This window comes from Oratosquilla oratoria, chromosome 27 (genome assembly GCF_046742065.1).
Source record: "Oratosquilla oratoria isolate Oo_2021 chromosome 27, ASM4674206v1, whole genome shotgun sequence".
Classification (NCBI taxonomy): domain Eukaryota; kingdom Metazoa; phylum Arthropoda; class Malacostraca; order Stomatopoda; family Squillidae; genus Oratosquilla; species Oratosquilla oratoria.
Genome location: NC_134803.1, coordinates 2,066,445 through 2,138,533, shown reverse-complemented (window position 1 = coordinate 2,138,533; position 72,089 = coordinate 2,066,445). Strand labels below are relative to the sequence as shown.

Below are 72,089 nucleotides of genomic sequence, written 5' to 3'. Positions count from 1 at the left end.
GGGCACTGTTGCCCATGAGATCGGCCATGCTTTGGGCTTCTACCATGAGCAATCGAGGTCAGATCGTGATGACTACGTCATCATCAACTTCGAGAACATTAAGTCTGACAAGACCGGTAATTTCAAGATAAGGACAACTCTCACCGATGTTCCTTATGACTATACTTCAGTCATGCATTATGGGTCCAAGGTAAGAGAGACTGTCATCTACATCTACTTTATCATAGCCATCAAAGAGGTCAAAGGGAAAACTAGCAATGTAAAATATATGGAGTATATGTATGAGAGTATATTCTAAATCATAAGGAAGTTCCAGAAGTGCCACTTCCTGATAATCTTCTTCGTCAACTCTCCAACACGATGTGATTCCAATGGAGAGAGAGTGAGTGGTTTGAGGTAAAGGTGGGACTTTGCCAGGGATGTGTTTTGTCGCCTTGGCTGTTTAATTTATGTATGGATGGGGTGGTGAGTGTGTGTGTGTGTGTGTGTGTAAATATACCGGTACACACACACACACACACACACACACACACACACACACACACACACACACACACACACACACACACACACTCACACACACACACACACACACACACACACACACACACACACACACACACACACACACACACACACACACACACACACACTCACACACACACACACACACACACACACACACACACACACACACACACACACACACACACACACACACACACACATATATATATATATATATATATATATATATATATATATATATATATATATATATATATATATATATGCAATAAAAACACTAGGAGCGTGTGTTCACAAATGCGTAAGTAACCACTAGGAAAAGTGAACTAACGAAGCAGAGCGCTTTCGTATAATTACATCTTCTGTGCAGATACAAAGAAAGAATTATAAAATGAAGAAACAAGGTACAGAATATATGGCTGAGTGAGACAGTGAAGAGGGCATTCGGAGGTAGAGGAAGAAATACACGTGACAAACGTTTGAACCGTCCTGGTAACCAACAAGTATGAGACAACTGCTCATAATTTATATTACAATTTGAATAATTTTGAAATTTCATGAGAAATATAACTATCTAATTTGTACAAACCTTGATGGAGATTAACATTTATTCCCTTACTAGATTTGATCAAACAGTATTCAATTAAATTTCTATCTGTTATGTTGTTGGTGTATGTGATGACTTTAGCGTTATCCCAGTCAACTGGGTGGTTAAAATGGTTCATATGGTTGAATATGCCGCTAGATTGGTTTCCCTCTCTAACGTATTTCTTGTGTTGATTGATTCGTGCTTTGAGTGTTTTAGCAGTCTGACCAACATAAAACTGATTACATGATTTACAAGATATTTTGTACATATATGCATATATACATTTTAACAACCACACTCACTCACTCCGTTGGATCTTGAACCTCGTGTAGATTCTGGTCCGCCAACAGTAATCCTCTCCATACCCTTCGGTCCTGTGCTGCTTCCATCCAGGTTATTTTATTTATTCCTCTTCTGTCCATCTCCGCCTCCACTCCATCTATCCATCTCATTCGAGGTCTCCCTCTGGGTCTTCTTCCAGGCATTCTACCCATCATAACTCGTTTTTAACAGCCACAATGCACTTTAATTCTAAGCCATCAACATCGGGAGACCCAGTGGAAACCACAACCATTGACTTACCAACTAGCGTAGTTGGTAAGTCAATGCGCACTTGTCATGTGATAGCTGAGTTCGAGTCCTCGGCAATAACATATTTCAATTTCTGGTTGTGGCCTCCATTGGGTCTTCCGATGTTGTTGGCTTAGAAATAAACTGCATTGTGGTTGTTAAAATGTATCTCTAATCACTAGGACCCATTCAGTGTTGTAAATGTATATATAGATAATAGGCTGTCTTTACACCTCGGTAAAACGGAAAGTATTGTCTTCGCATCAAAACCCAACCTCAGGAAACACAGCGATGTACAGGTCAGATGTGGGGTTAATGTCTTGGAGTCAAAACAAGAGGTAACCTATCTTGGAATACCCTTAGATCAGTCTCTTTCATGGAATGTCATAACGGATAAGATTGTATCCAAGTGTTCACATAAAGTCAAATTTTTGTACAGAAAAGCCAGAAATTTTGATTTGGAAACAAAGAAGCTTCTGGTCTCAGCCTTGTTACAGCATCACTTTGATTACGCTTGTAGTTCTTGATACAGTAGTCTGAGCAGAAAAAAAAAAAACAGTCTCGGCTACAGGTTGCACAAAATAAGATAATTAGATTCATGCTAAATTTACCTCAACGTAGTCATATTGGTATAGAAGAATTTAGCAAGGTAGGAATGTTACCTGTAAAATATCGTGTCCAGCAGCTGAAACTAAACCAGGTTTACAATGTCGTTCACAATTCTGCTCCCTCATATGTGAGCTGTAATTTTACGTTATCGGCTGAGTCTTTTATTGTATCTCATGCAGGTCCCTTCACCAAAAACAGTTTTCACTTCACAGGTGCTCAACTATGGAACTCACTACCTGTGTCCATTAAGAAGTCAAATAGCAAGGTTACCTTCAAGAAAAAAGTCAAGGGTTACTATATGTCTCGGCTATGGACAGAGAACAGCCTTGATTTTATGTACTACTAGCTTAGTGCGGGATACTTGACTCTATGAGTAATACCATCCAAATCTGCGTTCACTCATAACTGTTCTGACCTCCCCCACCTTTTTTTTTTGTCCTTCAGAAGTTTAGTTTAGTATAACAATGTTTGATGTTGCAAATTGGTTTCCACCTTTGTTTTGCTAGTCGTAGGGTCCGAGAACATTTATGATCTGGCCTTTTTCCTCGTTCTCCTTGTTGTTTTACTCATACGAGTATTGGTCCCCTGTATCCTACTTCTGGTGCTTCAGGTTATAATGTACTACTCCCTAGCGCTCATACTAATTGCCCACTCCGTCCTGAGATTCAGGTAAAATGTTAGAATTAATCAATATGTGACCCTAGCTGCAGTGTAGCATTCACTATAACATGTTGATACAGCTGTAGAATAATGTAGTATATCATTAATGGTACTACTCTGATATAGTACTCACTCATACATGTTGATACAGCTGTAGAATAATGTAGTATATCATTAATGGTACTACTCTGATATAGTACTCAGACATACTGTTTTGTTACAATTTGACATTATTTTGTTGTTCCTTTGCTTAATGCAATGTTCCTTTTTGTGGTGGTGCTCAATTTTTGGTCTCAATATCCTATGTGTACGAACATTTTAGTAATATTAGCAAAACTATAACAATGTTTATGTGTCATATGTGTACTGACTGGTATTATTCATGATTGTCCCTGGTCCCCTTAACCCCCTACGTATGTTGTCTGTGTGACTTAGTGTAGAATAACAGTCTGATGAGGACCACAATGGAAATAAGCGTACATCCTTTTTGTGTTATCCTCGGCAATTTGCAATTATTATTCCGAACTATGTATTCTTGTAATTATTTGCACTTCATGTACATTGATTCATTGCCAAATAAAGTCTATCTATCTATGTATATATCTATATATATATATATATATGTATATGTCTATATATATATATATATATATATATACACGTACATACATAAAGATAAAGAGAGAGAGAGAGAGTCATACATCTGGTCTAGAGCGCAAATAATTCTCTCTGACGTCCACCACGTAGGACCAACTATTGTGCGATGCAACAAGCTTGAAACAGGGATTGTTTGGTTTGATGTGTGCCATATATACTGTATATATATATATATATATATATATATATATATATATATATATATATATATATATATATATATATATATATATATACATATATATATATATATATATATGTATATATATATGTATATATATATGAATATATATATGTATATATGTATATATATACATATATATATATATATATGTATATATAATACTCGTGTGTATATATATATATATATATATATATATATACATACATGCATACATACATATATATTACTTTCGACAGTTCTTCTCCATAAACGGCGAGTTCACCCTGATGACCAAAGACCCATTTCGTCAAGACTTGCTAGGGAATCGGAAAGGACTTTCCTTCAGGGACATCAAGATGGCAAATATCATGTACGGGTGTATAGGTAGGTGCACACGAGAACAGAGGACGTTAATAGCAGATATGAGGTCGTTATGTACATATATATATGTGTGTGTCTAATACACACACTCACACACACACACACGTACACACACTGCGAGATACAAAGACGGGACTCTACGGGCATAGCTCCCCTTCCTGTAAAATACAACTATAGGCAAATCACTCAAAGAATCTCAGTCGATTCTACATTTTCGGTTGGCAGCCCTGCTCACCCTTCCCCCGCTGAGCTGGCTGAAACATCAAGCCTCCTTAAAATAGTTTCATATTTCTTCACTTGGTTCAGTGACTATACGAGTTGCGCGAATTTCATGTACACCTAGGGATGAAGCAGTCCTTGTTCACTTATTTCAAAGCTTTCCGTCTCGATAGTACAAAGGAAGTAATTATAGCGAGTATAAGATAAGGAATATAATTTTAATGTTTATAGAGCATTTTACTTATCATCGCTGTGTCCAGTCATTATGAGGCTGGTTGTAAAATTGAACATGTCTTCTGTGATATGAAATAGTCATGAATATCTCTGTGCTTTCACATATCCCATAAAGTGACACATAAAAGAGAAAATGGAAGGTTTATATGATTATCTTTTGATACAGGACGGGTGGTGAGAAGCACAGCGTCTTGCTCCCTCCCTCCCTCCACCCCAATCAAAATTGAACATGACTTGAGTACATACCGCATGGTTTTTCGCATCTCGATTAGTTTACGACTTTCACCATCTCATATTCATTATCTTCTCGAGTCTTTGAATACGGTTGTACCAACGTATATGGTCGGAAAAGGGACGCTCAGGTTGGAAATTGAAATATGTAGATACGAAAAAGTTCGTGAATTGTATCGCATCATAGCGAAGAGTGAGCAAGGCTGCCAACCGAAAACGCAGGATCGACTGAGATTCTTTGAGTGAATTGCCTATAGGTAAATACAACTAGGTAACTAAGCACACACACACACACACACACACACACACACACACACACACACACACACACACACACACACACACACACACACACACACATTCACACACACACACACACACACACACACACACACACACACACACACACACACACACACACACACATGCACACACACACACACACACACACACACATTCACACACACACACACACACACACACACACACACACACACACACACATGCACACACACATATACACATACACACATCTTATATATGTGTGTATATATATATATATATAATATATATATATATATATATATATATATATATATATATATATATATATATATATATATATATATATATATACTATGGAAATATCTATCCTCAGATTGCGAAATTTGTAGAAGAAAGATATTTACGAGAAAAGGGCCACAGGAGTCTTAGAACTGACACACACTTTATCTGAAATAAAGTTACTAAGATGGGAAGTATTCTAAGACAATGATGTTATATTGCAGACTCCTGGACAGGTTCTTGTGGGCTGTCGGCTCCAGTGTGCCAGAACGAAGGATACGTTGACAAGAACTGCACCTGTCGATGTCCCCCTGGGACTTCGGGTGACCAGTGCCAAGAAGTGACCGGAGGATACTACCGTTTGTATCGCCCATGTTCTCACGTAGCCTACTAGAAAATCGTTGTCGTTACGAGTAATACTGCCGCTTAATCATCGATATCATAAGTTTTATTACTACTTTAGACATCATTTCCACTGGCAGCAGAAGTGAAGTAGTGGTAGTAGAAACATCAATTTAATTAATTTCATTGTTATCATTATTATCATTACTGTAATTATTATTTTTATAATTATCTTTACTATTATTATTATTACTAATATTATTATCATTATTATTATTATTATTATTATTATTATCATTATTATTATTATTATTATTATTATTATTATTATTATTATTATTATTATTATTATTATTATTATTATTATGACGTATATGAAACTGTACGTTCCTTTTTGACCAAATTTTATGAAACAATAGAAAATATATTTGTGGCCGAATCTTGGCCGAAAATATTCAAGACTGAAAAAATTCAAGACAGTGTGAAGAGGCGAAGCAGGTAGAGAGGAGAGAGCAAAAGGAGTAAATAAACACTTGCCAATGGAAAATGGGGGGATGTGGGAGAGAGATGGGCATAATATTTTGATATGCTGAACGCAGAGGAGGAGGAGGAGGAGGAGGACAGGGGAGGGGGGATTTGAGTGTGACGGTGGAAGATGATGGGAGAATGGCCGTGGCGGGAGAGAGCCATTGCAAATCAATAAGCCTGTTGCAAAATAAGGCTATGAAAATATTGTAAAATAAGGCTATTGCAAAATATTGCAAAAGATGGCTATTGCAATAAGTGAGGTTCAACTGGCGTTGCAAGAAAAAGTTGGAAAAAACAACCTAGATTATGTGGATTCCAACTGGATTGTCTTACAAAGGATGGATTGGTGGTAGAAGACTGTTCAGTATATGTCTAAGGAAAGGATGGGTCCCACTGGGCTTGAGAAGTGCATTGCATATCTCCACTGTACAAGGGGAAGGGGACAAGTATTGCTGTTAGTAGTTTTACGGAGATCAGTCTATTGGGGAAGGTGGATGGGTTTGTATTAAGCGAATGGATCAGAAGGAGAGGAACAGGAGTGGCTGAGGAAGAGGAGTTTGGTTTTAGGAGAGGAAATGAATGTGTAGATCAAGTGTTTGTGGAAAGGCAGGAATCTGGGAAGTGTTTAGCAAAAGGAGCGGATTGTTTTTGGGCTTTCGTCGACTTGGGAGAGTGTGATAGGGTGGATATTTTCTTTTTTCCTTCTGCATAAGTGGTATGTGGAGTCGGGGGAAGTCTGTTAAAGACATTCAAACGGTTTTACGTGAGTAGTAAGGCCCCTTTCCCACTAGGCAACCAGTGACCGTCATTAGTGGCGGTCACTAGTCGCCTAACATGCGAAACCCGCACGGTTCCGAGGGCGCCACCAGCGATCCGATCGACAAACAAGTGCGGGATCCATTCCTGGAGACGAGTGAATAATAGGCTGCCTGTCATCGGTCGAAACAAGAGCTCAAAAACATGTCTCTTTGTTCAAGATGGTCAGATATGAGTACGAGTGATTTTCTTTTCTTTTTAATGTTTGCAGCTGATTTGGAGTGCGGAGGAAATGTAACCGAACCGACAGTCATTACAACACCCAACTACCCGAACACATTCCTGCCTGAAAGTGAGTATCAAAATTCGTTCTTAAATCCTTGCGTATAACGACCGACCTCAACAAATGAATCACCTTCCGTGGTCACGTGTGCACCCCAATGGTGTCCCCGTTGCCACAAGTCTTGTCTCCCACTCACGCAGCCAGTCGTTACGGTCAATTGCACATCTACTGGCAACACAGAAGACCTGCCAGACTTACCTTTGTGATGCATTGAAACACCTAATGTCTGTTGCAGGACAGAATAAATTCTATATATACTGTTAGCCATCGGATACTATAAAAGCTCTCATATTTCTAAATCTATTGAAAAAAATTCTTATGAGAGCTTTACTGATTCATTACTGTTCTTATCATCTATCTAACAGATATTAGCAATCGTCGGCTACTGTAAACGTTTTCATATTTCTAACTTTATTGAAAAAAGTCACTTCATGAGAGCCTTATTCATTCATTCAATTATTTATTTATCCATTTGGAAATTTGAAAAAATAGATTGATTAATCTGATTATTTATTACTTATTCATTTGGCCATTTCTTTAGTCAGCTGCCATTTCCTCCACTTACCCATTTATCTACATACACATGTATGTTATCTATTTTATCATTCATTAATCTATTTACATACATGTTCACTTGTTTGTTTGTTCATCATATTGATTATTCTACTTGTGTATTTATCTACTTATTCATATACCTATCAACCTGTTATTTTTTTCTCCTGTCCATAGCTCAATGCATATGGTGGATCCAGGCGCCATTTTGCATGAAAGTGAAACTGACTTTCAGCAGCTTCAAACTGATCAAACGCATGAGCTCTTCTTGCCGCTTCGACAAACTCGAGATTCGGGAAGGTGGCCCCTTCGTTTCAGGACATGCGTAAGTATTTTAATCTTATGCAATTTATACATTTATTTCTCTACCTATATATCTATCTACTCTTTAGTAAAGCTAAATTGACTTAATCGAAAATAGGCATGTATTCTTTAGATAAAGGGCATGCCTACTTTTCAAAATAATTATATTATTATCATTATTATTATTATTATTATTATTATTATTAATTATTATTATTGTGAACATTATCATTATTGCTATCATAATTATCATTATCTTTTCGTGACTACAGATACTGTGGGTCTGAAATCGAAAGTGGGCAAGCCTTTGAGTCGATCCAGAGTGAGATGTTCCTTAGGTTCAATGGAGCCGTGGAAATGGAGCCAGGGTTCAGCGCCCACGTCAGTTTCATAAACGACCCGGACTGCTAAAGCCAGGTGGCTCTTGATCAACTGCTCCAAAAAGTATCTTTTCGTAGGGAAGGTGGGCGTTCGACAGGTTCCGATACGGATATTCCAATTCCTTTTTGTTTACTGTAGTTAATATACATGAGTGAAAGATGTAGATGCTGGTAACTAAATAAAAACCTGAGACTGAAGCTGTGACATGTTGACTTTTGGTACCTCGATCACTTTTGTAATTATGATCAGAACTGTCAAGATTCCTCTTATTTGGCGGTAGGACGAAATGCATGTCTGATGAGATACACGAACCTATCTCTAATATAATCGTCTATCGTGTCACATAGTTTGATGGGAATCTGTAAATCTACTTTTCTGAAGTTCATTATATCACCTTTAAATGATGTATATAAGAAATATGTATATATATATATATATATATATATATATATATATATATATATATATATACATAAATACATGCATAGATATACGTATATCAATATCTATTTATATATATATCTATCAATATATCTATATATATACATATATAAATAAAGCTTAGTCCGAACGTTTTCGTCTATTTAAGACATTATCAAGGAATATACAGTTACAGAGACATAGGTGGACATACAGTATATATACATAAAGTAGAAGACAAGCTAGGAATATGGGAAGGACACACAAGATGCTTCATAATCAGGTAGAGACTTACGTTTACTTATAAGGACGTTTGGTCACATGACGTTACGTCACCCCGGCCTAGTAACACTTGGAGAATTTTTTACAATTTTATCTGTAATAAAATCATCAAGTTTAAATAATCCTAAACTTAAATTAATATTATGGTCAAAGGTTTGCTTAATGTGACTGGATTCGATAATGTTTCTTTCTAATAAAGATCTACAAAAAATTATTACATTAGAATTATCCCAGTCAATAGGATGGTTGCAGTCTCTTACATGGATAAAAAGGCCACTGGAACTTTGCCCACTCCTTACACTATATTTGTGCTGATTTATCCTAGTTTTTAAGTCTTTACCAGTTTGGCCGATATAAAATTTGTTGCATTTAAGGCATGGAATAGAGTAAACACAACCCTCACTTACTTCAGGTGAATTTTTAATGAGCCTTCTTTTTATAGTATTGTTATTTTTGAAAACCAAGTTGATGTTGAATTGTTTGAGAATATCAGGCAGACCAACTAATTTCTCACTGTAAGGAAGAACCAAAAGGTTCTTTCTGTCAAATACTTTCCTTTCGTGTGAGGTGTTATGGAAAGTTTTATGAGCCAATTGCCCATTTTATGTCTCTGTAACTGTATATTCCTTGATAGTCTTAAATAGACGAAAACGTTCGGACTAAGCTTCTTATTTCCCAGTGTTTTTTTCTGCATATTATTTTCACGTGTGCCTTGTGAATTACTGCAATATATATATATATATATATATATATATATATATGTATATATATGTATATATATATATATATATCATGTATATATATATATATATGTATTATATATATATATACAGTTATATGTATGTATATATATATATATATATATATATTCATATATATACATATGTATATATATATATATATATATATATATATATATATATATATGTGTGTGTGTGTGTGTATACACACACACACACACACACACACACACGAGTCCAACACGTGATCCAAAGACCAAGTGAATAGTGAATACACACACACAAGTTGAAGGTTGTATGTTGAAGGTTGTATGGGCTTCTTTGCGGATGATGCAGGGCTGTTGGAAGGAGTGAACACGGGGGAGGGTTGTGGGTCGCTGCAGGGTGGTCTAGGTAAAGTGTGGGAATGGAGTGGGAGGTGGGAGATGGAGTTCAGCGCTAGGGGGTGTGGTGTGGTGGAGTTTGGAGGGAGCAAGGACAGAGTGGCGGGATCGTGTAGATTGGGAGAGGGGGGAGTGAAGGGGGTGGAAAGTGAGAGGGACCTGGGAGTCGTTGTTGTGTGTGGTGTGTCACCTGAGAAACATATAAATAAGATTTGGGGGGAAACTTATAATTTAATAAGAACAATCAAAGTGGCATTTACATACCTGGATGAAGAAATGGTGAAGAAAATTCTAATCACTCTGATAAGACCAAGATTGGAATATGCAACAACGATGTGGTCACCAAGTACAAAAAAAATGTATAACAAAACTTGAAAGAATACAAAGAGCAATTACAAAATTGGCACCAACACTCTCAAAACTATCATATGAAGAGAGACTAGCAAAACTTGAACTACAGACACTAGGGCAAAGAAGAGAGGAGATTTGATAGCTATTTACAGAATCATGAAAGGCATAGAAATTATTGATAGAGAGAATCTGATAAAATGGGATGATAGAAATACAAGAGGACACGGAAAGAAAATCAAGAAAGACAGCTATAGAAGAGATGTGAAAAAGAACAGCTTTCCTCACTGAGTAATAGACAGTTGGAACAAGTTAGATGAAAAAGTGGTGTGTGCAAAAACAATACATGAATTTAAAAATAGTTTAGATAAAATGAGATATGAAGACGGGACACCACGAGCATAGCTCCCCTTCCCGTAAAATACAACTAGGTAAATACAACTAGGTAAATACACACACACACACACACACACACACACGAGCAAAGAAGAGAGAGAGGGAGCAAAGAAGAGAGAGAGGAGATTTGATAGCTATTTACAGAATCATGAAAGGCATAGAAATTACTGATAGAGAGAATCTGATAAAATGGGATGATAGAAATACAAGAGGACACGGAAAGAAAATAAAAAAAGACAGCTATAGAAGAGATCTGAAAAAGAACAGCTTTCCTCACAGAGTAATAGACAGTTGGAACAAGTTAGATGAGAAAGTGGTGTGTGGAAAAACAATTCATGAATTTAAAAATAGCTTAGATAAAATGAGATATGAAGACGGGACACCACGAGCATAGCTCCCCTTCCCGTAAAATACAACTAGGTACTAGGTAAATACACACACACACACACACACACACACACACACACACACACACACACACACACACACACACACACACACACACACACACACACACATATATATATATATATATATATATATATATATATATACACATATATATATATATATATATATATATATATATATATATATATATACACGAGGTAAGGAGTAAAGCAGGGGTGGAAAGGGAGTTGAGAGATAGGGTTGCTGAAAGAGTATTGGGATAGATTGGACACATGGAAAGAATGAGTGAAGGAAGATTAATAAAAGAGGTGTAGATGGTGGAGGTGGAAGAAGTGAATATGAGGGGGCGACCAAGGATGAGATGGATGGATGGGGCAAAATGGGCACTAGGAAGGAAGGGAATGTCTGTTGAGGATGGAAGGGAGAAGACAGAAGATAGGGATGAGTGGAAAATGATGGTGTATGAATGATGCTGTGATATATGGAAGGGAGTGGGTGGGGTGTTGGGGGGAGGAAGTATGTGTGAAGGATATTTTGACACAGTCCGAAGTGATTTCTCCCCCGTCTTCTCTTTTCTTGTATGGGGTGGGGCGGAGAGAGGGGATCGCCGATTAAATGAAGCGACCTTGCTGTAGATGTGCTGTGTCTTGCTGCATTGCTTCTGACTCAGAGGAATGGACGAAATGTAGGGATGACCCGTCATCTAGGAGAAGCCAAGATAAGAGGAAGGAAGGGGGATGAATGGGAGCGGAGTATATTGGGGATGGAATGGGTGGCAGTGGGTTTCAGGCACTTGTATGAGGGAAAAAGTCCTTGGAATATATACATACATATATATATATATATATATATATATATATATATATATATATATATGTACACATATATATGGTATATATATATATATATGTATATATATATATATATATATATGTGTGTGTGTGTGTGTGTGTGTGTGTATGTGTACATATATATATACATATATATATATATATGTATATATATATATATATATATATATATACATAATATACATATATACCCCGTCTGGGGTATTGGCTGCTTGTTATTGTGGCAGAGTAGCATGCAGTTGATACTTTAGGGTCTATATGGGGCGCCCCTACGGACCAGAGCCACACATCATTTTGTCTATGATAGAGGAAAACTCTGTTCATAGAGAAATGATGACACTTTTATACTACGACTGTCCCTCCGTTATGCTGTCCCCCAACCCCTTGTTGTTGTCCTGTACCATTTCTCTGAGTATTCTTTTTCTGTGGTGGGGGAATTCCCTGTGGTGGGGGAAAAGAATACTGCCACCAAGTATTCCGACTTGGATCGTAAGAGGCGAGAAGAAAGGGACGGGGATTGGGACTAGGTATCCTTCTCCTTGTAGCCCCACAGGGGATATTCCTAAACGAAAAAGAAAAGGCATAAGAGGGTCTGGGAGTTTTCGGACCAGGACCCTAAGGTTTGGGTCTTTTAATGTGCGTGGATGTGGTACAGATGAGAGTAAAAGGGAAGAGATAGGTAGTATGTTTGTGAGAAGAAAGATGGATGTGTTGGCTTTGAGTGAAACCAAGTTGAAAGGGAAGGGTGAGTGTAAGTTTGGGAGTGTGTGTTGGCATGGTGTATATATATATATATATATATATATATATATATATATATATATGTATATATATGTATATATATTGTATTATCTTATTATTTATTGTAACCATATTTACATTATGTATAATAAAATGTATTTTGTTTGTATAAGATATGGCAGATGCGATGCACGTCTTCGCGCGCAAAAATCTGTAGCTAAGCGCGTCAGTATCGAAGACGGCGTTGTTGAGGGTGCACGCATTTGTGATTGTGTCATTTTGTGTGTATCCAAATATAAACTTTAAGTCTTTAATTTGCGCACTCATTAGCGACCCAGAACATTAAATGGTGGCAGTGGTATAAACAATCATTGTGCACGCATCCACAGACTAAAATTAGTGCTGAGCGTCCGTTGTGTTCTTTTTTCTCTCTCCCATTTTCCTTTCCACAGGCTACAGGATTTGTTAATAGTGAGACGTTCTCATTGTGGACCAGTGACTTTTTTTTATATTTTTTACGTAACCATAGCACCAAATACCAGCAACAGACATTGATCAGGACCCTTGGGTACATGCCGCTGTTTGATTTAATTTGGACAACGTTTTCCCCGAGAATCTTCGTGGCCGGCCTTCTTTGGGACTGATATCGCTGGCTACGTTAGTGGGACGGTCGTCTCAAGTCACTTCGTGACTTGCAGTTAAATTGCTCCGTGGATGAAGACGGATTCGTGATTGCAGTCTCAAAATTCTCGGTCGAAGGCTCCCCGGCCTTGTGTATTGCAAGCGTACGCTCTGCGCCGCAGACATTGGCTACCTTGTTACCAGTTTTGTATAATTTTTGCCTTCGGCATACTTGTATTGTCATTTTTTTTTTAGATTTTGTGAATATATTGTGAATATATATAAAAAAAAAAATCACCTATCCGGTCGTGCCTTGGGCGGCCATTTGTATGACGTCACTCTTTGTTTACCTTTGGAAATGTAACCCCCTTAGTCTTGGGTACATTTACGTATCAGTGCATTATACATTTTATTTTTTTACGTAATTTTGCTAATTACGGTCTTCCTATAATTTTTCTTCATTATTGATATATGTATTGCATTGTTTGTGTTGCAATGCTTCTGTTTGTGTGAATTATATGATTTTCTTACGTTCATGTCCCATGTCCATGTGATTTCTCTATATTATTATTTTTTTACATTATTTCATGCTTGTGCCAATGTGTTGTATTTGCATTAATTATTGCTTGCTGTCAATGTTTTCATATGCTCTTACGAAGTGGGTTACGGTTGCCAGCTCCTACCATGTCAAGTCAAAGAGCCTTCGTTTATCAGTCCACTAAATTCATCTGAGACAATGGCTCACAAGTTGACGTTGCTCCATCAGGACCCGTCAGTCATTAAATTCTCTGGTCAAGATCCTCATTATAGGGCGGCTGATTTTATCCGCCAATGTCCAGTCCAATGTTTCGACGGGGCCTGAAAAGATCTCCTTTGTGAGGTTCCAGATTGTGCCAAATTCTCTAGCATCGGAGTTACTTTCGGCGTCGTGTTAAGATCCTAAATCTCTGGACTATAATTATGACAACTTAAGGTCTAACTTCCTTAAACTTTTTCCAGATACCCCAGGTGGTGGTGCGTTCCATTGGTGCTTCAAACTGGCTGATACTCTCCTATCCCGACTGGGCACTCATGATTATAGACGGGCGCAAGCTCAGGCCAGTATCCTTGCTGTTGACGCTTTAGAGCCACTTTCACATTCCGATTGGGTAGATAATGGCAATATCACTTTAGATAGATTTCGTCTTATCATTGAATTTCTCTTCTATACCCTTTTTTTTTTTTTTTGTCCCTTCTGAGAGAAGAGCAGCATCTTCTCTCATGTATAAGCCTGATGAGACTCTATTGTCTTTTGCGTCACAGCTTTCCCGTAAACTAGGGGAAGTACCGTCTAGTTCCTTGTGTATTAGCAATGCTCATCAACATGGTTATGTTCCTTGTTCTCCTCAGTCCTCTCAGTCTACAGTTCCTACTCATAGTTCCCCTCAATCTACAGTTACCCCCCCCCACTCCCCTGGTATGTACCTTTTGTAACAGGTCTGGTCATTCAAGCGACTTTGTTACCGCCGTAGGCGCCAGGTACACAAGTCAAGACTGTCCCCTGTTCGCAGGAGTGTACCTACTGTTTCTTCTAATCTGTTGCATGACCTTTCCAGAGTAGAACCTCCAGGTAGACTCAATTATTGCCATACCCAAGGTTTTGAAACTTAGGGATGAGACTTCTCACCAGCCTCGTCAATCCCATTTTCCCCAGCGCGTGTTTCCCAACCTAAAGAATTGACCAGCAATGTTCGGTCTCAAATAATTCCCTTTGTGGCTGTTGAGTCTTCTCAATTACTTACATACATATACCAAGGCTTTTTCCCCCTTCCAAGGGAGGTAGCCAAAAAGGGAAAGGCATAAAAACACTCCCACCCATTTCATCCCTAAATACACTCCACACCCCTCCCACCCTTCCTCTCATCTGAGCACCTCCTGGATGACGGGTCATCCCTGCACCCTGCCCACCGCCCTGGGTCAGAAGCAGTGTCGCAAGACACAGTACATCCACAGCGAGGCCGCTTCATTTAATCGGCGACCCCCCCTCTCCGTCCCCCTTTGCATATAAGGCGAGGACGGGGAGAAATCCCTTCGGGCTGCGTCAAAATTTACTCACACATACTACCCCACCCCCCACTTCCCCGCCCATTCCTCCTCATGCAGTCACAACATCATCCATATACAACCCTTCTACACTCACCTCTGTCTTCCGTCCTCTCCCTTCCTTCCTCAACAGACATTCCCCTCTTCCCCAAAGCCCCCTTCACCCCATCCATCCACCTCATCCTAGGACGTCCCCTCATGTTCACTCCCTCCACATCTGCCTTCCATACCTCTTTTACTAGTCTTTCTTCACTCATTCTTTCCATGTGTCCAAACCATCCTAATATTCTTTCATCAACCCTATCTCCCAAATCCTTTTTCACCCCTGTTCTCCTCCTCACCTCCTCATTTCTCACTCTATCTAGCCTAGTAACCCCCACCATACTTCTCAGACACCTCATCTCAAACACATTCAAACTCCTTCTCTCTTCTTCTCTTATGTTCCACGTTTCTGCCCCATACAGTGCTGTTGGCACAATCACTCCTTCATACAGTCTCCTCTTCGCATCCATTCCCAAATGTCTATTCCTCATTACACTCTTTAAACCACCAAGGCATTTACTCGCTTCTCTCAATCTACATTCTACCTCCACCTTCACTCCACCTTTTCCTGCTACACTTGCACCCAAGTATCTAAAACTATCCACTTCCTCCAGTCGCTCTCCCTTAATGTTCACTTCCAGTCTACTGCCACTTTCACCCCTTGTACATCTCATCACCTTACTTTTACCCACATTTATCTTTAGCTTTCTTCTATCACATACTCTCCCAAACTCTGCCACCAGCTTCCTCAATCCCTCCTCTGACCCTGCCACAAGCGCAGTGTCGTCCGCAAACAACAGCTGGCTCACCTCCCACTTTTCTCCATTTTCTTTAACCATCTCCAATCCCTGACTCACTACCCTAGCATTCACCTCTCGCACCACCCCATCCATGTATAAGTTGAACAGCCAGGGCGACATAACGCATCCTTGACGAAGTCCCACCTTTACTTCAAACCACTCACTCTCTCCATTTCTAATCCTAACACATGCTCTACTACTCTCATAAAAACTCTTGACAGCTCCCAAAAGCTTTCCTCCTATCCCATAAATCTGCATAACCTCCCACAGTGCCTTTCTGTCTACCCTATCATAAGCCTTTTCCAGATCCATGAAAGCCCAAAAAACATCCTTCCCCTTTCCTATAGCTTTCTCACATATCTGTCTTACCACAAAGATCTGATCTACACAACCTCTACCCGTCCTAAATCCACACTGTTCCTCACCAATTACTCCCTCTGTTCCTCTCCTAATCCTCTCAATTAAGATCCTCCCATAAGCCTTCCCTACTACACTCAACAGGCTAATCCCTCTGAAATTACTACATTCACACTTGTCCCCTTTTCCCTTGTAAAGAGGAACTATACAGGCACTACTCCAGTCCTCCGGTACTCTACCCTCTCTCCAGCAAACATTAAATAACCTCACCAACCAGTCCACCATCACTGCACCTCCCTTTTTCAGACATTCTGCATGACATCCATCCAGACCAGGTGCCTTACCTGCTTTCATCATCTTTACAGCTGCCTTCACCTCATCCTTCCTTATTTCTCCTCCATTCTCCTCACTCTCATTTTCTTCGCATTTCCCACTGCAGCTATCTTTCCTTCCCTATCCTCCTTCACATTCAGCAACTCCCTAAAATATTCTGCCCATCTTCCCCTCACTGCCATCTCTTCCATTATCAACTCTCCATCTGTACCTTTTACCTTTTCTTCCCTACTTGATTCGCCTCCTCTTCCTCTCTTAATTTCTTTCTCAATTACTTACCTTTCAATTTCTTACTAGGGATACGCCTCTTTCACTGTAGATACTGGTGCAGAATGTAGTCTCTTAAGTAGAAAGGTTTACTTTGCTCTACGGGAATTGTATAATCTCCCTTTATCTCCCTTTTGTAATAATTTGCATTCTGTGCAAGGTTCTCCCTTGCTTGTTCTTGGATCTATTTGTCTTCCCTTACAGTTTCCCTCGCATGCTACAGTCTTCAATGTCACTTTTGCTGTTGTCTCTGGCATTGCCCTTAAGTGTGATTGTCTCTTGGGTATTGATGCTCTTACAGCTCATAGCATAGATATTTCTCCTAGTCGCCGTGTAGTGACTTTCTGCAATTTTGATATCTCTGCTTCGGATAGGCCAGTTTATGTTTGTGATTCTCCTGTGCTTGATCAGTCCGCACATGTGCCTGTCCCAACTTCTAAGCGCTCTACCCCTGTTGCTCATTGTGCTGCTGTTGTTGTAGGAGAGCATCTTATTGAACCTTCAAGTTCTGTTCGAGTTCCGGTGCTTGTCTCAGGTGCCCCGATAGGGTCTGACATTCTCTCTTTGCCTGACTCTATTCGTATTCGTCGGCTTGCCCTAGAAGGAACTCTCTCCACTATTCACGAGGATCATGTTACCACAGCGATGGTAACCAATGTCACGGGTGCTCCTATTCCTCTCCCTCCTGGCAGTCACTTAGGCTCCTTTGAGGTGGTACTCGTTGCTGCTTTCCAGGATTCGCCTATTATAGCAGCTTCTGTTCTACAGTCTCCTCCAACACGTGACCCTGCTCACTTAGCTTCTGAGCTTGCCACATTTGTAGGCGAGACTGATTTTCCTGAAGAGACGCCTCGTCTCCTTGATCTGCTGGTCAAGGAGACGTCAGGATTTGGCTTTACCAGGTGATCCGTTAGGGGTTACGGACCGTGTGGTTCATAGAATTTATCTTCAGCCAGGCACTCGTCCTGTTTACGTCCCCTCTTACAGGCTACCTCACTCTCGTCGGCTTGTAGCCCAGTCCTTGGTTGACGATTTATTGAATGAAGGTGTTGTACAGGAGTCCCACTGAGAGTGGAACTCGCCTCTTCTCCTGGTGCCTAAGAAAGATGGAGCTTTTCGTCCTGTTGTTGATTACAGGAAAATCAACGAGGTCACTCTTCCACATCATTATTCTCTGCCTATCTTATGCGAGCTTCTTAAGTCCATTGGCACTGGCAATGGACGTAAGATCACGGCCTTCTCGACTCCCAGTGGGCACTATGAATGGCTTCGTTGCCCCATGGGTTTGCGGAATGCTCCTTTGACTTGCCAGCGTTTAGTTAACTCCATTTTTCATGGCTTAATTGGGAATGGACTTTTTGTTTACCTGGATGATTTGATTCTAGTTTCCAAAGATGTGGAAAGCCACTTTTCTAAGTTGTCCATGGTCTTGCAACGTTTTGCTGAAGCTGGGTTGAAATTCAGCTTACCCAAGTGTTCCTTTTTCAAGGCTAGTATCCAGTTCCTAGGTCATGTTGTGGACAAGTATGGTATCCATACCACAAGTGAAAAAATCAAGGCAGTCAAGGACTTCCCTATACCGAAGTCAGTTGAAAATGTACGTTCCTTCCTTGGACTTGCAGGATACTATCGTGCATTCATTAAAGACTTTGCTTCAATTGCTTCCCCTCTCACTCGCCTTCTCAAGAAGGACTCTTCCTTCCAGTGGCGTGATGTCCATCAGACAAGTTTTGATTCCTTGAAGCTTGCTCTTACTGAAGCACCTGTGTTGGCTTTCCCTGATTATAGTATTCCCTTTACTATTTGTACAGATGCTTCTGGTACAGGTATTGGAGCTGTACTCATGCAACAAGTAGATGGATGTAGACCTCATGTTATTGCATATGCTAGTCGTATTCTTAACAAGCCTGAGTCCCGTTACTCTGTTACTCATTTAGAGGCCCTGGCAGTGGTGTGGGTTTTAAAGCACTTCCGTGATATCATTTTTGGATATCCTATTACAGTCTACACGGACCACACTGCTGTCACTCAGCTTTTGAAGGGCAAGAATCTGTCAGGCCGCCCAGCCAGATGGTTCCTCACGATCGAGGAATTCAATCCAACCCTAAAGCATATCCCCGGGCATGCGAACCACGTTGCTGATGCACTTTCACGGAATATCCCTGTTGCTGCTGTTACCGTAATTCAGAAAATTCCCTGCAAGATCTGGCCAAGGCTCAGCGTGAAGACCCTGTTTGGTCTGCTGTCATTTATGCTTTGGAGTCTGGTGATGATTCCACCTTATCACAGCTTTACCAGTACCTCTGTACCAATTTTCCCTGCAGGACAAGGTTCTCATTCGTAATGTGGAAGTGTTTGAGCAAGATGTGGCGCAGCTAGTGATCCTTGAGTCTCTAGTTCCCGTTGTTTTGTCCCTTGCTCATGATGCCCCTCAGGCTGGTCACCCAGGTCGTGACAAAACTCTGGCTATGGCACGTAAGAAGTATTATTGGCCTAAAATGCGACTAGATATTACCTCTCATGTAGCTCGGTGTAGTTCTTGTGCCCAGAACAAAGGTTCTACGAGCACTGCTCCCATCTTAGAGTACCCTACTCCTTCTCGCCCTTTTCACACTGTGGCTATAGACCTTTTGCAACTGCCTCGTAGCACGCAGGGCTCTGTGTATGTCCTTGTGTGTGTGGATCACTTTAGTCGTTTTGTGGTCTTAGCTCCCTTACGTAACAAATCTTCACCAGTTGTAGCACATGCTTTAGTTTCTCATGTGTTGTGTCCATACACCACTCTTTCGGTGCTCCTTAGTGATAATGGGACTGAATTTAGGAACGAGGTTTTGGCAGGTATTTGTGAACGTTATGGTATCAAACAGACATTCGTGACTGTTTATCATCCAGCGTCCAATGGTCTTGTGGAGAGGACGAACAGGAAAATTTTAGAGATCCTACGTCACCTTGCTAGTAATTTTCATGAGTCTTGGGAGGATTGGCTTCCCCATGTTAGTGCTTGTATCAATAGCACCATTAATGTTTCCACGGGCAAAACGCCTCATTATGTTATCTTTGGAGTTGAGAAACGGCTCCCATATGATGTGCTTGACAGCCCTGCTCGTCCCCTCTACAATGTAGATGACTATAGTAAACTACAGAGTCATGTGCTGCATGCCATTTATACTTCTGTTAGGGATAAACTGGATGTTTCAAAGGCCGACATGTTGAAACAACAACATGCTCGTGCAACACCTGTGACCATCAGTGTTGGTGATCATGTTTTCAAAAGCATGCCTGATCGCCAGTCAAAATTAAATTGTAAATTTGAGGGCCCCCTTTTGGTGACTGAACGCCTACATCCTAACAAGTTCAGGATTTTTTACCCCTCTACAGGCCTTAGCGAGATTTCACACGCTGATAGGCTCAAGAAGACTCAAGTGCCTATCCCTACCTTTACCCGGCCTCCTCCTGGGCCCACACCAAGAATTATGCCTTGTTTATCTACCCCTCATTGTTATGACCTTAGGTCAAGGGTTCCTATAATTACCTGAACTTTCATTGTGTAGTGTTATGTATTCTTGTGATGTTTCCCATTTATGTATTCTTGTGATGTTTCCCATTTGTGTATTCTTGTATTGTATTTTGTCGTGTTTAGATATTAAGTATCATGTCCCGGACGTCCGGCAATTGCTGTATTTGTATTTTTGTTAACTGGCGCCAGTCTTATGTTCCTTTTTGTGTTGTATGTATTGTTTTTATGTCCTCATATATGTATGTGTTTATTTAATGTATTTGGGTGTGCTATTATATCCTTTTGTCCCACACTTCTGTCTGCCACTGTTGTGTATGTGGTATGTGTGTGGCTTATCTTTGTGTCATTTGGATTCTCTTTGCCTCGGTCAGTTTTTTTTCTTGTTTGCTCGGTGAGGGCACCTAGTGGCGCGGGCCGAGCGATGTGTTGGCATGGTGTGTATATATATATATACAGTATATATATATATATACAGTATATATATATATATATATATATATTGTATTATTTTATTATTTATTGTAACCATATTTACATTATGTATAATAAAATGTATTTTGTTTGTATAAGATATGGTAGATGCGATGCACGTCTTCGCGTGCAAAAATCCGTAGCTATGCGCGTCAGTATCGAAGACGGCCTTGTTGAGGGTGCACGCATTTGTGATTGTGTCATTTTGTGTGTATCCAAGTATAAACTTTAAGTCTTTAATTTGCGCACTCATTAGCCACCCAGAACAAGTGTAAGTGGGAGGTTATCAGGAGTGAAGAGAGGGCGAGGGAGGGAAGGGGTGGCTATTCTAGTAAGTGAAGAGATAGGTAAACGTGTAGTGGAGTGGAAGGAGGTTTCCTCAAGGATAATGTGGATGGTGAAACTGGGAAAGGAGATGTGGGTCTTTGTAAGTGCATATGGGCCTGGCAGTGAGAAGAGTGTAGAAGAAAGGGAGGCCTTTTGGATAGATTTAAATGAGTGCATAGAGGATTTAGGAAGAAATGTCAATGTAATAGTACTGGGAGACCTTAATGCTAGGGTAGGAAATGGTCCAATCAATGGAGTGGTTGGGAAATGTGGAGTTCCAGGAAAGAATCGTAGTGGAGAGTTGATGGTGGAAATGTGTCTAGAGAGTTGATGATAGCAAATACAGTGTTTCGGAAGGAAGTCAAGCATAAGTACACATGGGAGAGGGTGGTGGAGGGAAGGGTGGTAGATAGAGCGCTAATGGATAATGTAGTGGTAAATTGGATTATGATAGGAAGAGTTAAGGATGTACATGTGCTAAGGGGAGAGGGTGAGGGAATATCAGATCATTTTTTGGTGGAAGGTAAGTTGAGAGTGGAGGATAGATGGAGAAAGGGGAAAAGGACAAAAGGTAGGGAGGTTCTTAGAGTGAACTCTTTGAATGAAAAGGAAAAGGAGAAGGAGTACGAAAAGAAGCTGAAGGAGGAGTAGGAGGGAGTGAAGGATAGAGTAGAGCTGGGTGTGGAGGAGGAATGGGGATGGTTCAAGGAGGGAGTCCTAAAGTGTGCAAGGATGGTGTGTGGAACAAGAAGGACAGGGGGAAATAGAAGAAAGGGTAGTGAATGGTGGGATGAGGAAACAAAGAAGGTTGTAGAAGAGAAGAAGCGAGCTTTCACAGATTGGTTACAAAATAGGACAAGGGAGTCATATGAGAGGTACAAAGCAAAAGGTAAAGGAGGCAAAGAGGAGAGCAGATGTGAAATGGGGAAAGAGTATGACAGAAAATTTTGAAAGTAATAAAAAGATGTTTTGGAAAGAAATTAAGAGAGGAAGAGGAGGCGAATCAAGTAGAGAAGAAAAGGTAAAAGGTGCAGATGGAGAGATGATAATGGAAGAGAAGGCAGTAAGGGGAAGATGGGCAGAATATTTTAGGGAGTTGCTAAATGTGAAGGAGGATAGGGAGGGAAAGATAGCTGCAGTGGGAAATGCGAAGAAAATGAGAGTGATGAGTGAGGAGAAATAAGGAAGGATGAGGTGAGGCAGTTGTTAAGATAATGAAAGCAGGTAAGGCACCTGGTCTGGATGGATGCCATGCAGAATGTCTGAAAAAGGGAGGTACAGTGATGGTGGACTGGTTGGTGAGGTTATTTAATGTTTGCTGGAGAGAGTGTAGGGTGCCGGAGGACTGGAGGAGTGCCTGTATAGTTCCTCTTTACAAGGGAAAAGGGGACAAGTGTGAATGTAGTAGTTTCAGAGGGATTAGCTTGTTAAGTGTAGTTGGGAAGGCTTATGGGAGGATCTTGATTGAGAGGATTAGGAGAGGAACAGAAGGAGTAATTGGTGAGGAACATTGTGGATTTAGGACAGGTAGAGGTTGTGTAGATCAGATCTTTGTGGTAAGACAGATATGTGAGAAAGCTATAGGTAAGGGGAAGGATGTTTTTTGGGCTTTTATGGATCTGGAAAAGGCTTATGATAGGGTAGACAGAAAGGCACTGTGGGAGGTTATGCAGATATATGGGATAGGAGGAAAGCCTCTAGGAGCTGTCAAGAGTTTTTACGAGAGTAGTAGCGTTTGTGTCAGGATTAGAAATGGAGAGAGTGACTGGTTCGAGGTAAAGGTGGGACTTCGTCAAGGATGCGTTATGTCGCCCTGGCTCTTCAACTTATACATGAATGGGGTAGTGTGAGAGGTAAATGCAAGGGTAGTGGGTCAGGGATTGAAGATGATTAAAGAAAATGGAGAAAAGTGGGAGGTGAGCAAGCTGTTGTTTGCGTACGGCAATGCGCTTGTGGCAGGATCGGAGGAGGGATTGAGGAAGTTGGTGACAGAGATTGGGAGAGTATGTGATAGAAGAAAGCTAAAGATAAATGTGGGTAAAAGTAAGGTGATGAGATGCACCAGTAGAGTGGAAGTGAGCATTAAGGGAGGGCGACTGGAGGAAGTGGATAGTTTTAGATACTTGGGTGCAAATGTGGCAGGAAAAGGTGGAGGTAGAATGTAGATTGAGAGAAGCGAGTAAATGCCTTGGTGGATTAAAGAGTGTAATGAGGAATAGACATTTGGGAATGGATGCTAAGAGGAGACTGTATGAAGGAGTGATTGTGCCAACAGCACTGTATGGGGCAGAAACATGGAACATAAGAGAGGAAGAGAGGAGTTTGAATGTGTTTGAGATGAGGTGTCTGAGAAGTATGATGGGGGTTACTAGGCTAGATAGAGTGAGAAATGAGGAGGTGAGGAGAACAGGGGTGGAAAGGGAGTTGGGAGATAGGGTTGATGAAAGAGTATTAGGATGGTTTGGACACATGGAAAGAATGAGTGAAGAAAGACTAGTAAAAGAGGTATGGAAGGCAGATGTGGAGGGAGTGAGCATGAGGGGATGTCCTAGGATGAGGTGGATGGATGGGGTGAAGGGGGCTTTGGGGAAGAGGGGAATGTCTGTTGAGGAAGGACGGGAGAGGACAGAAGACAGGGGTAAATGGAGAATGGTTGTATATGGATGATGTTGTGATGCATGAGGTGGAATGGGCGGGGGGATGGGGGTGAGGTAGTTGTGTAAGCAAAATTTGATGCAGCCCAAAGGGATTTCTCCCCGTCTTCTCCTTTTATGCAATGGGGGGACGGAGAGGGGGGGTCGCTGATTTAATGAAGCGGCCTTGCTGTGTCTTAAGACACTGCTTCTGACCCAGGGCAGTGGACAAGGTGCAGGGATGGGTGGATGTGGAGGGATGTGGAGTGTATTCAGGGATGGAATGGGTGGGAATGATTTTATGCCTTTTCCTTTTTGGGTACCTCCCTTGTAAGGGGGAAAAAGCCTTGGTATATGTAAGAAATAAAATAAGAAATGTAGTATAATGGAATTTGGAAAAAGCAAAAACAGAATACCAGCCAATACAAAATTGGTAAAAAGGAAGTTACAAAAGTGAACTCAGAGACCTAGGAGTAATTATCTCAAATGATATGACAGCAGACATACATGTAAACAAAATAGTTGGAGAAACTCACAATTTAATAAGATCAATGAGAGTGGCATTTGACTACATGGACAAGGAAATGGTAAAGAGGATACTAGTTACACTGGTAAGACCAAAATTAGAATATGCACCATCACTATGGACACCTAGTACAAAAAAAAAAAAAAGAAAAAAAGAAAAAAAAAAAGGGAGAATTCAAAGAGCAATGATAAAGATGGCACCAACACTTAGCAAGTTGACATATCAACAAAGACTGGACAAACTAAACTTATCAACTCTGGAACAAAGAAGAGAAAGAGGTGATTTGATAACCATCTACAGAATTATGAAAGGGATGGAAATCCTTGATAGGGATGACCTACTTTAAATGGGACAGAAGAAACACAAGAGGACACGAGAAGAAACTTGAGAGACAGTTACAGAAGAAACCTGAAAAAGAACAGCTTTCCACACAGAGTAACAGATTCATGGAACAAATTGAAAGGGGAGACAGTGAGTGCTAAAATTATACATGGTTTTAAGAAAGAACTGGATGTGGAAAGATACAACTGCAGGTCACGACGAGCATAGCTCTTCTCCTGCAAAATACAACTAGGTAAATACAAGCTCAACCATACAAGGACTTTGACTCACACACTCTCTCCATATTTACCATGACCAATGCAGGGAATTCCTCACCTTCCATGGTTTTCAAGGCTATTGTAAACAACAGCAAACTAACCATATTCTAAGACACTGGCTCCCCAGTGAACATAATGTCCACATTCACCTTTGACAACTGTTTGAAAACCAAGAGAGTCATAATCTTGAGCCCCTGACATTCACTTAGCTGACATCAATGGTGTACCCCTCCTTATCCTTGGTAAATTCTCGTTGGACATTTCCCTCCCAGCTCAATGCCCACACATCCCACTTATGGTCTACATAGCTGATGACTATTTCCCCGCCAACATCCTTATAGGCTTAACCTGTATGCAGCAGAATGACATTGTCATATATCCTGCCCTGCACAGTATCCTATATGCCAACTATTTCATTCCTGCCTTGAATATAGAAATTGTAAAACTGCTAACCCTCTTCTCTGGAAGCTGAGCTCAGCATTAAAACTGCATAAAGACTCAGGCCGGGCCCCTGGAGTGGCAGTTGCAGGCAAATTTAGATTCATGGAGAATCTACATTGTGTATTCATAGTGCCAAATATAGAGAAGACAGGGGACTGATGAGTTTTCTTTATGAATTCATCCCTTTACAGATTTACTGGGCTAGTGAGCTTAAGCTGTTTACTGGGGAGGTTACTGTCATGGCTGGGCACCATGGTGGGGGGTTGAGGCTTGCCTTGGCTGACATTCTGAGGAGAGTCTCTGAGAGATTGATATCAGAACTGAAACCTGGGAACTTTAAATATCTCTATTCATGAGTTGACAAGAGGGGAGGGTTGCCATGTAATGAAGCATCAAGGATACACTAGCTTTGGATATAGGGCCTTGCTGTGTCTTAATGCATTGCTTCTGACTCAGGCATTGGGCAGGGGACAGGGAAAATGTATGGTTGTTGGATGGATCAAGGGTGAATACATGCCTTGGCTGACTACCTCCTTGCCTCTTAACCATTTTGGTATGATGACACCCACATAGGTGTTATGAAGTGTGAGTAGGTACACGAAGATGCTGGCATCGGCATCTTGATTATATATATTTTTTTTTGCAGTTGTACATGAGTTACCCCTGGATTCCGTGAACTGGTTTGATCACGCTTTCTGTGTTTATTATTACTCAGAGTAAATGAGAATGAGTAATACAGCAGTGACTTTATATTTTACAATGCGAGTAGTGTGAAGAATTGTAAGCTTAGCAGCCGATGCTGCATGTGAGAATTTGAGTTGTACTGAAGTGGTTAAGGAGCAAGAGACTTTTTGGTAGATAGATCTATATGAGTTGAGTGCAAGAGGAGAGTTGTGAATAGATGATAACTTGATGTAACACAAATAAATTTCTTGTCTTCCCTGCATTACTCATAAGTAGACAAAGGGGAAGGGTTACCATAATGAAGAGGTGGAAGTTAATGACCGTACCTGCTGTGGAAGTAAAATGTTTTGCTGCATTGCTTTTGAACCAAGAAGTGGATGGGGGGGCAGGGATGCCCCTTCATCCACAAAGAGCTAAGATAAAAGGGAAAATATATGGGTGCTAGATGAGTGTGGCATGGGTGAAGATATGGGTATATGCTTTAGCAAGCCATTTCCCTTATAAGGCAGGAAAGGCCTTTTGGTATATGTATATATCTATACAGTATACCAAAAAGCCTATTCCTTCATATAAGGAGGGGCGTGTATGACTAAGTCAAAACATCCACCCATCCTACACCCTTCCAAATCCCATTTGTCACCCTTCCCATCTTAGCACTTTGTGGATGAAAGGTTATCTCTGTTCCACACTACAGTGCTTAGGTCAAATGCAATGTAGTGACACTGCAATTCCACAATAAGACCTGACATCTGGAGTTGGTTTACCCTGGCTGGTACATACTATTATCTATGATACCACTTACAAAGGTATGTGATGATACAACTGAATTCCTTATCAAAGTATTTATTTATACTTTTAACACAAACTAAATGTAATTAGATCCATAATATTCATAAGTTCAAAATTACAAATGAAGATATTTGCTCCTGTATTTACTTAATAAGATTCACAAAAAATACAAAATAAAAAAGATCAAATAACCCTACATACATATACCAGAATAACCCTACTGGAATAAAACATTAGAGAAAAACACGCATTGAAAGAGAAACAAGGAGAAAGGGGGTTAAAGAGAGAAAGTGAGAGAATATTCTTATATGAATACAATATATGAAGGATGTTTTCCTTTAAAGGAGAAAAAAATGTACTCAAACTGATCCTGAGGAAATAATATTTACAGGTCAGAGATATGATACCAGAGCAATTATGTACAATGTGGATGACAATATTATCGGCCTTCCAGCTGCTTGTCTCGGGCAAGAACTGCATCATCAAACTTTATCATAAAGGTTGTTCCTTTGTGCCACAAGGCAGTCACCTTGGCAGGCTGCAAAGAGAGAAAGAGAAAAAATTAAATATATTCATTCCTACAAATGAAAAGTATTCACTCTCAACAGACTACCTTATAACTACTTTAAATTACATACATTTCCCAGGCAGTGTGACAAGGGATTGCCATTCACCCCCAAGGTACCGTGATGGGAGGGGTGGTGTGAAAGAATCTTTTTGGTATGTGTAAGTGCAGTCAATACCTCCATACTGGGGTACTGAATGCATGGTCTCATCCAGAATTTATTACATGGTAGTATACAGCCAATAATTTAGGCTACTCATACAGGAATTATGCTATTATTTGTACTACAGCTATCCCTCTTTTATGCTGTTCCCTTCAAATTGTCTCTTATCATTTCTATGACTACCTCTTTGTATTCCCTGTGACAGGGGGAAAAAAGAATTCTGCTACTATGATTCTCATGTGTGTTGTAAAAGGCAACAAAATGAGACATAGTTATGGCGCTAGGAATCCTACTCTAAGTTCATGCTGAGAGAAATCAAGGTGTAGGAGGGTCTGGGAAAACTCCAACCAGATCCCTAAAACATGGGTCATCAAATGTGCATGGTTGTGGTACAGATGAAAAAGAAAGAGATTGAGTGTGTTGGTGAGAAGGATAAGGTAGAGAGGAAAAGGTAAGATGCAGATGGATAGATGTTAGTGGAAGAGAAGGCAACAAGGGGAAGATGGAGAGAGTATTTCAGAGTTGTTGAATGTAGAGGAGGATAGGGAGATTGATTGTGGTTGTAGGAGCTTGGAAAATAACTGCAATGGGACAGGTGAATGAAAGGACTATAGGGAAAGATGAGGTTAAGGGAGCATCACCACCGATATTTAAAAAAATTCTGGTACACGAGCGAATTTTAGGTAAACATTTCAAAAGAATCTCTATGATGGTGGCAACACTCATACAAAGTTATACAGCAGTATTTCGTTTCTAGTAAAATTATCCATCAAGGCAATAATGAAAGAAGTTAAGGAGAGAAAAAAAAAAAAAAAAAAAAAAAAATCCAAGTGATAAAAGAAAAAGGAAATTTAGTTAGGGATGCAGTGGACAGGCAAAGATGCAATGTGATTTATGGTATTAAGGAAAAGCATGATGTGCCTAGATACCAGAGAAAAAGGGAAGAGAAAGAGATTGCAAAAGATATTCTAAAAGAGATGCAAGGGGAAAATCAAACCTTGGATAAAGAAATCAAGGAAACTTACAGAATGGGGAGATACTAAAAAAAAAAAAAAAATTTAGGCCGCTAAAGGTAAAACTTAGGTCACAATTGATAGCAGAGGAAGTACTATCCAAAACAAAACTAGCAAATAGTGAAAATCTCAAAAATGTATGGATACAGAAAGAAATGAGTGAAGAAGAAAAAGAGCTTAGAAGTGAAGTGAAAGAAAGGAATGAAAAAAGAGCAGAAAATGAAAAGAATTATTATTATTTTTTTTTTTTAAAGTGGTGGACCTGAAGTTGAGAAAATGGTATATCACAAAGAAGGTAACAAAACAGACAGAAGAAGGGAAAGAAAAAAAAATGGGAATAGTGGAAACGAAATTGAAAGGGAATCTACCACCTAACACAGTGGGACAAGGTCTATATAACTGCTGGATGAAGAATAGAAAGGAAAAACAAGGAGGGGGAGTACTATTTCTGACCAAGAAAGACTTAAATGTGACAAAGATAACAGAAGGAAGAAATAATGTAGAGTCAATCATGATAAAGATAGAAAACAACCACATGAAAAGTAGAAAATTTATAGTAGTGTATGTGCCCCCTAAAACACAGGCCTGGACAGAACATGATCATTCCAAATTGTTAGAAGATACGAAACATGAACTAACTGATATACTGAAAGAAAGAGGAAATACAGTAGTTATGGGTGATTTTAATTCCAAAGAAATATGTTGGGAAGAATTGACAGTGAGGGGTGGAGAGGACATATGGGGCAGCATGCTACTCGATATGACCATTGAATACACATTGACCCAATGGATAAAGGAAAATACCAGATACAGAAACAATGAGGAACCTTCGAGACTGGATTTAGTACTCACATCGGAACCCGAAATTGTAGACAGAATAGAATACAAAACACCATTAGGAAAGAGTGACCATGTACTAATAGAATTCAAATTAAAAGAGCAAATGGACCTAAGAAGAAATGAGAAACATAGAATAGGAAGACCAATGTATAGCAAAACGAATCTTGAGAAACTTAACGAATTTTTTCAAAATGCAAACTGGGAAAAATTCCTTAGTGAAGAAAAAAGGACGGAAGAGAAATGGAATATACTAAAGGAAATTTATAATGAGGGTGTGGTCAAATATGTTCCACAACAAAAGCAAGAAAGAATATACATAAAAAACTTCCTGACTGGGAGAAAAATGAGGGTAGTAATTAGAGACAAATACTCGAAATGGGAAGAAATGATAAGTGGTGTTCCACAAGGGTCAGTACTGGCTCCAATCATGCTTGCCATATATGTGAACGACATGGATGAAGGAGTTGAATGTTATATGAATTTCTTCACAGATGATGCAAAAATATTAAAGAAAGTATCAACAAATGAGGACTGTGACTCATTACAACCAGACCTGAACATAATCTGGAAATGGACTCAAAAGTGGGAGGTGAACTTTAATATCAAGAAGTGTAGCATAATGGAGTTTGGTAAAAGCAAAAACAGAATTTCAAAAAATTACAAAATTGGTGAAATGAAATAAAAGAAGTGCACTCAGAAAGGGACCTTGGAGTGATAATCAGCAATGACATGACACTGGACAGACATATAAACAAAACAGTAGGTGAAACATACAACCTACTAAGGTCAATGAAAGTGGCACTTGAATACTTGGATGAAGAAATGATAGAAAAAATATTAGTCACATTGATTAGGCCAAAACTGGAATATGCAGCAAACACTTTGGACACCCAGTACTAAAAAGAATATAAGGAAACTAGAAAGAATACAGAGAACAATAACAAAGTTGGCATCAGCTCTTTCCAAATCAATATATGAACAAAGATTATCGAAACTCAAACTACCAACACTAGAGCAAAGAAGAGAAAGAGGTGATCTACTGACTATAGAATCATGAAAGGAATGGAAATCCTTGACAGAAAAGATTTACTAAAAAATGACAATGGAAAAACAAGAGGTCATGAAAACCTCAAAAAGGACAACTATAGAAGAGATAGGAAAAAGAATAGCTTCCCACACAGAATACTAGATATATGGAATAACTTAGATGAAAAAACAGTGTGTGCAAATACTATTCACGACTTTAAGAATAAACTTGATGCTGAAAGATACAAAGAAGGGTCACCACAAGGATAGCTCCCTTCCCATATAATACAACTAGGTAAATACAACTAAGTAATAGTGTGTGCAAACACCATACAAGAATCTAAGAACAAACTAGATGTTGTGAGATACAAAGACAGGTCACTATAAGCATAGTTCCCCTTCCTGTGTAATACAACTAGGTAAATACAAAAAATTTATCCATGCACCCCCTACCTTTCCTAACCCACACTTCTCACCAATTTTCCCCTCTGTTCCTCTCCTGATCCTTTCAATTAAAACCCTTCCATATGTCTTTCAAACTACACTCAACAAACTGATCCCTGAAAGTTACTACATTTGCATTTGTCTCTTTTTCCTTTGTAAAGGAGAACTATACAAGTACTCCTCCAGTCATCCAGCATCCTCACCTCCCTTTGACACATATCAAACAACCTCATCAGCCAATTCACGATACCTTCCTTTTTTCAAGCACTATGTATGATGCCCATCCAACTTAGGTGGCTCACCAGCTCTCATAATTTTCAAAACTTTTTGTACCTCATTTTTTTTTCTTTCATTTTCCTCTCCCATAAGTCATTTTCTTAGCTCCTCACACTGCCACAACCAATTCCCCACCTAATCTCCATTACATTTAACAACAATAAAATACTCAACTATATTCCCTTAATGTCTTCACTTCAATTAACATCTGTCATCTGCACCTTTTACCTTTTCCTTTCTTCCTGACTCACCTCTCCTTACTCTGTTCTCTACCTTCGAAAACAGTTTTATTTATTTATTTATTATCTTTTTGTCATACCCCAATTTACATCTGCTCTCCTCTTTGCCTCCCTTATGTTTTGTTTCTCCTCGCTTTTTCTTGTACCTTAATATGCTTTCCAAGTCCTACTCTTCAACCAATCCAAATATGCTCACTTTTCCTCTACTCTTCACCTCATCATTCATCACTCACTACCCTTCCTTCTCTTCCCTTTCATCCTCTTCATTCTACATACTGTACTGTCTTTGCACATCTTGTCACTTCCTGAAGCAGACCCATTCCTCTTCTACTCGTACCTCTACCCTACCCATCACATCTCCCACACCTCTCTCAGCTTCCGGTATCACATCTTTTCTTGCTCATTTAAATTGTCTACTCAAAGTACTACTCTAACTTCTGCCCTTTTTCTTTTCCTCCATTTGTTCTCCACTCTCAATTTCACTTCTCCCACAAATGATCTGCTATTCCCCCACTCTCTCCTAAGAACATGGACATCTAGAACTCTTCCTATTCTTCCTTTGGATACCACTACTTAGTCCATTAATGGCTTATCAACCACCTTTCTATCCACCACCCTTTCCCATGTATACTTATGCTTGACTCTCTTCTTTGACACTGTTTGCTATCAACACCCTCTCTAGACACACCTCTAGTATCAACTCTCCATGATCATTTTTAACCTAGCTCTCAAAATTCCCTACTACTCCATCTATTGGCACATTCCCTACTCTAGCATTTAGATCCCTAAACATTATTATATTCACATTCCTCCCAAAACTCCATAAGTACTTATTTAAATCTATCCAGGTCCACATCTGCTTACAAAAATCAGTATCTCGTATTCCAGTTTCATTTTTACCCACACTGACCTTAAAGATACTTCTTGTCACTCCACCACACACTTTTCTAACTCATCACTTACCAGCAGAGCTACTCCTTCCTTCCTTCCTTTACCCCTTCATCACTCATGTCACTCCCCACCACACTCCCAAAATCAAAAGCACACTCTCTTTCAACTACACTTATTGCTAACACATCCCTCTTCTCACAAACAAACTATCTTTTCTCTTTCACTTTATCTGTACCACACACACACATTAAATTACTTTTTTCAGGGTTCTGGTTGGAGTTCTCCCAGACCTTCTCATGCCTTGAATTCTTGTATGATAAACAACAGAGAGCAGGATACCTAGTCCCATAACTATCCCAGTTTGTTTCCTTTTATGACTTGCATGGGAATCACAGTGGCAGAATTCTTTCCTCCCCCTACCACAGGGGACACAAACAAACACTTCTCCAAAGCTAACTTTAACCCCATTACACTAGAAAACAAGAAAATAATTAAAGATATGCTTAAAACCTAACTTGACAAGAAGACACACCCATTTCCCATAGTAAGGCACAGATGAAGCCATAAAATAAAAATAAAAAGAAGAAGAAAAAGGTCCACATAAGACCTCAAACATCTGGGCCAAAATGTCATAAGAGCCTTAACTGATATCTTCAACTACTTCTGGCTGAACAATAACATCCCAAACATCTGAAGAGATCAAATAATACCAATCGTAAAACCAAACATACCACCAGGACCCAGCTGCATCCAGACCAATATCACTATTATCCACAATATACAAGATGATGGAAAAGTTGCTTGCAGCAAAAATCAAATGAAAAATACCTATTTCCCCAATCAACATGGTTTCAAAGAGGGCCACATTACCAACATTCTGCTCTCAACAGCACTCAACAAGTACTAAAGGATTCAACAAGAAAGCCCCCACCATAAAGAACAGTTTTGGTTGCTACTGATATAAACAAGGCTTTGACAAGGTCCCCAGACACATATGGGCCAAAAAGATAATTATGGAAGACATCCATAATCTATTGATATAACAAGGGTTTTTTCCTCCTTACAAGGGAGGTAACAAAGTCAAAAGGTAAGTACCCACTCCCATCCCATTCCACTCCCATTCACCCTTTCCTCCCTCTCATCCATTATAACAAAAGATAAACCAACTTTATATCAGGAAGACAATGCAAAGTATCCCCAAAACAACCACATCTTGGGTACAAAAAGGCTATAGAATGGAGCTCCTCAAGGTGCAATACCAGTACAACTTCTTCATGATTGACCTCTTGACTCCTGAACTAGAACAAGACACCAACATTCTTGTATGCAGATGACTTGACAACAATAACCCAGAACAGTAAATATAAAATAGCAGCAAAGAACACCCAAGCCTACTTGTACAAAGTGAAACAAAGGCTCAGAGTGAACAGAATGGAAAGTTCATCCTAGTAACATTCCTCACCCCACACAACCCTGAGCCAAAAGACCACCCCATAGTAAAATGAAATGGCCAAACCTTTCCTTTAGAAAGGAACATAAAAATCCTAGGTCTAACAGTTGATACTCATATCACATGTCAATTACCTAAACACAAAAATAGAAAAAATAAAATAAACCTTATAAAAACCATTTCTACCATTGACTTTGGACAACAAAAAGAAAATCTAAGAACCATCTATAAACAATTCATAAGAACCACCTTAGAATATGCCCCATAGCATGGTTCCCAACAATCGGCAAATCAAAAACATACCAACACTGTAAAATGAAACATTAAGAATAATTATAAGATGTACCAAAACTGCCCCTAAGGACACTGACATACAAGAACCAAAATCTTCTTAATAGAATATCACATGAAAATTACAGAAACATAATTCCAAGCCAGAACCCTAAACATTACTTCACAAAATCTCTTTTCTAAGCAACTTATGATCCCACCAGGGTGCTGTTGCTGGTTTTCTGGAGACCACAGGACTTCTGTAAGAGAGACCAGGAGCAATGGATTGATTGATTCTTTACTATCACATGAGGGGGTCAAGGATGGTGGATCATCATCATGAAAATGAAGTAGCAGGAGTAAACCAGCTTAGGCTGTTGGGTCCATGCTGTGTCTTGTTGCATTGGTTCTGACTTCAGCAGTGGGCGGGGCAGGAGGGAGAAGGGATGGCCCCACATCCACAAGGAGCTAGCATAAAAGTAAAACAAATGGATGATGTATGAGTATGGGATAGGTGGGGAGGGGGAGCATGACCTGGATGGCTATCCCCCTTGTTATAGAGACAGATACTTGTAGATTTCTTTGTAGACATGTATTACATTATGAAGCATAGCCCACTTCAATGCTTATGGGATCTGGAATAAAACAATGTTATTTAAGAAAGATATGTCTTACCATAATATTGTTTGTATGGCAAGTATAAAAATTATTTGCCATGATGCCCAGTGAAACATCTTTATTTCTGGCTGAGAAATCTAGGATTATGCAGGGGTACACCATATACCTACTTCTTGCTCTTTTAAGTTCAATCTCTGCATTAATAGAAACATTTATAATTTCCAAGCAAAATTCCTAAATATAACCTTACATGTATACCTCATTCTCAAAAAATGTCCATCACTGCTTAATACAGTGGCCTAGTAACAGAGGTAGGCGGGGGGCCGCCCTGGGCATCACATCTGGCCCCTTTACTATGGAGGCAGGAAATCAATATCATGAAACCCACACTAGGGTAAGCATTATCCAGATATCTATTTTTTGTAGACTATAGCAAATGATGTAAAAATGTTCATAACATATTTTCAATTATGCAATGCAAGCTGAGTTCTTGATGCGGTATGGATGCGTGATAAAAATCATTTAATGGAAATAGATTGAAATTTGAACACATCTGGAGTAATTTTAGCCACAGGGCAATATCATGAGTCCCACCCTGAGCTGCATTTCATCATGTTATGCTACTGGCTTATTACCATATACAACAGCTGATGTCAACTTTTTCAAACTTACGAATCCAGTTGAATTGAGAACAGCTTCAATAATTCCAGCAACAAAAGCAGCACAATTGATGGAACTTTTATCACGAGGCACTGAGATATATTTGTTAATAAGTGGTTCTTTCTCAATGAGATAATATGTTCTCTCATCATCAGTGGCTCTGTCCAACTTGTCTGCATTTTTACCAAATAAAGACTGGAAAAAGAAAAAAGAAAAGAAAAATTATATATACTGTATATATATATATGTGAATTCTATACAGATATACAATCAAAGGACTGAGTAAAGTTAAATATATATGTTGCATAAATCAATTGTTAAAACAGTTCAAAGTAATCATACATTCACCTAAAAAAAAAAGAAAATCCAAATAAACTGATAAACATACCTTCCATAAAGTTTCTTTGACAAATAAAAGAATATTCAAAAGCTTAGTCTCCCGCTTGTAATTTCTCTCTCTCACAAACAAAATTTCGACCATCCGTACTCCAACTCGCTGTCCAAGTTCTGAAAGTCTGTTCACAGGGCTTAACATTTTAATGTTAAATAACCTTTGCAAAGGCATTAAAATACTCTACTTTTGCTATATTCTTTAAAAAAGTTTATAATTTGTACATTCTTAAAACAAGCTCTTGTCCCCTTCCATATCAAAAACCAAGGACATGTAATTTAATGGTAATTTCTACATTAGTTTTCTTTTGGTGAATAACAATGCCTTATACCAGTTTGAATAAATATTAGTTCAATGCAGACATCAAAAGATTAATGAAGTATATATATATATATATATATATATATATATATATCAAAGGACTACAAGGGAGGAGTATACCCACAGGAGAACTTTTGGTCCATAACTAGGTCAGATGCAAAAAATTATAATGATAAATGAATAAAAATAATGATAAGAATAATACATAAAATAAATAAATAGGTAAAGTTAAATAAATAACCAAGCAGGTAAATAGTAAATAATAATAAATGGACAGATAAATAATAAATAATAATTAATCAAATAATATTAAACATAAAAATAATAAATAAACAAATAATCTAAAATAAATGGCAGTCATTAACCCATTAAACTCCGATGACAAGATTCTTGTCATTTGGTCAAATAAAACAAAAAATCATAAAACACCAAAATGTTTGATCAAACACCAGAAAAATGTGACGTCAGTCCTCGGTTTGCGCGAGGACTGACATCGTATTTTTCTGGTGTTTGATCAAACATTTTGGTGTTTTATGATTTTTTGTTTTATTTGACCAAATGACAAGAATCTTGTCATCAGAGTTTAATGGGTTAACCCATCCAGTCCGACAGGCCTTAAACAGGACTGTGTCGCAAACGTCCGACAGTCCTTAAATGGGACAGCTACTTTGAGCGCTAATAAAAACCGCGCCAGCATTGGTAGCGCTGCCATATTTGGTCGTGAGGTAAGGCCTATGGTAGTACTGTGAGCATGAACACAAGAAAACTGCAAACATAAATATAAGTGTTATGTAAGTGTAATATAAGTGTAAAATAAGTATGATATTAGTAAATAATATAAGTGTAAGATAAGAATGTTCATGGCTGTATAAATACTCACATGTGGGTGCGTATTGAATAATGAATGATAAAACATACGTAACTATAATCAGCCAATATGAGTGAAAACACGTAAAACATGTGAAAACACGTAAAACAAATATAAGTGTTATGTAAGTGTAATATAAATGTAATATGTGTGTAATATAAGTGTAAAATAAGTATGATATTAGTAAATAATATAAGTGTAAGATAAGAATGTTCATAGTTGTATAAAACTCACATGAATAATGAGTGATAAAACATATGTAACTACTGTATAATCAGCCAATATGAGTGAAAACACGTATAACATGTGAAAACACGTAAAAACATAAATATAAGTGTTATGTAAGTGTAATATAAGTGTAATATGTGTAAAATAAGTATGATATTAGTAAATAATATAAGTATAAGATAAAACACCACGCTGCACCCGTGCCAGAGAGGCGGAGAGTTGCCGCTACCACAATCTTCTCCAACTATCAGATATTATTCTGAGACAACCATGGTGAGTAGAGCAATAAAAACTTGTAGGATGGTGCATTGTCATGTCTACTAACAGTAGAATTTTTTCCAGAGTAATTTGTAAGTTTATTTTTTTATGATAAATGCGGTCCTTGGGGGGTTGTGAATTTTGAGGCCATCGGCCCAGGCGGATTAAAGCATTTTGCTCATTTTTCATTGTCTTTTTGAAAGTTGTATTATTACATAACTTTGAGTCATAAGGTGCACCCTAGCACTTTTATTTCTTATAAGCCTATCTCTTTTTGGCAATATATATACATATTTATATACAAACTAAAAAAAATGGCACATCAGAAAAATGGAAACATAAATCAAAAAAGAGAAGAAAAGAAAAAGTAAAAGTGGCATACACAAACATGGACGGCATGATTTCTGGAATAAATGAAATAAATGACTATCTGTTAATAGAGAATTGTGGAGACAAACTGAAAGGTCCTATAAAATCAGGTATGGTGGGACAAGGATTATACAACCATTGGTCGAAGAATAGAATGGATAACCAGGGGGAGTCATGTTATTGACTAGAAAGGGCTTAAATGTGATAAAGACAACAGAATGTAAAGAAAATGTGGAAATTATCACAAAGTTGAAAATAGCAATAAAAAAAGCAGAAAGTTTATAGTAGTATATGTGCCCCCCAAAACAAATGCTCGGTATGATAGCAATCACTCAAAATTCCTGGAAGACACAAAAAATTAATTATCTGAGATACTGACAGATGAAGGAAACATAGTAATTATGGGTGACTTTAAGGCAAAGGAAATAAATTGGGAAGAATTGACAATGAAAGGTGGAAAGGAACTCTGGGGCAACATTCTACTGGATTGAAACAATGAAGAACCATCAAGACTAGACTTGATATTCCCTTCTGAGCCTGAAATTGTGGACAAAATGAATTATAAGACACCTATGGGGAAGAGTGACCACATAATAATAGAATCTGAACTCAAAGGAACAAAATGAAGTGAGAAGAAATGAGAAACACAGAGAAAGAAGATTAATGTATAACAAAACTGACTTTGTAAAATTTAGAAGAAAAAAAATTCAAAACACTAACTGGGAAAAATTGTCAAATAATGAAAAAAGATGGAAGAGAAATGGAACATATTTAAGGAAAAATACAAGGAGGGAACAGATAATTATGTGCCTAGGAAGAAATAAAAAAGGATTTACATAAAGCAGTAGAAGATACTGATATGTTACTGTAAATAATTTTTTGAAAACAGAGGAAAATAGAATACAGTGGTACCTTGATATATGAGTGTCCCAACTTATGAGATTTCCTAGATACGAGTTGTCATTCATTCAATTATTTGCTTTGAATTATGGTCTAAAATTTGAGGTATGAGCTGCTGACACTTGGTGCAGCAAACACCACAACACAACACCAATCCAGCATATGCAGCCCACACATGCAGTCCACTTGTTTACCTTGCTGAGAAAGCAGCTATGATAAGTTGTGCTCATGTTTTGTGCTTCTTGTTCATTTATTTTATCAAATTTCATTTTATAATCATGGGTCCTAAGAAAGTGAGTGGAAAGAACAGTGCTGAGAAGAAGAGGATGATGTCCATTGAATTAAAGTGAAAAATTACAGAAAAATGTGTGGTGTGCGAGTAATGGACTTGGCCAGGCAGTACGAGCATAGTACCTCTACAATATGTACCATACTAAAGCAAAAGGAGTTGATAAAGGCTATAACACCAGCCAAGGGCATTAACATAATTTCTAAGCTCTGGACCTCCGTTCATGAAAATATGGAAAATCTGCTGTTGGTGTGACTAATGGAGAAACAGCTTGCAGGAGATACCATGATGAAGAATATAGTCTGAGAAGGCAAGAGCCATTTATGTTGATTTGCTGCAGCAGACCTAAGGTAGTTCAGAAGACAAGGAACTGGAAGAGTGCTTTTAAGCCAGTTGGGGCTGGTTCAACAATTGTAGAAAAAGGACTGGCATTCACTCGGTCAACAGGCCAGGTTAGGCAGCAAGTTTAGATGCGAAGGTAGCTAAGACTTGCTGTAAAATGTTTGGCAAAATGATGACAACCAAAGGATACACCCCCCCCAGCAAGTCTTCAACTATGATGAGACAGGGCTTTTCTGGAAGAAGATGCCGAGGAGGCCTTACGTAATGGCAGAGGAAAAGAAGATGCCAGGCCACAAACCCATGAAGGATAGGTTGACTCTTGCACTGTATGACAATGCAGTGTGGCGACTCCAAAATAAACCCACTGCTCGTGCATCATTCAGAAAACCCCAGAGCCTTTAAGTCACATAAGATTATAAAAGAAAAACTGCAGGTTATGTTGAGGGTAAACCAAAAGGCATGGGCCACCAGGCAGATCTTTGTGGAATGGGTAAGCCTGATCTTTGGTCATTCTGTTAAGTATCTCCATGAAAATAACCTACCAATGCAAACCCTTCTTGTCCTCAACAATGTTCCTACTCACCCCCCGAACCTGGAAGACAACATCCTTGAAAAGTTCAAGTTTATTAAGGTTCTCTACCTTCCACCCAACACCACCCCTATTCTGCAGCCCATGGACAATCAGGTGGTTTCTAATTTCAAAACGTTTTGATGTCACAGAGAGCATAAACCTCACCCTTCAAGAGTTCTGGAAAGACCACTACAACATCATGATATGCCTCTAAATTACTGATATGGCCTGGCAGTGTTGCAAAAAGGATCTTGACTTCTGCATGGAAGAAGCTTTGGTCTGAGGTTGTGACTGAATGAGACTTTGAAGGATTCCTACCTGAACCCAAAAAGCAAGTGGAGGAGATTATGTCCATCTGAAAGACCTTGGGCCTGGAGGTGGATGAAAGACATGAACAAGCTCATTGAGGAACACTCTGAGTAACTGACAATGGAGGAGTTAAGGGAGCTACTAGAACAGCAGCATATGAAAGTATTGGGTGAAATTGATTCTGAGGAATAGCCAGAGAAGAATGTTATCTCTACAAGTGAGATAAAGGAAATGTTGGCAATATGAGAGAGACTTTCACAGTTCATTGAAACTAAGCACCCACAAAAAGTTGCAACTGGTTGTGCATCGGGGCTATTCAACTTCTTCCATATGGTGCTGCATACGTAAGCGGCATGAGGAGCAAGTGGATATGCGAGGCTGCCATATCGGCGTCTTGATTATATTTATTGTAGTTGTCCCTGAGTAACTGACATACTCTCTAAACTGGCTTCATCACATTTTCTATAGTTATCAAAATTCACGGGTGAAAGAGAGAACGATCGATATAAGCGGTAACTATTTTTTATGATGCGAGTATTATGACACAACATCGTACGTCTGGCAGCTAATGCTGCCCTCGAGATTTTGGCCCGGAGTGAAGTGGTTAACGACAGTAGCCTAACTCATTTCTGAAACATTCTGGAAGGGAAGTGAAAACAATCTTCCTTGGGCAGGTTTTTCTTGAAATGGCCTGCAGGTGTAAATGAGGAAAACATGGTGAAAAGGACAAAAACCAGTGAAGAAAATTAACTTAAGCAAAAGTAAAAAAGATACTGTATTGTAGCAATTAAGTTCTGGGATAAAGTATAGCACTGTTGCAAGTAAGTGAATGAAAGTGACTGAAACAGCACAAAACAAAATGCCTCTAACCTTCTCCATCACTCTCCATCTCTGCCAGTACATATCTAATGTTAACTCAAGTTGTCCAATATCCAAAATAAATACACTATAAAACCAGTTTATTTCTTTACATTGTCTTTTATTATATGTTACACTCACTTTTATTACAATAGCTGCCATAAGTATTGACACCACACCCTTCCCAAAAAAGCAACAAGGAAAAAATTGTATTGATGTCAGAAAAATGGTACAACAAAACTTATTATTGAACATTTACTTCTTTAGTACTTGGTGACATTTCCCTTCCATTTGATGGCTTCCTTCAGTCTTCTAGGGACACTATCAGTGAGATTGTTAAGCTTTTCCACTGAGAACTCTGCCCAGATTGTGTGCATTGCTGTCTCCAACTTCAGGAGTGATGAGGTGTCATACCTCTCCAGACATTTTTTCATCAAACTCCAGAGATTCTCAATAGGGTTGAGGTCTGGAGAGTTGCCAGGCCAGTCTTCAAAGTACTTTACTTCACAATTTTCCAACCACTTTGTTACACTTTTAGCTGTGTGGCAGGGAGCACCGTCCTGCATAAAAAAAACAGCCTCGCACTTATCAAACGAGTCAGGAAGGTAGTCACACAACAACTCTAAATAAATGTTCTGGTTCATTTTCTCATTTTTAGGGAGCACTGCAAGGTGCCCCACACCATAGTATGTAAAACAACCCCATACCATTAGCAAGTCAGGGAGCTTCACAGTAGGGGTGATTTACTGTGACTGAAGAGGATCACTGTCAGGCCGGCAGTACATGTAACCAGGTCGGTTGCTGGTCACAGTGAAGGTACTTTCATCACTCCAAAGTACCTTCCTCCACTGGTCAATGCTCCATTCACCATACCTCTTTGTGAAATTCACTCACTTATGCTTCTGTACTTTAGTAAGGAGGGGATTCCTTCTCCCCTTAACCTCTTCAGTACGGGCCTTAAATCTCGCGGGTAGCAGCCGATGCCAGCCGTACGACGTGTCGTAATAATACTCGCATCATAAAATATAGTCACCGCTTATATCGATCGTTCTCTCTTTCACCCATGAATTTTGATAACCATAGAAAATGTGATTACAGACAGTTTAGAGAGTATGTCATTACGGAGGGGCAACTAAAATAAATATAATCAAGACGCCAATATGGCAGCCTCGCGTATCCACTTGCTCCTCATGACGCCTACGTATGCGGCACCGTATGGAAGGGGTTAAAATGCTGCACACCGATGTCTCCATGCAAGCAGCATTGCGTTGTGTGAAGAGACACACCACCTAATAACCTAGGGTTTTCCTGCTGAATTTGTTTAGCAAATTCATGAGGAGACCTGTCTATCACACACTTAATAACACTGAAAGTGCATGGTGTGAGTTTCTTGGGTCTGTCACAGCGTTGATGTGGGGTAGGTAGTGATGCCCCCCCACCATCCTTGAAATGTAACAACCAGTGTTGCACTGAATGCACTATAACTTCTGTATTTCAAAGAATTCCTTCACAGAATGCCCTGCCTTAAACAGGGCCACTATAGCAGCAATCTTGTCACATTCAATTTCACATCCACTACCCATAGCCGGCAAAAGACACCAAACCACTGAGAATTTACGTAAAATCGAAGGCAAAGTGCGGATCTCCAGAAACACAATCCTCCCCCAGTTGAATCTCAAACAGCACCAAGCCTGGAAACACTGCATGCCTTGGTGGCAGCCAACCTTGGTCTCCCTGCCAGGCATACGAAAAAATATCTGGCTTGCTCGGGATACTGAGGTGAGGGGCCTCCAATTTGTGGCATAAGTATTGACATCAGCATTATCACATCCATACTTATGGTGGCTATGGTATATTATTTTATATATTTTTTCTATTTAAAGACATAAAAAGAATAATACTGGGGTGGCATTTTGGGCACTGGAATTGATTAATGGCATTTCAATTAATTCTAATGAGGAAAATTTATTTGATATACATACAAATTGCGTTACGAGCTCGGTCACTGAATGAATTATACTCATAAGTCAAGGCACCTTTGTACTGATAAAGAATTAGAGATAAGCCTATATGTACTGCTAATCCTGACAAAAGGGTTGTCATTGGAAAAGCAATACCTCAGCGATGGAAACACTTGTGAATACATGCAGATTTCTGACACTTTTGGGGTATCTTTTGAAAAAAAAAAAAAAAAAAAAAAAAAAAAAAAAAAAAAAAAAAAAAAAAAAAAAAAAAAAAAAAAAAAAAAAAAAAAAAAAAAAAAAAAAAAAAAAAAAAAAAAAGCATTTATTTGCTGTAAAATATGTCCAGAGTGATGGCACTACAATATTTGACTATGGTAGACCTATCAGTAATGCTCAAAAGCTGGGATCGCATTATGAATGAGGTATATGATTTTTTTAACACCAAAAAAATATCTACATGACACATCTAACAGCAGTGCAAAAAAATCTTCTTACTTATTATGAAGTTCATTGACACTGCTAACTCTGTTGTGGGAGTACTGCACCAATTCAGAGAAAAGAAGTGCAAAGGCAGCGACGCTCACTTCAGTTCGGCCCCGACTTAAAGATTTGTCCAGAATACTGGGTCTCTGCTTACTACTCATCTTTACTATCTGAAAAGAGGAAAATGTATACAAATAAGTGGATTGTAATCTTCAAAGCAACATAATTCTTTCTATATTAAAAAACTCATGAGAGTGTTTCTATATGACTAACAACCTTATAAGGGAGAAAAGGCCCTTAGTATACAGTACAGATCAATCTCCAGTATAGCATCACCAACCCAACCAATGTTGAAAATTCATCTAGTTCCAACATATAATCAGAAGCTAGGGAAGGATGGAACCAATCTCATTCCTTTTAAAAGAGAGAACCAAAATATAAGGATATAGGTTAGCTTATATTTGTTTCCTTCCTTTATATCTACTCTTTGAGCCTTCAGTTCCACTTCCTCCGACACTTTTCCCTTTTCTTTCATCTCTATCTTATTTGATTTCCTCCTCCCAATTCCACTCCATGTACAAGTGTTACCTCCACTTGTTCTTATTGTGTGCAAGCACATTCCTTCCATAGAAATTGTTCATACAAGAATAACAAAATTTCCTAAGTTTCCATTGGCAATAATATGGCCTTTAAAATTTAATGCAGTTCTCAGTAAATATACTGAAGACTAGTCTTGCAGAGGTATGGCTTGTACTCTAATGAAGCTATTGTACGTAGAATGATCAATTCACCACAAATAGTTAAAAAAAAAGAAAAAAAATCTAGCAGGATGAACAAGAAAGGTACAAATGATAAAATTAAAGATATACTATTATTCTATGAATAAAAAATACTACTATCTTTTTAATGCTCAAGAAAGCAATAAACCTAGTACATTTAGGGAAACTATGCTCCATGGAAAAAGCAAGGTCAGGTCAGCACCAAATGATTTAAGCCTAACTTAACAATATGAAACAGTATGATGTTCAGAGAAACATGAATTCTATGTTGAAGGATTCAGATTGGATAGAAAGATCTAGTGACAAAATGAAAGTTTCTCAGGTAACTAAATTAATGGCCTTTGCATTGTTAACAAACAGCTTTGACAAAATAATGGCAGAAAAGCATACAACAGATTAAGGGGAGGTAGATTATCTTCTTCAAGGTTATGGTGAATCTAAAGCAATTAGTCCATATGTGATGACAGTGGGAATGCAACAATAGAAACTCCAGAAGTGATTATAAAAATAGAGGACCTGAATATAGAGTTAGAACCACATCAAGGAATGCTAGAATTGAATGTTACAATTGTAATACCTGGAAGCATAAAGCACAAGAGTGTTATTAAGAAACTACTTGTAGAAATTACAAATATGAGGGTCATAATGAATATCATTGTAGAAACCCACCTTTCTGTTTGTATCATCAGAGGATTGGACATAAAATACAGAAGTGCAGAAAACAAAATTTTCGTATTCATCCAGAAACAATAGAAAAAAAAATAGACAAAAAATAAAACAACACTACAGAGCTACCCATAGAAATACACATAGACAGTATTGTGTTAGGGACAAAAGTGATAGAAGGGTGAAATAAAACTGCAATGTCAAAGATAGTTGTAAACTGAATATAACAATTGGAAGGACTTCTGTAGGACCCCTCATTGTGGGTAAAGTGTTCGATAAACCTATTCAAATATCTATTGATACAGGACCTGCAGTTAATGTTATAACTAGTAGAGTTTAAACCAATTGAAATCAGGAGTGAAAATCTTGGAACCAGTCCATTACTCATTGCAAGGAGTAACTGATAGTCAGTTAAAACATTATGTAAGGTTGAATTAGAGGTAATCTTATATGAGCATTTGCACATTTCAGTGATAGTTGTAGAAAAGTCTATTTTCCTAAGAGATTTATTGATAAGATTTGCAACTTTGAGAAAAGAGACCATAGTTAGGGATCTTAGTGAAATTACAGTTAATCCCATTTTTAAATCAACCTTAGATCCAGTAACAATAATCAAAGAATCTCTAGAAATAGATACGAAAGATAATCATATTTTAGATGGTGGGGCAGAGAGGTCCAGCGCAACAGAAAATAAAGTCTCACATAGTGAACCCAACTCAGATGCTCAAGAAATCCCAGAAATTACTAATTCATTAATTTCAAATGAAGCTTTGCTAATTGTGGAAGGTGGCATAATAAAATCAACATCATTACACTCCAGAGCAATTAACAGGGTAGAGTGCAGTTGAAAGGGGTCATTGTTGACTCTGAAATCCTAACCATCCCAGAATCAATTAGATTAAAAGGTTTGAAATTGGATTCCGAGATTAACCAAACAAGACTATGGTAGAAATATTTATCATTAGTACTTTGAATAAAGACATAGTCTTAAGGTACACAAACAAGACGTTTTCAAGTTTGTACAAAACCTATTAAGATTTTAAATGAGAGTACTAAAGTGGAATTACCAATTTCAACAATCTGCTCAGTTCAGGAAGAAACAGAATTGGGAAAGAAATATAAGAATCAACTGGAACCTACTAGTTGTCCTGAGTTAGATGAAAGCTTAGTTGTTTTGCTCTTGAAGCGCAATAAAGTAATTGCTTTGCCAGGGGACACCTTGGGCAAAACAACTGTTTTAAAACATCAGATCAAATTAAAACCAGGGACTCAACCTATCTATACACCTGCCTACAGATTACCACATTCCAAACTAGCCATTATAGATAAATTGATCACTGAAATGTTATCGCAGGATATTATTGAACATAGTAAAAGTGAGTGGAACTTTCCTCAGATTCTGGTGCCAAAATCAGATGGTACCATGAGTCCCGTTATTGATTATAGGGAATTGAATAAGCAGACCATACCTGATCGATTACCATTACTGGTAATTGGAGAAATTCTTATTAATTTGAGAACCCCAAGAATAGGTATTTTATCATCATAGATATCAAGTCTGCTTTTTGGCAGATCAAGTTGCATAAAGAGTTCAAACAAATGCCATTTGGGTTATGTAATAGTCCATTAACTTATATGAGATTAATGAATACAGTTCTAGATGGGTTGTTAGGAAACACTGCCAGTGTATTTCTAGATGATATTTTAATAGTTTCCCAAACAGTGACTGAGCACTTTAAGAAATTAGATTTGGTATTCTCAAGACTAGTTGAAGCAGGATTGAAAGTGAAACTTGAAAAATGTAAGTTTTTGCAGGACAGTGTTATTTATTTGGGACATAAAATACACAGGCATGGACTCAGTAGAGTAAATTCAAAGGTTGAAGCAGTAAAGAATTATCCAGTTCCAAACAATGTGGAAAAAGGTTCTTGGGATTGACAGGATATTATAGAAAATTTATCCAAGGATATGCTGACATAGCTAATCCACTAAGTTCTTTGTTGAGGAAAGATTCAAAGTTCATTTGGGGACCTGCACAACAGCAAGGTTTTGACAAGTTGAAAGATAAACTTGCTAGTTTTCCAATTTTAATATTTCCAGACTATGATAAAGAGTTCATTCTTTGTACTGATGCATCTGACATAGGGTTAGGAGGCATACTGATGCAAGAGAGAAATGGAACTTTGAAACTGATAGCTTACACATCTAGACTTTGTAATAGTGCAGAGAGAAACTACTCTATAACAGAAAGAGAAACCTTAGCAGTGATATATTCATTAGAAAGTTTTAGAGATATGATACTGGGATATCCAATCAGAGTGTGGACTGATCATACAGCTATTCAGAACTTATTTAAGCATAAGAACCTTAGGGGCAGACTAGCCAGGTGGTTTGCTATACTTCAATGTTATGAGGTTAGGTTTGAATATATTCCAGGTAGAATGTTGCAGCAGATGCACTATCTAGAAATATTAGCCAACCAATGACAGGGTTGATCAATTTTGTCTGTAGTATAGATGAGCTAGTAACCTTAGATGAGGAAACAATAATGGAACAGAGAAATGATAAGACTTGGGAATCAATAGCCCAGTATTTGATGAACCCAAGAGGAAATCCTCCAAAACTACCAAGAGTATAAGATGGAGGAATTTCATTCGACTAATAGACTTTTGTAAAGAAAAACAGTTGTAAGTGGGAAAGATATTTCTAGGGGCCCAGTGAATCAGTTGGTAATACCACAAACTCTTGTACAAGAGGTAATGAAGTTACTTCATGATAGTGATTGTAGTTCACTTCCAGGAAAATATAAAACTTATAGACAAACTCAACTTAAATACTTTTGGCCAGGTATGAAGATATTTCTATATAGAAAATTGTTTGAAATGTACTAAGGTGAAAGGAAATACGAGTACACCTAAACCTGCTCCTATGTTATCATATCCCATTCCACAGAAACCTTGGGAAAGTGTTCACATAGATAAATTGGAGTTACCTATGTCTGAAAATGTGTATAAATATATTTGTTACTATTATCTTTCAATATGTTGTATTTTACAACCCATTCCAAATAAGAAAGCTGAAACAACTGCTTCAGTAATATATGATAAGACAATCTGTAATTTCACTACACCTAAGATCTTAGTTTCAGATAATGGAACTGAATTTAATTACAAAATCTTGGAAGAATTATGTAGATTATTTAAGATTCAAAATGTCAACATTTTAATGAATCATCCTCAGAGCAATGGAGTTGTAGAGAGGTTAAATAAGAAATTTATTACATGTCTTAGAGGTATGATAAGTCCTCATGGTATAACTTGGGGCACTTGGATTCCTTGTGTTAAATGTACCCTCAACAACCAAATTAACACAGCTACAAGAGAAACACTCTATTTTATTATTTTTGGGGAGCACAAAACTCTCCCATATGAAATCTTGATTGCACAGCAAAAACCTGTGTATAATATAGATGATTACATCTCAAATAGGATACAATTTGGAAGTAGGTAGAAACAACTTTGCCAACCGTGTAGTTAATGAATGGAATAAACTTCCTGCACAGGTAGTGCAATGTAGTTCAGTTCGAAGCTTTAAGAATCATTTAGATAAATACCTAAGTAAGATGCTGTAATGATTATAATTTATCTTATATTATTTGTTTTTGTTTTGTTATCATTTGTCTGTCTGATTTTCATTTATTATTAGTTATGTCAATTTATTATTGTTTACTATTTACCTGTTTGTTTATTATTTACTATTTACCTGTTTGTTTATTATCTAACTATACCTATGCATTTATTTATGTATTTTATTTGTTATTTACATTATTATAGTTTTTATTTATTATTTTATTAATATGATTTTTTTTTCCCATCCGACCTAGATATGGATCAAAAGGTCTCCTGTCGGCATGTTCCGCCTTTGTAATCCTTTGTACATTTCAAGCTATACATCAAAGAGTTAGGGAACACATGCAGTATATTTTTAGCACAAAATGGAGGAAAGTAAAGAAGAAAAAAGAATCAATGAACCAACAAAGAGAGGATTAGACATAAGTAGAATGGAGTCACCACTGGGGTAATCCCTAAGAGGACGGGTACAAACGTCACTCCGAAGATGAGTCATAGGTATGACAATAGTTTTTTTCGGGATTTCAGGGGGAAAGGGGAGCAATAGAAATAATTATGGACACAGAAAGAGATACTAGGATTAGCAGGGCACTAAGGAATGAAGACACCAACATCTTGGTAGATGAATTAATTTATTTAAAATTAGACCATAGAGCTTTGCAATTAGAGATGTCAAACTTACTCAGAACCAATGATGAAATAATCAGAGAATTAAACGATCTAAAAAGTGAACTACTGTATGATTAAAAGAGAAAATGAAAGGAAAATGAGGACAGAAACAAAAACAAAGAACTAAAGAAAGAGGTCAAAGAACAATTACAAGCAGTGACCAAAAAGATGGGAGAATCAATCAAAGAGACAGACCTTATTGAAATAAAAAATCAGTGTAAACTTGAATGCAAAAATAAAAAAACCTCTTTCAAAGAAATAGTACAAGTAGAAGAGAATGCAAAGGAAACAGTAATTAAGGTAATCAAAGAAAAGGTAAACTGGGTGAGAGACACAGAGGATAAAAAGAGTGCATTGTGGTTTATGGTATCAAAGAAAAACATACATATACCAAAGGCTTTTTCCCCTTACATGGGAGGCAGCCAAAAGAAAAAGGCATAGAAACCACTCCCACCTATTCCATCCCCTACATATTCCACCCCTCTCCACCCTCTTATTTTGACACCTCCTGGATGATGGATCATCATTGCATCTTGTCCACTGCCCTGGGTCAAAAGCAGTGTCGCAAGACAGCACATCCACAGCAAGGCCACTTCATTAATTCGGCGACCAGCCCTCTCCATCCCCTCATGCAGAAAAGGAGAAGATAGGGAGAAATCCCTTCGGGCTGCATCAATTTATTTCTCATACATTCTCCCTCACCCACTCCACCTTATGCATCACAACATCATCCATACACAACCCTTCACCCCTATCTTCTGTCCTCTCCCATCCTTCCTCGACAGACATTCATCTCTTTTGTAATGCCCCTTTTACCCTATCCATCCATCTCATCCTAGGACGCCCCCTCATGTTCATTCCTTCCACCTCTGCCTTCCATATCTCTTTTACTAATCTTTCTTCATTCATTCTTTCCATGTGTCCAAACCATCCCAATAATCTTTCATCAACCCTATCTCCCAGCTCCCTTTCCACCCACATTCTCCTCCTCACCTCATTTCTCACTCTATCTAGCCTAGTAACCCCTATCATACTTCTCAGACATTTCATCTCAAACACATTCAAACTCCTTCTCTCTTCCTCTCTTATGTTCTGTGTTTCTGTCCCGTATAGTGCTGTTGGCACAATCACTCCTTCATACAATCTCCTCTTAGCATCCATTCCCAGATGTCTATTTCTCATTACATTTTTTAATCCTTCAAGGCATTTACTCGCTTCTCTCAATCTACATTCTACCTCCACTCCTCCCTTTCCTGCCACATTTGCACCCAAGTATCTAAAACTATCCACTTCCTCCAGTCTCTCTCCCTTAATACTCACTTCCAGCCTGCTGCCACTCTCTCCCCTTGTACATCTCATCATCTTACTTTTACCCACATTTATCTTCAACTTCCTTCTTTCACACACCTTCCCAAATTCTGTCACTAACTTCCTCAATCCATCCTCTGATCCTGCTACAAGCACAGTATTGTCAGCAAACAACAGCTGGGTTATCTCTCACTTTTCTCCATAATGTAAACAAATACCAAAGAGAAAAAGAAGAGAAAGAAACTGCAAAGGAAATACTAAAAGCGAACGGTTCAGGATGCGGGTCAAGAATTTGAGAAGGAAATTGACGTGCATAGAATGGGTGCATACTCTAAAGAAAAAAATATAGGCCAATGAAAATTAAACTAATGACTCAAATGACTGCTGAAGAGATACTATCTAGCAAACAGTGAAAATTACAACAACATGTGGATAAGAAAAGAAATAAACAATGAAGAAATAGAGAAAGATATGGTACTAAGAAATGAAGCTATTGAAAAAAACAAGAGATCGGAGACTGAAAAAAATCATTTTTTTTTTTATAATGGTACACCAGAAAAATGGAAACATAAACCAGAAAAGAGAAGAAAAGAAAAAATGAAAAGTGGCATACACAAACATGGACAGCATTATTTCTGGAATAAATGAAATAAATGACTATCTGTTAATAGAGAAACCAGACATAATGGGAATTGTGGAGACAAAACTGAAAGGTTCTATACAATCAAGTATGGTGGGACAAGGATTATACAACCATTGGTCGAAGAATAGAATGGACAAGCAGGGGGGAGGAGTCATGTTATTGACTAGAAAGTGCTTAATTGTGATAAAGACAACAGAAAGTAAAGAAAATGTGGAAATGATCACAAAGTTGAAATTAGCAGTATGAAAAGCAGAAATTTTATAGTAGTAAATGTGCCCCCCAAAACAAAGGCTTGGTCTGATAGCAATCACTCAAAATTACTGGAAGACACAAAGAATGAATTATCTGAGATACTGACTAGAGAAAACAGTAATTATGGGTAACTATAAGGCAAAGGAAATAAGTTGGGAAGAACTGACAATAAAAGGTGGAGAGGAACTCTGGGGCAACATTCTACTGGATTTGACCATTGATTATACATTGACTCAATGGGTCAAGGAAAACACTATAGAAACAATGAAGAACCATCGAGACAAGACTTGATATTCACTTCTGAGCCTGAAATTGTGGACAAAATTAATTACAAGACACCAATGGGGAAGAGTGACCACATAATAATAGAGTTCGAACTCAAGGAACAAAATGACGTGAAAAGAAATGAGAAACACTGAGAAGGAATATTAATGTACAACAAAACTGACTTTGTAAAACTTAGAAAAAAAAAATTCAAAACACTAACTGGGAAAAATGTTCAAATAATGAAACAAAGATGGAAGAGAAATGGAATATATTTAAGGAAAAACACAAGGAGGGAAAAGATAAATACGCACCTAGGAAGAAACAAAAAAGGGTTCACATAAAGTGTTGGTATAACATAAAGTGTAGTGATGCTAAAGATAGAAGAGACAAAGCTTGGAAAAGATGGAAAAAAGACAAAAAAGTGACCAAATGGCAAACATACATCAAACTGAGAAATGAATATGTTGATATATGTAGAGAGGAAAAAAGAAACTATGAAAAATATATAATAGACAAATGCAAAGACCAACCTAAACTATTTTACAGATATGTAAATGACAAACTAAAAGGTAAACATGAAATAGTAAAACTGCGTGAAGGAAAAAAAGAATGTACAGACGATGTAGAAATGGCTGAAATAATGACCGAGTATTTTAGGTCTGTATTCACAATTGAAAGCTCACAAATTTGGGATGAAGGACAGCAAGAAGAATCCCCTAAAATGAAAGAAATAATGGTGACACAGAAAGAAATACCTACATACATATACCAAAGGCTTTTTCCCCCTTACATGGGGGTAGCCAAAAAGAAAAAGGCAAAGAAACCACTCCCACCCATTCCATTCCCTACATATTCCACTCCCCTCTACCCTCCTCCCTCCCTCTTATCTTGGCACCTCCTGGATGAAGGGTCATCCTTGCATTCTGTCCACTGCCCTGGGTCAGAAGCAGTGTCGCAAGACACAGCACATCCACAGCAAGGCCACTTCATAAATTCGGCGAGCTCCCCTCTCCGTCCCCTCATGCAGAAAAGAAGACGAGGAGAAATCCCTTTGGGCTGCATCAATTTTTTTCTCATACATACCTTCTCACCCTCCCATCCCCCACCCACTCCCCCTCATGCATCACAACATCATCCATACACAACCTTTCTCCATTCACCCCCTATCTTCTGCCCTCTCCCGTCCTCCCTCAACAGACATTCCTCTCTTTTGTAATGCCCCTTTTACCCTATCCATCCATCTCATCCTAGGACACCCCCTCATATTCACTCTTTCCACCTCCGCCCTCCACACTTCTTTTACTAATCTTTCTTCATTCATTCTTTCAATGTATCCAAACCATCCTAATACTCTTTCATCAACCCTATCTCCCAACTCCCTTTCCACCCACATTCTCCTCCTCACCTCCTCATTTCTCACTCTATCTAGCCTAGTAACCCCTATCATACTTCTCAGACATTTCATCTCAAACACATTCAAACTCCTTCTCTCTTCCTCTCTCATGTTCTGTGCTTCTGTCCCATAACCTCCTCTTAGCATCCATTCCCAGATGTCTATTTCTCATTACACTTTTTAATCCACCAAGGCATTTACTCACTTCTCTCAATCTACATTCTACCTCCACCCCCACTCCTCCCTTTCCTGCCACATTTACACCCAAGTATCTAAAACTATCCACTTCCTCCAGTCTCTCACCCTTAATACTCACTTCCAGCCTGCTGTCACTCTCTCCCCTTGTATATCTCATCACCTTACTTTTGCCCACATTTATCTTCAACTTCCTTCTTTCACACAACTTCTCAAACTCTGTCACTAACTTCCTCAATTCCTCCTTTGATCCTGGTACAAGCACAGTGTCGTCAGCAAACAACAACTGGCTTATTTCCCAATTTTCTCCATTTTCTTTAACCATCTCCAACCCCTGACCCACTACCCTTGCATTTACCTCTAGCACCACCCCATTCATGTATAGAATGAACATCCAGGGTGACATAACACATCCCTGACGAAGTCCCACATTTACCTCAAACCATTCACTCTCTTCATTTCTAATCCTAACACAAGCTCTACTACTCTCGTAAAAAATCTTGACTGCTCTTAACATCTTTCCTCCTATCCCATATATCTGCAGTACCTTCTACAGTACTTTCCTGTCTACCCTGTTGTAAGCCTTTTCCAGATCCATAAAAGCCAAAAAAACATCCTTACTTTTTCCTACAGCTTTCTCAAATATCTGTCTTAACACAAAAATCTGATCCACACAACCCACACTGTTCCTCACCAATTACTCCCTCTGTTCCTCTCCTAATCCTCTCAATCAAGACCCTCCCATAAGCCTTCCCAACTACACTCAACAAGCTGATCCCTCTGAAACTACTACACTCACTCTTGTCCCCTTTTTCCTTGTAAAGCGGAACTATACAGGCACTCCTTCAGTCCTCTGGCACTCTACCCTCTCTTAAACAAACATCAAATAACCTCACCAGCCAGTCCACCATAACTGTACCTCCTTTCTTCAGACATTCTGCATGGCATCCATCCAACCCAGGTGCCTTAACTGCTCTCATCATCTTAACCACTTCAGTACGGGACTTAAATCTCGTGGGCAGCAGCCAATGCCAGCCGTACGACGTGTTGTAATAATACTCGCATCATAAAATATAGTCACCGCTTATATCGATCGTTCTCTCTTTCACCCCCAAATTTTGAAAACCACAGAGAATGGGATTCAGGGCACATTTGAGAGAATGTAAAAACACAGGGGCGACTACAATAAATATAATCAAGACGCCGATATGGCAGCGTTGCGAATCCACTTGCTCCTCATGACACCTACGTAGGCGGCACCGTATGGAAGGGGTTAACAGCTGCTTTCACAGAAATAAGGGACCAAATAAAGAACCTTGATGTCAGAAATCATATGGGCCCGATGGAATAGCGAAATGGATATTGAAAGAATGTATAGATGAACTTACAGACAAAATACACAAGATAATTGACTTCTCACTCAAAGAAGGATTGGAAAAATGCAAATATTGTACCTATGAAGGAGGAGACAAAGAAAATCCAACAAATTATAGACCGGTATCCCTTACAAGCACAATTACAAAAATATGCGAAAAAGTTATTAAAAATAAATGGATTAAACACTTGGAAGAGAATAATATACTAAACCCTAAACAATTTGGATTTAGAAGTGGAAGATCACGTACCACAAACTTAATATGCATTTACTCAAGAATATTAGAATACAAGAGACGGATGGGCAGATTATGCTTTCTTGGACTTACAAAAGGCTTTTGACAAAATACCACACAAAAAGTTACTGAGAAAAATTGAAACAATAGGTGAAATACAAGGAAAATTATTGGAATGGATGAAAGATTTCTTGAAAGGAAGAAAAATGAGGGTGGTAGTTAGAAACAAGAACTCAAATTCGGAAGATATGATAAGCAGAGTCTCCCAAGGCTCTGTATTGACTCTGATAATGTTTGCTACTTATATAAATGACATGAATGAAGGAGTGGAATGTTATATGAACTTCTTTGCAGATGATGCAAAACTATCAAAGAGAATAAGTACAGAGGAAATTTGCAAATCTTTTCAAGAAGACCTAGACAAAGTCTGGAAATGGAGTCAAAAGAGTGAAGTGAATTTTAACATTACGAAAGGCAGTATAATGGAATTTGGAAAAAGCAAAAATAGAATCTCAGGTCAATATAAAATTGGTACAAAGGAAGTACAAAAAGTAAACTCAGAAAGGGACCTAGGAGTTATCTCTAATGACATGACACCAGACAAACATGTCAACAAATTAGTCGGAGAAACTTTTGACTTATTATAATCAATGAAAGTGGCCTTTGACCACATGGACGAGGAAAGGGTAAAGAAAATAGTAGTTACACTGATAAGACCAAAATTAGAATATGCAGCATCTCTATGGACACCTAGTACTAAAAAAAATCAAAGAAACTAGGAAGAATTCAAAGAGCAATGACAAAGATGGCACCAACACTTTGCAATTTGACATACGAACAAAACTGGAAAACTAAATTTAACAACCCTAGAACAAAGAAGAGAAAGATGTGATTTGATAACCATTTACAGAATTATGAAAGGGATGGAAATTCTTGATGCGGATGACCTACAAAAATGGGACAGAAAAGCTACAAGAGGACACAAGAAGAAACTTAAGAAAGATAGTTACAGAAGAGATCTGAAAAAGAATAGCTTTCCACACAGAGTAATAGATATCTGGAACAAATTGATAGAGGAAACAGTGAGCACTAAAACTATACATGACTTTAAGAATAAATTGGATGTGGAAAGACACAACAGTGGGTCACTACGAGCATAGTTCTCCTCCCACAAGATACAACTAGGTAAATCAAGAGATGAAAAAGCAACAACACAAAATAGCACATAAAATAGAATTTAAAATAGGAGATTTAGTCATTAATCGTTAATTTTGTAAATTATAATGCATCAACGTAATATGCAATTTTCTTGGCAGAAATAAAAAACAAAAAAGTTACTAAAACAGATTTCGTGTGTAACAAAGTCACGCTGGACGAATGGTACGCCATGTTTGTTATGATAAATGCCGACGTCAAAGAAATGAAAGGATGATAAATTCGTCTAACCTAATGAGTAATGTGTATTTAGTAAATTGGTACCCGTAACTTAAGGTCATCCAGATCATTGTCATCACGGATGTTGGCAGCCTGTTCAATCACTCTTTCTGATTGCAGGGTATATAGGTTTTTCATAACTTGAAGGAATGCATGGATTTCAGCTCCATAGCTAGGTAGGTCAAACACCACCAGAGGCGCCACCGTCGATGAGGAGCCCAACAGCGCGTCATTTTATGCGCACGCCATGCAAACGGCCAAATTTACATACCGCCGGATATTTCATTCATACAAATGTTATACGAGTGTATTTACTACGATCGTAGTAAATTTCAAACAATTACATCATCAGTTACATGTCGGTACATAAAAACATAAGATAAACATGGCGGCTTGCATTCAGCAGTAAATCGAAAATTGGTTTATGTTTCAGCGTAAAAAATGAGCTAAATAAATTCAGAGTGCGGGCAACTAACCAAAAGTAACGAAAACTACATGTCTCGCGGATTATTCTTATACCAAAATAAAGGCAGCGTAATACGGTAGAACTGAGAAATCGGTGGTATTAATTAGTTTTTTTATTCTATCGGGTCGGATTATCGGATAACAACATCAACATCCATCCCGCTATCTTATCAAACTTCACTCTATTAAGTTTCTTACTATTATGTTATTAGTGTAATAGACTTATAGTTGAATTATTTGAACTATTTTCTTTAAAATGTGTGATTTTCATGTAATTTGATCAAAGAGAAGTTACGTTTTTATCCTCCGTAATATTACGGACCACAGCTACGATTCGTCCTGCCCGCTATGATCACTGGTGGTATGGATCAAACTACACTATTAATTAAGTTTGTTACTATTGTGCTATTAGTGTAATAGCTTGCATATAGTTGAATTATTCAAACTATTTTCTTTAAAATGTGTGATTTTAATGTAATTTGACGGTATTCGTAGCTGTGGTGGGTAATTTTGCAAAGGATAGAAACGTAATTCTATGATCAAATTACATGGAAATCACACATCTTATAGAAAATAGGTCAAATAATGCAACCATATATTAAATTTTTATATAAAATTGTGCCTGTCAGTAAAAACCGTCATTGTTTACGTTTGATCGGCGATTAGTCAGACCGCACGTTTCGGCCCGATTTTCTGGGAAAAAATAGGCCCGATTTAATTCCATTCAAAATGCAATATCTCGAGAACTAGGACAGCTAGATGGATAATTCAAATTGCATTATACTCATAGCGACTTTTTGCATCCCATGAGAACTCCTTCAGCTCAAATATAAGGAATTTCATTTTCATGTTGACCTAGCTACCATAGCATTCCTTCAAGAATATATATCTCGAGAAGTACTGGCGGAAGTACCAAGGGTGTACACCAGGCCTCAACTGGACTGGGCAGACATTTGACAAATCCTATACTAACGACTTCATTCATTAGTATATTTGCTTGTAGCAAGGTGTTTATTTTTATTTCTGCCAAGAAAATCGCATATTACATTCATGTATTACAATTTACAAGATTAATATTTAATTTTCTAACGCTATATTGCATCCATGTACACAACTGAACAAATACCCTTTTTTGTGTTATCCTCGGCAACTGTAATTGTTATTTCGAACTATGTGTTCTTGTCATTATATGATTATTATCTGCACTTCATGTATACTGATTCTCTGCCAAATAAACTTAATTAATTTCTAATGTGTTCTTGTCATTATATGATTATTAATATTATCTGCACTTCATGTATATTGATTCTTTGCCAAATTACACAATTAACTTAATTTCTAACACTATTTTATAATCTATTTTTGGTATTCTTTTTTTGACATGCACACCTACACAATAATGCATTAGAAAATAAATGTGATCAATTATAATACATCAATTCAAAACGCCAACAGTAATGACAATTACATTTACTGTGATCAACTTGGGTATGGACATGGTTACTACGGATGTCACTTAATCTTATGATTTTCCAATTTCATATTGTAATCAAGTCTTCCCATGTTTCTCGAATAGAAACCTACTCACTCTAACAAGTATAATGTAGACTAGTATGCTATATAAACACTTACGTTATCTGAAATGTATAATTTCGACGAATCCAATTTTTCTGGTTCTTCCCACTGAAACTTGTCACTTTATGTTTACACTTGAAGTACACCAGAAACCCAACAGATGGCAGGACCAAGCAGCAAGTCTCCAGTCATTAATTTCTGATTTTACAGTAATTCCCTCGTGATTTTCCTATTATTATGGTAAAAAAATAGAGTATAATGTAACGAGTTATTGTAGTACTCAAAGAATCAATTAATTTTATTATTGTAACTGTCGTGACAGCGCGTGGGCTGCGTATCCCCGATCCTCACTTTGAGTGTCTCCATTGTCTTGGATAACGTGTTGGACTCGTGATCGACAGCTATTTCCCTCAAGTGGAGAGCTCAGAACTCATATATGACCGACCTGTGGGTAATCCTGTGACCTTACACGTACACACATACATACCCACGAAAGTTGGAGTAACGACTCGCAGCGCAGCGATACTGAAACTATTCCAGCCCAGGACGGGATTCGAACCTGGACCGCCGTAGTAGCTGCCGCGAACGCTACCACTGCACCATCGATTCGTGTAGATATATATGCTATCTACACACACACAATCTTGATATATGAATTGTCATGATGTAAAGGTATGTGGAGAAAGATACAAAGAAAACATATGAAAAGATGGTTGTAATACAACACTATATGGAGCAGAGGCAGATGTGGAATTTAAAGGTCAACTGAGGTTTTCAAAGAGGTGGTATATATTTGCTAGATGTATGGCTTAGTCACCTTTTTATAAAATTATACAAAAATAAATCCTAATTATTACGCAATGTGATAAAAAGAAAAGCATATCAAAATATCGGAAGCAGACGAATTTTTCCTTCGCCGATCTTCTCCTGTTCTTGTAAGGCTCTGTCTACTGTGACGTCACTCGCGCTGTTTACATCCTGATGCATGCCATATGCATGCACTATAAAAGGCCGTGCTGCGCTGTCAACTTGATCAGTGATCTGTCATACTTTGTGTGTTAACAAGGTTTTATCAAGTATTTAGTTCGAAAATTGTTTATTGTGTCGCCGCAAATTGCAACAGTGATTCGACGAAACTTTCTGCTGCGGATGGACTCCATTTTCATTCTTTTTTGAAAGATCCTGTTCGCAAAAACGACTGGATCATTCGGCGCATACGGCACATGTCATGGAAGCCTGGATTGAAAGTGAAACTCTGTTCGAAACATTTCGAAAAAAAAAACAGTACACTCGGGACCCTGGCCTTGTCAACAAGCACGAAAGCCATGGTGAAATATATCCAACATATCTACACGAGCCCGTTGATGGTAGGGAATAGCTGAAAGAAGGTAATAAGCCCAGTTCACACTGTCAAAGATTTTATCAAATGTTCGTCTTCTCTCCTGTACAATGCAATAACATTTAACAGTCTTTGACAAGGTACCGACATGTAGAACTGGTTGGCGGGGAATTAGCTACTACCAACAATGCACAATTTTTTTAGTTTTGCACTTGCTTCATAGATGTACATCTGCTTAGCAATCGTGTACCACACAACAGCCTGCGTATCATCTTGCTTTCAGGTTGAAGAGCACACAAAGAGCTTGAACTCATAGTAATGCAGAAAATACTTCTCAGGGATATCGGTCAGATCTCGCCTTGTCAACAAACATCAGCGCTGGAATCGTATCACAAGGTTGTGTGCTTCTTTTCTCCCAAGTCCCAGCACTTTTTTTATGGAACAATGAAAGGAATGCAAGTACACATGTGACTTCAAATACCTCTTGATGTAATTCCACTACGGTAATTCAGGCACAAGGAGGCTGAATTCATATTGAGTGTCACAATTTTTGAAATTGTGACACCCGGCTCGCTGTCTCCCCTTCCCATTTTCTCGTCTGATTTACCACCACAACGGCCCTTCATTCCCCATACTCGGGGGAATTTCCAGAGTCCTTAAGACTTCTAGTAGCTGCATCCTGTCCTTTCTCCTCCTCGTTATCCTCTTCAACTGTCATGCCATTTTTGGCAATCAATTTCAGTGCCTTAACGAAGGGAGAGACTTCTAATTATCTAGAATCACCCCCCCTTTTGATTTGTGTTCTCAGAGCCAAGCTCAACGGTTTTCGCGCCCAATCAAAGCGCCCAAACACACCCCCTCCCCCCCCCCCTGCGCGCTGCCACATATTTGTTTAAGCTAGGCAATTAGAATAATTAGGATTGTGTCTAACCCGCTCGTGAACAGTGTCTACCTCAAAGAACACTTGGAACTGTGTCACCCTCCCGCATGAACATTATTCGTAGTACCCTTCGCAACTAGGGACGGAGACATAGAACTATTGGCAACGTCGGAAGCCGGCTAGCGAGCATCACGACCTCACATGCCGCGAGACAGAGGTCAGTCTACCCATTAAAGTCAATCAGGGAGGTTCGGGCCGCTCACGTCCTGGAGAGCCCAATCGCGCCCTATCCTCCCTCATGTGGTTATTAAGGATTTACATCCTTAAGTGAGCGCTTACGCACTGTGGACTTTCAAGGAGTATTAGCGGGTCAAATCCCCCTCCGAACTTATCAAGTGGAGTGCTGTGTGTGACATCCCGACCATCATAGTGACTAGAGGCATCCAGCCTCCAGTGAACAAAACATTCGTGTATCAAGGGGTCACGTACGTATCTGTACCCCTTTCCTCGGGACACTGACCTGAAAGGAACTGGATAGCGTACACAAGAAGCCCCCCACGTGTTCAATCCCGCTCCCCCTCCACGAGGCTAATCACAAAGGATGACCCGGGTTCCCGCCGTGATCGTCAACAACGATATCCTTCAATAGCAAAAGCATCCTGCCAGAACGAGGAACAGTACCCCATGGAAGTCATCCCCTCACCCAGCAGAGACCCTCTAAGGATAATAGCAAGTAACAAAGAGTATTTACTAGATAGGACCCCTAGATAGGCGCGCAGGGAGATAGGATAGATAGGATGTATGTGTGAATCCAACTGTTAAAACCCTTATTTAATGTCAAGATATATTTCTAGTGTTTAATTATTTAATTCATTAAAACTCACAATAGGAGTTCTGGGTTTCATTAGCCTAGGACGGTTCACTTAATGAGTTGTCCCATCATACCCCTCCCCCCTCTTTGATTTACTCTCACGCTTGCCTTGGAGGGAAGGCGAGTGGTCCCGAGATGTGATACAAATCGCCTGGACTTCGGTTCCCCAACTGCAGCTATCTTCCCCCTCCCTTCATCAATCACTTAAGGTACGTGTTACCCACACCATCTCATCCACCACCTTCTTCCACTGTCCAGGAATTTGCATCATTGAGAATGGTAAAATGCATGCATGGTGATTGAAAATTATTATCAATTATCCACTTTCAGACTACTACTTGCTGTCCTTCATTTCAATTAAACTGGGGGGGGGGGATGGAGAGGCGCAATAGGCTATATCTTATCCCAAAGCCAAAGCAGGTGTTGGAGTGGCGAAGGAGAAGAAGGTTGATCTAACTTGGGGAGTGTGTGAAGCATCGTGTGCTACATATTGCATCCAAACTGTGAAACTGCATAGGACTTCCTACTGGGGCAATGTGATAAGTAAAAAATTAATACCTAAGAATTGGCATTATTCTGATAATATGACAGACTAAACAATAAAATGTACAAACCATAAATCTCTACTTTGTATTTACAGAATATGTACAGATTTTACGTAACACAATTTCGACTTTGCCCTGCCGTTCATAAGGTTGCTCTGCAACTACCTGGACGACAGGGCAATAAGGTGCCTAAGCGCCTCTTCGTAAGGCAAATATCTGAGTCCATGTATAATTTTGGTCATTCCTCTCTGTACTGATTCTAGTGAATTGATGTCCATTCTGTAGGACGGAGACCAAAACTGTACCGCATAGTCAAGGATGGGTCTAACTATCGCTAGATAGAATTTAATAATTACCCCTGCACTTCTATTCATTACCGTCCTAGAAATGAAACCTAAAGCTCTGTTAGCTTTATTCCTGGCGGTAATACACTGTTTCCTGGTTTTAAGGTTCGGACTCACTAGAACTCCTAAGTCTCTCTCGCACTCAGTTTTCTCTAAAAGCGTGTTATCTAAGCTGTACCTATTTTCGGGGTTGTGTAGCCCTACGTTTAACACGCTACACTTAGAGATATTGAAGTTAATTTGCCATTTCACCGACCATGTGAACAATTTGTTAAGATCATCCTGCAGAATCTCTGCGTCGTCTCCTGACCTAATTAGGCGTCCTATTTTAGTGCCGTCCGCAAACTAACATCACTATATATCCCGTCGTCTAAGTCATTTATGTACATAATGAACAACAAGGGACCCAAAACCGAGCCCTGGGGGACCCCACTGGTAACATTGCCCCACCTAAATTTTACTCCATTTATGGTGACCCGCTGTTTTCTGTTACTAATCCAAGCTCTATTCAATTCTAACACTTTTAATATCCCCCTATGCCATGGGCTTTGATTTTATTGAGTAGTCTCTGGTGTGGCACCTTGTCGAACGCTTTGCTAAAGTCAAGGTAAATAACATCGTAATTATCATTGTTATCTGACGCCTTATATACTTTAGTGTAAAAGGATAGAAGATTAGTCACACATGACTTACCCTTGGAGAATCCATGTTGTGACTCGCGAATTAAATTATGTTTTTCGATGTGTTCTCTGAGTCTATTTACTATTGCTGATTCAAGCATTTTTCCTGTAACCGATGTCAAACTGATTGGCCTGTAGTTACACATAGACGATCTATCTCCCTTCTTAAAAACAGGAACAACGTTTGCTTGCCTCCAAGCAGTAGGCACAAAACCAGTGTCTACCGATTTATTAAACATTTCAGTTAACTGGTCGAAGATTTCAAATTTACACTCCTTTAGCATCATCGGAAAAATTTCGTCTGGACCTGAGTATTTTGTAGCTTTAAGTCTTTCAATCTGCTTGACCACTTCTATTTTACTAATGCTGATATTAGATAGACTACTTTCTTCATCCCCTCTGAAAATCAGATCGCAGTCAGGTACTTTATCTAACCTCTCATTAGTAAACACCGATAGAAAATAATTGTTAAATTCCTCGTTTTTTCCTCCGATTCTATCATAACATTTCCATCTTTTTAATTGGTCCTATTCTTTCTTTATTTTTTGTTCTATAGAGATGAAAGAAACCCTTTGAGTTGGATATTGCTTGACTAGCAACCTTAATTTCATAATTACGTTTCACTGTACGTGTATTCTTTTTAACCAGCTTTGCCATTTCGTTATATCTTGATCTAAGGTGTGTTTCCCCGTTTTTATTTTTTATTTTTACGTAAAGTCCTCTTTTCATTCCGATCTCATGTTTCAATCTGTCCGTCATCCACTTTGGAGTATTACTATTTTCCCGTACTGACTTCAGGGGGATAAATTTATTTTGTGCATTAATAATTAAATCAGTTAGATTGCTATACATTTCATCCAAATCGCTGACCTGTCTGTCGAGCCATCGCCCCCAAATAACCTGACCCAAGGTATGCATATTACCCTCCGTGACCCAATCTCTGGTCATGACCTGACTCCCGGTCACGCACCGAGACTTGACAATGTTCGAAACGTCTGCCTTTCCTTCTACACATATTTTGCATGTGTCCGACTTTGCCACAGTCGTGTCATACCAGTGTCTCAGCGGGACACACCTCTCTCCCAAGCTTGTGCCTCAGACCGCAGTTGCCACAGCGTTTCAGGTTCAGCTGTGGTGGGTGGGCTGGGGGCTGTTTGGCGGCCGGTTGGTGGCGAGCCCCAGCGGCCATTGGGGATATTTCCGTTTGCGCGTCTGGCAGCGACGCCACCCCGGCTGCCGCAGCGAGGGTTTCCCTTTCGAGATTCCCGCCCCCAGCACTTTGGCGGTCATCTTTCTGTGCCGCCTCGAAAGCGACACAGAATTTGCGTAATGAATCCACATCACTAAAGGACTCGCACTAACGAAACACCACCTCTTTCAGCACTACATGTCACAATTTTTTAATATTATTGTGACACCCGGCTCGCTGTCTCCCCTTCCCATTTTCTTTCGTCCGATTTCTCACCGCTTCGGCCCTTCATTCCCTATACTCTGGGGAATTACCAGAGTCCTTAAGACTTCTAGTAGCTACTTCCTGTCCTTTCTCCTTATCCTCATCAACTGTTGTGCCATTTTGGCAATCAATTACAGTGCCTTAACGAAGTTGAGAGAAACTTCTAATTATTTAGAGAACCCCCCCTTTAGATTCAAGTATTCTCACACGACCTAGGCCAACGGTTTCCGCGCCCAAGCACAAAGCGACCTTGTTCCAGCTTCGTGCGAACAACCCCCCCCCCCTGCGCGCTGCCACATATTTGTTTTAACCTAGGCATACATACATACATACATATACCAAGGCTTTTTCCCCCTTCCAAGGGAGGTAGCCACAAAAGGAAAGGCATAAAAACACTCCCACCCATTTCATCCCTAAATACACTCCACACCCCTCCCACCCTTCCTCTCATCTGAGCACCTCCTGGATAACCTAGGCAATTAGAATAATTAGGATCGTATCTAACACGCTCGTGAATAGTGTCTACCTCAAGGAACAATTGGAACTGTGTCATCTTCCACATGAACATTATTCGTAGTACCCTTCAACACTAGTGGCGGGAACGTAGAAGTAATGGCAACGTTGGATGCTAGATGGCGGGCATTTTTGACCTCACATGCCGCGGGACAGAGGTCAGTCTTCACATCGGGTTCAACAAGGGAGGTCGGGCCGCTCATTCTCGGAAGTCCAATCGCGTCCTTTCCTCCCTCATGTGGCTATTAATGATTTTCATCCTTAAGTGACGATTGCGTATCAAGGGACATCAAATAAGTGATTTGGGTACAGACCCCTCCCGCCAGAACTCCACAAAGTGCAGTGTACGATTGACCAAGAATACGTCGGTGAAGTGTGTTGCTTACAAAGCCCATCTAAGCGCCCGTCCTTAACCATCAAGCTGCTAGGTCGGTCAGTTTCCCGCTCCGATCCACAAAAAACCGTCGCCCCCCGCCCCCACCAGAAGCGGAGCCGCGCCAGTCGGAACTCAGCAGGAGACCGCGCCAATTTAAGACGTCTCCACACGCAAGACACACATTAAGTTAAGGTGTTTTAGTATAAGTTATAGCTAGTAATCGCGCGCAGGGAATAGCTAGGATGTATGTGAAATCCAGTTAATTGTTAACTCACATTGTTAATGACAAGTAGCATAATTCTAGTGTCTAATTATAGAATTAATTAATCCATTAAAACTCACATTAGGAGTTCTGGGTTTCATTAGCCTAGGACGGTTCACTTAATGAGTTGCCCCATCACCCCCCCTCTTTGATTTACATTCACGCTCGCTCTGGAGGGAGCGCGAGTGGTCCCGGATGGTGATACAAATCTCCTGGACTTCGGTTCCCCAACTGCAGCTATCCTCCCCCTCCCTTCATCACTCACTTAAGGTACGTATTACCCACACCCCCTCATCCATCACCTCCTTCCACTGTCCAGGAAATTCGTGTCACTACACTCCGTAAACCATACACCAGCTTCCGGAGGAGCATGTACTCAGACAGGCTGCACTCGCATTCCGGGCACTCGAATTCACAATCCGCGGCATACTGTGTTGAACCCGTAAAGTAGTCACAGATGGACTCAAGGGGTTTCTATGCGGCCGAGAAGAACTTGCACCAATCTGCTGCCTGATTGGTCGCGGGCAAGGCCATGCGACCTACGGCGCCCAGAGCGTCACTGATAGGGAGAACCTCCCACTGTTGTGTGGTGTACCTGGAGTCCAAGGAGCGTTGCAGGGTCGGGGTGCAGAGAAGGCGAATGTGCAGGACTGGTTCGACTGTTGTAAAACCGTTAAGACCTAACCAGTACTCCATAGAGCACCTCCAGGTGCCAAATGTTGCCGAGGACGTGCCCAGGTTACATTTCTCAGGGGCTGCAGACCGGTGGGCTGGTGAATGGCGGCCGGGTCTCGTCGCCACCTGTCGCTGCAGCCTGCAAGGCTGTGATGGCTTTGGTCTGTGCCAGTAGCACCTGATGGGCCTGTTCCAGGGTTGTAGCCGCTTGAGGGGACCGACGGCTGGACCCTGTGTCACGGTGAACTTTATATTCTTCCTTACTCAATCCAAGATAATTGTCTTGATTATTGTGAAAGATTGCTCTAACTGGTCTACTTAGCTGATCTGCTACTTCATTGTGCTTTCCTGGCCTATACACAACCTTGAAACGGTAATCCTGCATTTCAATAACCCATCTATTCATTCTAGGAGACTTTGTTTTCCTTTTGAATACTGATACAAGTGGCTGATGTTCTGTCTGTACTGTGAACATGGTATCCCAAAGAAAATGATGAAAGCGTCTACAGGCCAGTACTATGGCTAAAGCTTCAAGATCAGTAGTGGAATATCTCTGTTCTACAGGCTTTAATTTCTTTGAAAAATATCCAACTGGTTTCAGAAGACCATCACTCTCTTGCATTAATACTGCACCTACATGATCTAAACTAGCATCTGTAAATAGCTGAAAAGACTTTGTCATATCTGCTTTAATAAGTACAGGAGCTGTCATCAAAAGTTGCTTTAGCTGTTCAAAACTAGATTGACACTGGTGTCCAACTGAATTGTTCTTCCATCCTCAGAAGATTGGTTAAGGGGACAGCAATTTTTGCAAAATTGCGTATGTGTTTACGGTAAAATCCACACATACCTAAAAACCTTCTATTTTCCTTGACATTTGTAGGAGCTTTCATATCTCTGATTGCACCCAGGTTGTCAGGACAAGGTTTGCATCCCTCCTTGGATATTATATGGCCAAGAAATTTGATCTCTTCTTGAGCGAACTAGCACTTCTTGATATTTAATTTCACACCCTTTTCACCAAATAATTGGAACAACTCTCCCAATCTCTCAATTAATTCTTCTAAGTTAGGAGCCCATACTACAATGTCATCTAAGTAATTCTTGACCCAACCCTTCTTTATTAAGGGGGCTAAGATATTTCCAATTACTCGTGAGAATATGGCTGGACTACAACTCAGACCAAAGGGGAGTCTCTTGAACCGATATAATGTAACTCCATCACTAAAAGTTGTCAAATCTCTACTATCTTCATCCAATTCTACCTGGTAATAAGCATCCTTCATATCTAAAGAAGTATAAAAATTATTTCCAGATGCCGATTCAACTAACTCTTCTAATCTAGGTGAAGGTGAGAGTTAACTTTCCTATAGTCCAGACACATTCTTTGAGAGTTATCGGGTTTTCCGACTAGAACTATAGGACTCAACCAGGCAGCTGTGGATGGCTCAATTATATCTTTGGCCTCCATATCCTCTAACAGATCGGCGATAAGCTGCTTGGCCTTCTCGGGATATCTATACATTGGGGTCCTGACGGGCTGGGGATCACTAACATTAATATGCCCTTGAACTCCCTAGAATTTTCCTAACTCATTACTTTCTATGAAAACCTGGTGATTTTCCATTACCAGGTTCTTTAATTGGGCTTGTTGTCCATTATCTAGATGTGACCAATCTTGTGCAATTAAATTTTCTAATTTCTCCTCTCTAGTGCTTCCTCGTCCCGGTGCAACACGCATGCTTTCAGGGATGAGATCACTCTTAATTTCAATCTTTCTACATGTGGGGACTACTGAACTGATGTCCCTTTCATCAATCTTATTATAAGTACCTATCTTCAACTTAACTATACCCTTTGTACTGTTTATTAGAGGTACGGGGACTTCCTTACACGTGGGGTCTGAGATGTTAGACGGTGGTGACGGCCATTCATGGTGAATGCGTAGATCCGTAGGGCTGTCACTGCGCCATATGGGATAGGTGAGTGAGAGACGATCTTTGTCAATACCTTTATGGATGCCCAAGGCCAACTGCCTACAGGCTACAGCACGTTACCGCGGGTTTGCTGCCTGCGGGGCCCAACATATCCTACTACTGTATTATCCTTTTTATTGAGGAAATCCCCGGACGCCACATTTTAAAAACTTTGTCTTAAATCTGCTGTGTTATCATGGCCAGACAATGAAAAAGTATGGAGCAGACTACATGTAGATTACGGTGGCCTAATACATTATTATTATTATTTTATATATTCATTGATGGCCATACTAAGTTTTTAGACATTCATGTTACAAAATAAACTCCATCCGCTGTAACTACTGTTTTAAGGTGTAGTTTTTGTAATTTTAGGATACCAGATGTGCTTATTTCAATGCAAATTGTTTTGCGTCTAAAGAGATGGATTTTTTCTTGAAGAAGAATGCTGTCAAGCATATTACCCCGGCTCCCCATAATCCTTCTTCAAATGGTCTGGCAGAAAGGACAGTAAAAACCCCCAAGGCCTTAGGAGACTCATGAAGGCGATTTTGATACACGGATGTGTAGATTCTTTTTATTGTAGGTCAGTAGGCTACATTCTTCCACAGGAAAAACATGAGCTGAAATGAATATAAGATTGTAACAGCAAAATACAAGTTAGATGATACTGTTTTAGAAAATATGTCCAGGGAAGTACTTGGCTAGAAGGTAAAGTAGTTTGAGTGCTCGGTGTACAAAACTTCAAGGCGTAATTGAAATATTTTGGTAATGTAATTTGGAAAAAAGGCATGCTGACCAATTAATGCCAAGATTTACACCTTATTTAGAAGTGTTTTGTGTTTAAAAATTGCCAGACGCGTAACGAGTCTCAGGGTTCCAGTATTCCTGATGACAATTGTATTAATGATTCAGAGGTTGGTGTAAACCATAAATCTGATAGTCACATGGACAATTCAGAGGTTGGTGCTGAAATTCCAACCTCTGAGGACTCAAACTCTGTAGAAACCCTGCCAGAACCAATAAAACTGAGATCTGGCAGAGTGGTTCAACTCCCGATTAGATTAATCTTGTAATTTTCATTCTAGAGAGGAGGGACGTTATGTGTTATCTAACGATAACACATAACGTTAGATAATGTAATTTGTTCTTTTGTTTACATTGTGTGGTTTCCAAATGCCTTTGTAGGATTCGATACTGTATTGCGATGGTTCCGTGTTTAAGATCATATCATCGTTATGGTTTGTTTTGCTGTGGAAGCAAGCAGACCGCCATTCTAATAAATCACGAAGTTACATACGCCATCTCATTTCATTTATGGTGTTTCAATACGGCCAGGCGTGCTCCAGTAGATCATGCTTTAAGATAAGACAGGGTGGATAACATCCCCATGGCCACGCGGTACACCTCTCCTGTAGGTTAATAGGTTATGTCTCATCACGAGAACATGAGAAATACCAATCTGTACAGGTGTGCCTTGCTGCAGAGACAGGAGTACTGAACAAATATATGCAAATACGCCACGTATGATTTTTTTTCTTGTACAAATGATCAAGGGCCCCGGAAGTTAACCTCTTCAGGGAGTGAGGCAGTACATCTTCGTAACGGTCGCTTCAAACTGCAAATAAACAATAGGACGGAGAAGGGTGGGGTTTGATGACTGTTGTTGTAATGGCCGTCTTGATTGGGATTATGTATGCCCCTGTGACTTAGTTTCTCTTGGGAAATTATGGGGAAATGAAGAAAAATTAAGTTGTTTTAAAAACCTTAACCACGGGAGAACAGCCAGCCCGCTAGTTTTCCGCGAGGGGTGTGCTTATTTTCCAGCTTCTCGCCATGGACTAATGTTTCGTAGTTCCTGCCAAAATGCAGTATTGGGATTATCCCGTGCAGGAAGTGATGTTTAAACGCGTGAATTTTAGAACCAGCTAGCGACTTTTCCACACAACTAGTTTATCTTTATAGTATGATTGTGTTTAGAGCTATATGTAAAGATTCATTGTAGAAATTCTGAGCGATGGTAAAGAGAATCCATGGACTGACATGTAGTTGGACCAAATGTCTTGAAGAGATGAACATTCCGACAGGCAGTTAGTCAGTTTGGCTTCAGATCTGAATGGTCATGTGTGTCGAACCTTTTAAGCTTCTACTTGAGAGCGATTGATGCGCTGCAAGAGAGAGGGGTGGGTGGACTGCGGGTATCAGGGCATTCAGACTTGTGTGGAAATTGGAGCATGTTGGAGGACTGAGAGGCAAACCACTAGCATGAGTGGAAGATTTTTTGGAGGAAAGATACACGAAAACAAGTAAAGAATAAGATGTCAAGATGGAGAGCAGTAACGAGTAGGTTCCACAAGGTTCAATATTTCCAATGAACCAGTAATGTTTCTTGTCTATGTCAATTGCATTATGGGAGGAACAACAAGCAATGCCAATATGTTTGCAGTTGACGCAAAAAATCATGAGAAGAGTGAAACACGAGGAGGACGGTGATCTATTACATAAATATCTAGACACAATTTTTGTATGGAGCAAAGAATGGGGGATGAAGTTCAATACCAAAAAATATAAAGTACCATTTTTGTTTTGTTATCATTTGTCTGTTTGATTCTCATTTATTATTAGTTATATGTTAATCTATTATATACTCTTTACCTGTTTGTTTATTAACTATACCTATGTATTTATTTTATTTGTTAATTATATTATAGTTTTTATTTATTAATTTATTATGATTTTTTTTTGTATCCGACCTAGATATGGACCAAATGGTCTCCTGTCGGCATACTCCGTCTTTGTACAAAGGATTACAAAGGCGGAGCATGCCGACAGGAGACCTTTTGATCCATATCTAGGTCGGATGAAAAAAAAAATCATATTAATAATAAATTAAAACTATAATAATGTAAATAACAAATAAAATACATAAATAAATGCATAGGTATAGTTGAATAACAAACAAACAGGTAAATAGTAAATGATAATAAATTGACATAACTAATAATAAATGAAA

The 72,089-nt window shown here is 39.0% G+C and overlaps 2 protein-coding genes across 3 annotated transcripts in view; one reads left to right on the top strand and one right to left on the bottom strand.

Annotated features, from left to right (window-relative positions):
* Nucleotides 1–8,724, top strand: part of LOC143040113 (blastula protease 10-like) — a 23,390-nt gene extending 14,666 nt beyond the window's left edge. Inside the window, exons 5-10 of the mRNA XM_076210806.1 lie at nucleotides 1–190; nucleotides 4,034–4,160; nucleotides 5,630–5,764; nucleotides 7,303–7,383; nucleotides 8,104–8,251; nucleotides 8,502–8,724. The exon at nucleotides 1–190 is cut by the window's left edge and continues 2 nt beyond it. Of these exons, the coding sequence (XP_076066921.1) occupies nucleotides 1–190; nucleotides 4,034–4,160; nucleotides 5,630–5,764; nucleotides 7,303–7,383; nucleotides 8,104–8,251; nucleotides 8,502–8,640 (820 nt within the window). The 3' untranslated portion in view covers nucleotides 8,641–8,724. The remainder of the gene's footprint in view (nucleotides 191–4,033; nucleotides 4,161–5,629; nucleotides 5,765–7,302; nucleotides 7,384–8,103; nucleotides 8,252–8,501) is intronic.
* An 18,985-nt stretch (nucleotides 8,725–27,709) lies between these two features.
* Trs31 (trafficking protein particle complex subunit 31) lies at nucleotides 27,710–59,375 on the bottom strand. 2 transcript variants are annotated; one of them, XM_076210112.1, is made up of 5 exons: nucleotides 59,220–59,375; nucleotides 44,290–44,447; nucleotides 36,515–36,653; nucleotides 36,139–36,321; nucleotides 27,710–28,209 (listed from the first exon to the last, which is right to left on the bottom strand). In XM_076210112.1, exons 2-5 carry the CDS (start codon nucleotides 44,436–44,438, stop codon nucleotides 28,111–28,113), a joined length of 570 nt encoding a protein of 189 aa, XP_076066227.1. In that variant the 5' UTR covers nucleotides 44,439–44,447; nucleotides 59,220–59,375; the 3' UTR covers nucleotides 27,710–28,110. The 2 variants fall into 2 exon arrangements, with proteins under 2 accessions (XP_076066227.1, XP_076066228.1); XM_076210113.1 differs by having other exon boundaries at nucleotides 36,515–36,641.
* Nucleotides 59,376–72,089: the final 12,714 nt, after the last annotated feature.

Coding starts and splice junctions, on each gene's coding strand:
- Trs31 (XM_076210112.1), bottom strand. CDS start 44,438: ATGAGTAGTAAGCAGAGACCCAGTATTCTGGACAAATCTTTAAGTCGG. Junction 36,654..44,289: donor GTCAATGAACTTCATAATAA/GTAAGAAGATTT, acceptor TAAAATGTTAAG/CCCTGTGAACAGACTTTCAG. Junction 36,322..36,514: donor TCAAAGAAACTTTATGGAAG/GTATGTTTATCA, acceptor TTCTTTTTCCAG/TCTTTATTTGGTAAAAATGC.